Source organism: Schistocerca piceifrons, chromosome 6 (assembly GCF_021461385.2).
Source record: "Schistocerca piceifrons isolate TAMUIC-IGC-003096 chromosome 6, iqSchPice1.1, whole genome shotgun sequence".
In the NCBI taxonomy this organism is placed as follows: domain Eukaryota; kingdom Metazoa; phylum Arthropoda; class Insecta; order Orthoptera; family Acrididae; genus Schistocerca; species Schistocerca piceifrons.
The window spans coordinates 434,803,106-434,875,194 of NC_060143.1; positions in this window are offsets into that span (position 1 = coordinate 434,803,106).

Genomic DNA, 72,089 nt, shown 5'->3' on the forward strand with positions numbered 1-72,089 from the left:
AGCGCGTTGTTCATTACTATTTACTCGTAGTCAGTTGTGGATCACACTGCCATCGCACAATCTGATTACGGAAAGACTGAAATGCAAGCAGGTTTACCAACCATTTTCATATTGCGATCAGTTTTTATTTCTTATTTTTATATTATACTATTTTTCAATTTTATACGACCTAGTTTATTAATAAACTAGTAACAAATTTAGAAAATTTTTAAGTTTACGTACCCCAGTGTGCAAGAACCTCGTACTAAACCTCCAGAAATGTCTCAGTTTCACCGGTGAGTTCACAGATCGTGGTATAAGGGGCGTACAGTATAACTGGCCACGCTTTCCCACCCGAATTTTGCGATAACCAAGCCATTCCGTCCTTGAACTGACTTAGTGAGCCACCGCGTAGGAAATCTCTGCTGCTCGCCTAGTTTCATATCCCCTTTTTGCAGAGCGTAGCAGCGCCATTGGACTCTGAAAGTGTTATACTACTGTCTATGTTTTACGTAAGGGAGCAAGAAATTTTTTACGCTGGATGCCTTTATGGTGCGTTTATTTAAGAAATGCCATAAAATAAATTTATTCACACTGATTATAAGGTGTTAACGGTACGAGAGCATGGTCTACCGCACGACTACATCGAAAGGCATCTTATCGGCGACTGCCGACTATGGCGCACAGTCTGTAACTTGATGATGTTTGGCTTGTGGGGCGCTCCACTGCGCGTTCATCAGCGTCCACAGTCTGTAACTTGAGCAGACAATCGATATAGTTCGTAAAATATCTTATATCTTCGATTATGCCAAAGTTATTCATTTTTTATTAATATCAATATTTCCTGGCATTGTACAATTACTGAAAGATGATATTTATGACCTGTAGTCCCCTCTGAGTGGCAAAAGGCAACATTTGTTAGCAGATATCTTTTAGTAACAATTACTTGATTCGCTCCAGAATAAATGTACTTTCACTACGTATCTCTTTGCTGACGTCACCAGTGATTTCTGCATCGGCACCTCATCCCACTGAGTCTGAAAGCGCCAGATGGCCTCTGTTGGCCAGTGTGGGAACCTGCCGCTCGCTCCTTCCTCCGTACGTACTGCAACGTTGATACATTCACTTTCCATATGTGAAATAGCAAAATTGGAAATACAGTAAAATGAGTTCTTATCTGCAAATAAGTGGTATCTTACCTGTGTTAATCCTAGCTTTTCGTTTGGATTTATAGGGTATGGATACTTGACAGAGGAATCCTTCTCGCTAACTCCTTTGACAAGATCGACGACATACTTGAACCGTACTACGAGGTGCATTCAAGTTCTAAGGCCTCCGATTTTTTTTCTCCGGACTGGAAAGAGATAGAAACATGCGCATTGTTTTAAAATGAGGTCGCCTTCATTGACAATACGTCCCAGAGATGGTAGCACCGTACGGCAGATGGAATTTTACCGCCAGTGGCGAGAATGTGAACTGTTTTAAATACTTAAAATGGCGACGTTTTCCTTACTTGAACGGCGTGCAATCATTCGTTTTCTGAATTTGCGTGGTGTGAAACCAATTGAAATTCATCGACAGTTGAAGTAGACATGTGGTGATGGAGTTATGGATGTGTCGAAAGTGCGTTCGTGGGTGCGACAGTTTAATGAAGGCAGAACATCGTGTGACAACAAACCGAAACAACCTCGGGCTCGCACAAGCCGGTTTGACGACATGATCGAGAAAGTGGAGAGAATTATTTTGGGGGATCGCCGAATGACAGTTGAACAGATCGCCTCCAGAGTTGGCATTTCTGTGGGTTCTGTGCACACAATCCTGCATGACGACCTGAAAATGCGAAAAGTGTCATCCAGGTGGGTGCCACGAATGCTGACGGACGACCACATGGCTGCCCGTGTGGCATGTTGACTCGCAACGACAGCATGAATGGGACTTTTTTTTCGTCGGATGAGACGTGGATGCCATTTTTCAATCCAGAAACAAAGCGCCAGTCAGCTCAATGGAAGCACACAGATTCACCGCCACCAAAAAAATTTCGGGTAACCGCCAGTGCTGAAAAAATGATGGTGGCCATGTTCTGGGACAGCGAGGGCGTAATCCTTACCCATTGCGTTCCAAAGGGCACTACGGTAACAGGTGCATCCTACGAAAATGTTTTGAAGAACAAATTCCTTCTTGCACTGCAGCAAAAACGTCCGGGAAGGGCTGCGCGTGTGCTGTTTCACCAAGACAACGCACCCGCACATCGAGCTAACGTTACGCAACACTTTCTTCGTGATAACAACTTTGAAGTGATTCCTCATGCTCCCTACTCACCTGACCTGGGTCCTAGTGACTTTTGGCTTTTTCCAACAATGAAAGACACTCTCCGTGGCCGCACATTCACCAGCCGTGCTGCTATTGCCTCAGCGATTTTCCAGTGGTCAAAACAGACTCCTAAAGAAGCCTTCGCCGCTGCCATGGAATCATGGTGTCAGCGTTGTGAAAAATGTGTACGTCTACAGGGCGATTACGTCGAGAAGTAACGCCAGTTTCATCGATTTCGGGTGAGTAGTTAATTAGAAAAAAAATCGGAGGCCTTAGAACTTGAATGCACCTCGTATGTAACCTAAACCTAAAATACACCCTAAATTTCTGCTCATTGTTCAGGAAGTGCGGTTGGTGAGTGCTTCAAAACACTCTTCCTAAGTCCTTGTTCAGAAAATCGGTTGTATTTCAGCGTTTCCCTCGCGTAGCTGAAGATGAATTTCTTCAGTTTCTTCTAACATTAGATCCAAAAATAAATCTCGATCACTCATCCTTTCGGTGCAGACACGGGAGACCAATAAACACACTGCAGCCGCTGCTCTACAAGAAGCGGGAGCTAAGCGACGGCCGCACTACGCCAGACGCATAAAGACAGACGCGTGAGTCAGACGCTGCATAGGAATCCCACCGTTAAGGCAGCAAGATGCTTAGACTTCACGCCACGTGATAGATGGTCTCAAAGCGTGAGAACGGTTATCTGAGTAAGGCTTCGTTCTCAGTGGCACCGACAACGGTCGTCAGAAGCCATCGCTAGAGGTCGCTCGTTAACATTGGACGACAGCTTTATCACGGTACATCCGATCTCATTCGTCAGTTTTTGGCGGGGTCGAAAAGGTTAGGTTAGGTTAGAATCTATGTATGAAGTAAGATTTTAACTTCCAAGCGATATGTTCCCACACTGGTTATGCAAAGGCGTTTGGCCATCTGGCGCTTCCAGAGCCAGTGGAATGAGATACCGATGCATAAATCTTTCGTGACGTCGACAAAGACATCCGTAGGGACAGTTGGAGGGTGTGGGATACCACTTTTTCCTATTACAAAGATGCTGAACGAGCTACATCTGTTTCGAAAAGAACGTTTCGATTGCTGTGTACTCTGTCTTCAGTTATTAGAATTATCAGACAAATTTTACGAAATACCTATGTATTACAAGAACATGTAGTTCCAATGCTACACTGCTGTAAAGATCTCTCCAAAACACTTTGTTCAGAGTATGATTTATTACGCTACAGTAGCGACTTCGGTGCATAATGGTTTTGCCAATGAGGTTATGAGCACATAAGGGTTAATTTACGTGGTGAAAGTAGATGTTTCTATTGTATGATGAATGGATAAGAAACGACGGAGAGGCTCCGTGCCCGCCGCAGCCGCAGTGGTCCACAACCCCACGACGACTACCACAATCCACTTCACCCCTCCGCCGCCCCACACCGAACCCAGGGTTATTGTGCGGTTCGGCCCCCGGTGAACCCCCCAGGGAACGTCTCACACCAGACAAGTGTAACCCCTATGTTTGCGTGGTAATGGTGGTGTACGCGTACTTGGAGAACTTGTTTGCGCAGCAATTGCCGACATAGTGTAACTGAGGCGGAATAAGGGGAACCAGCCCGCATTCACCGAGGCAGATGGGAAACCACCTAAAAACCATCCACAGACTGGCCGGTTCACCGGACCTCGACACAAATCGTGCCGGGGACCAGGCGCTCCTTCCCGCCCGGAAAGCCGTGTGTTAGACCGCACGGCCAACCGGGAAGAAGGCCTTCGTTTGTCGCTTGTCCATATTTGTACATCACATCCTCCGATTTCCGCCCCGTCGGATAATTCCTTCGTGGTGCGTCGTTTCTTCTTTCTGTCTTAAGATGTACTTGGGCTACACTGGAGGGAGTTCTTTCACGGTTTTCCAGAGCAGTAGAAGTAACACTTGTGCGCCAAAACCGCCCCATTAAGTCAGCGATCAGATAGAAAATAAAGTAATTGAGATCGAGCTACAATTAATAAGAATCAAATGGTTAACTTCTTGGAAAACTGGCGGAAGTGTGAAACTTGCAGATTTAGTACCGAAGTAATAAGAAAGTGATATTAAAATTAAGCAGCATAGGGGACAACAGCCCCGTGATTTGATGGCACTTCTTAGCGAAGTTTTACCCTAGCGCGACGGGTCTTCTGCCCACAAGTATCTTCAAAATTCACGCATTTGTGTAGCTGGAGCCCTGTGTAGAAACCATTACGGCGTAAAATTATTGGATTTCACAGCTACCAGCCATTTTATTTTGTTGCATTTATCATACAACTACACGTTTCGGGTGTGTGTTGCATACAGACTAAATCGTATGTAACAGTCTTAACTTCAGCAATCAAAAAATTAGTTTTGTGAATGTTTTTATCCAGTTGCAAGGTAAAAAGCTACTTATGCTGGGAAATATATCGGACTCAGCAGTAAGGTACTGAGTACTGTAGTGTAGTGTCGCACAGTAATGTTGTGTAGCGACTGGAGCAAGAAATACGGACAATAATCAGTAGTTGGAACTCCGAAATAGGTCTATTGATCAACTCCAAAAACAGAGAGATGTAATAACATGAGCTCTACTCCACAACAACAACAACAACAACGACAGTAACTGATGTCACTGTACGTCACTTTCAACACAGTTGTGGCATCCTCGTGGAACGTTTCTTAACTTTAATTTATGTTTGGTTTTTCTGTGACAGTCACCATTCCAGTCACCGTTCTATAACTTCGCAGCATATCAGTGTCGTTGTAGTGTTCTAAGTTTGGTGAGGTGGTTTTCTTGGGCTTCTTGATTACACTTATTGCGGCGTTTTTTTCCTCGTGCTCGTTCAGTTTTCCGATGTTATTCATTGGCCAGATGGCGCAAAGTCTAAGTACTCCACTGTTCTACTTCCTAATTATGCCAACTAGTGCTATAATTACACTTTCATTTGTCATTTCACATTTAAATTCCGGAAGTTAAAATCATCGCAGCTCATCTTTGTCGTCATAATAATTAGCGGAAGCAGCAGTAACAGCAGTAGCAAGGATTCACTCACTCCTTTGTAGATCATGCCTCAAAATGTCTTGTCCGGGCGTATGTTCGTATGCAGTTCGACGTTGCTTGTTCCGTGTTTCGGCTTATAGTTTAGAAACAAATCTGGACGTTTTCATCAGCTATCTTGTCACATCTTCCTCTCTTTTTTATGTAAGTGCTTATTTATTCGTCAAGGTTGAACATTCTTAGTTCTCTTCTGATATCTTCACTACCAATACAGGGTGATATTGCTCGCAACTTAATAATAAATCATTTTTCTGTGCTTCTCAGTCCAGTGGCCTGTTGTTTCCTTAGCATGCAACTTTCACTTTGGTAAAATAATGTTAGTATAGCCATTACTTTGTAGACTCTGGAAATGTTTCTTGCCCTGCTATTCCGAAAGCTCGTCTTGACTGCCATACAGCAACTAAACTTTTTTTTTGTCATAATGTTTAGGATACGACATATTTTCTTATCTCAAGCAGTTTGTATTGGTGCATTCCATTATCCCCTGCAAGGCTGTAACATACAATTTTTTTGCACTCTGTACATGTTTTTTCCAATGCTTTGCCCGTAAAGATGTCGATGTTTAGTCGTTATATCATTTACACTTTTCAAGATAAAAAGATGTCTATAAAATTACACTTCTTCATCTTGAAAAGTGTTTATTTCATTTTTTTCTTCTTGTGTACTTAAATTTCCCAAGACTGTTTTTCTCACCACTTGTGGCAGTGCCTAGACCTTTGAGCGAGCGAAAGCCAGTCTGTGACAAGGTGGTAAGGTGGTCCTTTTGGGCGGTTTCCGCGACTGAGCGAATCTCATGCAGACCAGATACAATCTTCTATGTTTCCTACATACAAGACAGAAGAGCATAAGGTCTAAGATCGAGAACTGTTAAATCACAAACGATAATTGTGTCAACCTGGAGAAGATCATTAACTGTTTGGACTCTAGTTGAAGATTTGTGGTCGGAGGGAGCAATATGGGTTTTCATTTGTCAGCAACGTATAAGATGTTAACAAACAATGTTGAGCAAAGGGACTGTGGCACGCGAATGAACCGCGTTTACCTTACGAAGAAAAGAATGTTACTTGGAATTTCGTATGTGACGGACTACTTGGAACTGTTTAATTACTTTTGACGACACAGTACGTAATTTTTGGAAAGTGAAGTATTTAAATAAAGTTGCTGTCCACCTCCCTAATACGTATAGAAGCAGGAGTGTTCGTTGTTGCCACTAATATTTGTCTTTCTTACATTATAGATTAAGCAGTTGATCTGAATCCCACCCAGAAATTTTCCCTGGAGTTATTACGATACTTCTTGTAGTATTGCTCATTTCTGGACCTGTAATCTTCGGTGAAAGAGACTTTTCAGTGTATTTTGTTAAAATTGGAAAGGGAGGCGCAGCCATTGGCAGACAAGATAACGCAGATGTGCGACGGCAGCGTTGTCCAGCAAGTTTCACACAGCTTCCAAGGACCACTAACAATCTGCAGCCAGGTACGCGAATCTCAGATGTAATTGACGGCAGCTGAAACAATACCAAAATATATTACCGATGACTCTGAAAAGCGCGATCTTTATCAAAACATTAATATGCAGTAGGAAATGAACTAATAAAAATTAGATTAAACTTAGAGTGGTAAACTTCGTAAATTGATACAAGTTGACAGTAGTCTATCCAACTGTAGTTGTGACCCAGTCATTTTAATTTCTCTCGCAGTCAAATATCATACAATTTCCTTATATGTAGAGGCAGTTAAAGTCGCCAACACACACACACATATATATATATATATATATATATGTGTGTGTGTGTGTGTAGTGTAAAGCAAATGGTTGAAATTTTTACGATCTCGAAGAATCTGGAAAATGTTCTTGATACCTATATCCACTTCCGAGATACAGAGGATAAATGTTACCCTACTTGGGCATTTAAAAAACGCACGTATATTCCGTGAGAGGCAAACACGTAGTTTATGAAGTGCTGTAAAGTGTCTCTGTTACCGTCAGATGGGTTCTGGGAACCCCACATTTTGTAGTGCTCACGCACATGCAAAATTTTTGTGCAAATAAAGTAATGCATGAGACGTAAAATTGTATAGTTTTGTGTCATTTCTACTTCACATAAGTAAACTACCAAAATTTTACTGACCCACAAATCTTTTTTATATGAGTGACGTGCCATGCTGTACCAGGGAGAAGAAGGAAACCAGCGGAGAAATTCTCCTAGGAGAGTACAAAAAAGGCGAAGATGGTCCTGTTTATTAAAAGACACTGATGGGGAAGTGGAATACCAGCTGCCTATTTCTACTTTTCCCAGCACTTGGCAGAAGTTCCCGAAAATATTGGCATATGAACACATTCGAGTTTCCTTATGATGAGGAAGAAGGAGAATTGGCGTTAATTAATAAGTAGTGGAAGACAAAAGACAGTGGTTATGGTATAGAAAATGGAAGGAGACAATGGCAGTGTGAGTGAAAGAAATGGATATAGTGGCAGTGGAACATGGTTGACAGCGACAGAACAGTGTTAGGAAAAGAGTGAAGGAGATAGTGCTAGAGAGAGACGCATAAGGAGAAGGAGAAGGTGGAAGTGGGTGAGAGCCAGGGATACTGAGAGAGAGTGTCTATGAGAATGACAACGACGAAAAGACTGTGACAGTGAGAAGACAATGGAAATGAATGGATGAGACAATAGCACTAAGAGAGTGCAAGCTGGAGACTAAGAGTAACAGTAGTAGTAGGACAGAACGGAAACTGTGGCTGTCAAACAGGAGACATTGACAAGGAGACACAAGGAGATAATGACAATGATTTGCTCTCGATGAATGAGTGAGAAAGGGCAAGTGGGTGTGGATGGGATGAGCGGCTTACAGCGATGGAGTAGATGGTGTCAGCGAGTTGCAGTTAGGGAACCTAGTGGGAGTGATAGGTGAATTGCATCTTAAAAAGAGCGCGAATATGTGCGTATGCCAAAACTTTTGAGAAAATTTTTAAAGGAGCTGAGGAAGGGAGAATGAGACAGGAACATTGTGCTCGGATAGGAGCAATTTTCCTCTGGTAATAGTACTACTTATTAATGATCCGTTGGCTATCAGGAGCGTATGAATGTGTGTTCATATGTGTACGTTCTGTGTAGAAGTGTGAGGCAGTGCAAATGCAGAAAGTTATTTAGTATTTACGTGGTGATCGATTAGCTGGAAGGGAGTAAAGTACACTCATGTTCTGAAAGAGCGGAACACCATGAAATACTAGAGATAGGACGTTCATCTTTACAGGACATGTACATTAGTGTTTTCTGCAGGAGATTAACTTTTCAGTCATCATGTGTCCTGTTGCCTAGGAAACACAAGGTCCGCCATGGACGCTGATAACGTTTTCCCTGCGTGAAGGCATCGACGCGTATAAGGCGCGCATGGCGTCCTGTGGTATGGCATTCCAAGCTGCATTCACCTGGTTCTGAAGTTCATCTGCGATAGTTGGCATTGGGTCATAGCGCTGCAGCCGTCGTTTGCCCATATGTCACACATTTTCGATTGGCGTCAAATCTAGCGATCTGGTGGACGCAGGTAAAAGGCTGACATCCTGTGACGCTAAGAAGGCACGTGTTCGTGCAACAACATGTAGTCGTGCATTGCCTTGATGAAAAATGGCGTCCGGGGTGTTGTGCAGAAAGTTTATGGCTACGGGTCTCAGGATGTCATCCATCTATATCACACTGGTCATAGTGTACTGGACACGCACCAACTGTGATCCGGGGTTGTACCCAATAGCACTCTACACCATAACGCCTTGCGTTGGTGCTGTATGTCTTGCGCGAATGCACTGTGATGCCACTCGCCCTATTGCGGTGAACCAAAATGCGGTCATCATTTCCAAACAAACAGAACCTGTATTCATCCGACAACGCTGTCTGATGCCATTCCTGTTCTACGTAACGTCGTTCGATACGCCATCGCTGTCTAGCATGTTTCTGCACTTTCTTCAAGGGTACAGGGAGAAGTGCACGACGCACACTAACCGATTCCGTAATGAAAGGTGATGGACTGTCACCCGCGCTAGTGTACTAGTGTACTACTGTTCCACTGTTGGGTCAGAGCCGAGGAAGAGGCAGAACTGTCCGTCCTGCAGCGCCTTTCGGATGAGGAGCTGATCTTCTCGGAGGGTGGTCTGGGTGGTGCAACCTGACGCTTCTTGTCGTGTTCTACGGCCTTCTGTGAACCACTCGGTACACATCCGTTGCACTGCCGAAACACTTCGTCCCACACGAGCAGCAATTTCTCGGATGGATACATCACATTCTCTCGTGCCAACAAAGCGCCCTCTTTCAAACTCACTGATTCGACAGTACGGTTCATACGGATGTCTGCGAGAGATCCTGCACGTCTTCTTAAGTGACACTGATCCATCTGTTTCGGTTTATAGCGACAACGAGAGCCTCAGGTACATTTTACAGATAGGTGGCGTTGCGCCGTGACATCGATGTTGACTTCGAACTCGAGGGCCGACATGATTCAGATGCTAATCATTTACGCAGAACATACTAATGTACATGTCCTGCGAATATGAACGTCCTGTAGTATACTCATATACTGAATGTCATCCAATTCGTTCAGCAGAATAAGCAATGAAATACTAAACAACTTTGATTACAGAGACAATATCCCATTCAACAGTAAAAATGTAAGGCGGTAGCTTAGTACCGAGACTGAATAGAGTTTTAGATGTATTTGATGAAACAGTCAGTACTTCAAATTAACATCATTTTAGCATGACTAAGACTAAGGATGCCCGCCCGGTTAGTCGAGCGGTGCAACGCACGGCTTTCCGGAGTGGGAAGGAGCGCCTAGTCTCCGGCACGACTTGTGTCGAGGCCCTGTGAGCCGGCCAGTCTGTGGATGGTTTTTAGGCGGTTTTCCATCTGTCTCTGCGAATGCTGGCTGGTTCCCCTTATTTCGCCTCAGCTACACTATGTCGGCTACTGCTGTGCAAACAAGTTCTCCATGAACGCATACACTACCATTACTCTCCCACGCCAACACTCATCTGGTGTGAGGGTGTGAGACGTTCCTTGGGGGGGGGGGGGGGGGGGGAGAGGGGGGAGGGGGGGCAACCGGGGGCCAAACTGCACAATAACCCTGGATTCGGTGTGGGGCGGTAGAGGGGTGAAGTGGACTGCGGTAGTCATCGTGGGGTTGTGGACCACTGCGGCTACGGCGGGGAAGGAGCCGCTCCGTCGTTTCTAGGTCCCTAGTTAACAAACAATACAATGTAATACAAGACTAAGGCTTCCTGTCTAACTCTTCGTTTTACTGTATGATTATAATTTGTTCAAGCTTTCCTGGAAGCGTTTCCATTCTTTTATTCACTAATCAAATTTCTGTAAAGTTACGTGTAATTTTCGAATCTGTCGATCCATATTGTTAGCACATGGCTACGACAAGTTGTACACTACAAAGTTATAACAAATTATTATTGTTTCCGCATTAAAGGACGTCTTTCCGGGTACTTTAATCTAGGGATCGCGGTTATTGCTGGAACAACCGGTTTTTGGTTATATGGCTTTTTTACAAGCTGGTAAACCTAAATGTTGAAACCGCTCAGAATATCCGGATTCTGAAGTAATCGATTTTCGTTTTCTTATTCCTTTTATTTCTTATGACGAACGTAGAAATCGAACGAAGATTGAAAAATTTTGACTCTCTTGGTTTCAAGATACATAGAATCAAAATATTAAATTAAATAGGCAAATAAAAGAAGACTTATTCCGTCCACCGTTCGCTGCAGTTTCGATAAGTGATAAGTAGTTGAATACTACAAAAAGTCACCATTAGTCTCCTATTAATTCTAAACTTTCGAAACTGCTCTAAAATAATGTAATCTGAGGTCGTAGCAGTACTTGAAAATTATGAATAGTTAGTGCTAAACGGTGAAAAGCGAGTTTGAAGACCTCTGTTTTTCGTGTTAATTTCCAAGTTTTGTAGGGCTACAAGACGATAAAGGCATATTGTATATACCAAGGCAACAGATCAATTGCATTAAATTTTTATTGCATATTATGAATTAATTATTGTTAAGTTTTTAATTTGTTATTATTACCGTACTTTCCTTCCTTATTTATTATTTCACAGAAACGACAGACAAATGTTTAATCTTTCAAAGCAAATGAAGCGGTGTACCTCATTGTTACGTCACTTCGAAAATATTTCCAGACTAGGGTTGGTGCCATTCGGCAATACATGGGATATGCGGCAACGACTGCGAGAAACTGCCCTATGGACAAGGTGGTGGCTAGTCTTGCACACAGCTCGTACACGAGAACCTCCAGCCACGACACACAGCAGCAAGGACATAATTGTCTCAGCAATGCTGTACCAGTTCTTACACGTTGTGTTTGTTGCTCGTTTCTGTTAGTATTGTTATTTAACCAGCGTTGATCGCTTTTCTCTTTTTCTGTAATAACACAATATTTCATACTGAGCCGTGCGTGGCTCGCGCTCGTGCCATCTCTTATTTCACATCCCGTTTTTTTCGTGTTGCCACCTCATTATGTTAGTTTCAGTTTCTGTTGTCACTGAGTTGCTGCTTTGTCTGCCCATCAGCAGCAGCAGCGCTTATCGATACAGCCCTCACGTGTTATCTTTGCTGCACTGCTATTACGTCCCAGTTGTCGTCTGTCGTGGAGTGAGTTGTAACGTACCAGGAGGGCAGTTCGGACCTGCCAATCCCAATCATGGAGCTGGAACGCAGCACTAGTTCAGTCGAGTTGGAGCAGCGGTGAGGCCTGGAAGTACCTGGCTCGCCCGACCATTGCCGCCACGCATCACTTGTGCCAAGGACGGTCTTCATGGATCGTCGGTCGGTCGTCCTACTGGACGACGTGAATTGGCTCGCCGATCGCTTATTGGTTGTCTGTGTGTGTATGTGTGTGTGTGTGTGTGTGTGTGTGTGTGTGTGGACTCCCGATTTGTCTTCGTGAATGCACAGCCACTGCTGAGTGTCGTTCAAGTCTTCGTGCGAGTGTTTGTCAAACTGTGTGTATAGTTGGTGTCATTTCCACTGACAACTTGTTTTAAGTGTTGTCGGCGTACTGGCAGTGAGTCGGTCGCTTGGAGCGGATCAGCAAGGAAGTCTCTGCACGGCGCAGTCGGCCGCGCCCGCTGTTGGTCTCTATGCAGTGTTGGAGCGTGTGGGGGCTGTTCCGGGTGCTACGAGGTTCGTGGCTCACCGACCCAGGACATGAAAGTTGAGTGACGTTTTTACTACGGAAGCCACGTCTTTTCACCTTGTGCCTTTGGTTGGTGGTTCGCTGTTGGCGGTATTCTTGGGAGCAACAGCGAGTGTTCGAGTTGGTGAAGATTTAGCCGCCGTGTGGTGGAATTAGCTATATTTGTCGGTTTGGACTTCAAATACACCAGCGAAATTTTCTGCCTTGTGGACGTTAGTGTTCCGGTTACCTGCACTGGTCGCTGACGTAAATTCAGGCAGTGTCCTTTCCTCACCTGATGTCGTTGTCCAACATGGTGTGTAGTTTTTGACACCTTAATGTATTTTTGGTTGTGGGTGGCTGTGTGTGTAACGTTTTGACTTTGGAATTCTCGTATACTGGTCGGTGGTTAGCAAGTCGTGTTGTCGGTGGGTCCCTGACTATCTCTTGGTTGTGTTGTTGGCGGATCGAGTATAGTTGGGCCGACTTCTTGTCTCACCTAAGCGAACGTTAAGATTTCAAGAGCAGACCGAGCCTCCTGGAAACGTCTGAGTGCCGTTGCCTATACTGCCTTCTTATTAGCGTTTAATTGTGTATTTTTAATGGCTCAAAGACGGTGGTTGGAATTTGTATGCTTGTAATTGTGTTTTTAAAAGCAAATGCCTTCCGCCGTTTTAAAAGTAAATTTTTCTAAATTGGACAAGTCTTACGTTGTCTGGTGATAAAATTTGGGCCTTCTGCCTGTTGCAAATTTGTTGAATTGTTTTTAACAGCATCGACCTTCAGCTGTTTTAAGTTTTAAGGATCCTACTTATCAAGTATTACACATTTGAGCTTAAAGCTGTGGGCTTTCTGCCTGTTGAAAATGTATTGTCATTGTTTTGTTTTTAAAAGGCTTAGGCCTTCAGCCGCTTTAAGTTTTAAGATTCTTATTTATCAAGTATTACATAAAGCTATGGGCCTTCTACCTGTTGAAAATTTATTGTAGTTGTGTTGTTCTTAAAATGATGGCCTTCAGCCGCTTTAAAACTTTTGATTCTTACTTATGAGATCTGACATCACTTGGGCTTGAATACTATTTAAGGTTAAAAGCTTTAGGCCTTCTGCCTTCGAAAATTGGTCGCAGTTTTTTTAAACAAAGGCCTTCAGCCGTTTGAAGTAAGGTTTATTATTGGTCATAAAACTTGGGCCTTCTGCCTATTGAAAGGTTATTGTAGTTATGTTGTTATGTTGAGGTTAAAGCCTAGAACCCTCTGTCTCAAAAAAAGAAATAATTATAGCAGTTGTATTTAATTCATGGGTCTTCAGCCGTTTTAGAATTAAAGACGTTTTATGTCGATAGTCAAACTCAGAAGTTGCGCTGTAGTGTTTGGACAAATAAATAAAGTGTTATGTTTGGAGTGTAACTGACAGCCGCTCATTCTGTCCCACTTCCACAATTCCTACTGCTTGTCCAGTCCTGCGGGTTTAGCAGGGCGTCTCACATACCAATGCAAATTTGACGAATAAAAATCCTGCTTCTATTTTTAAAAAAGGTTTATTTAAAAACGAAAACTTTTATACCTGCTGTGGCTAATTGATACTTCGGTTTTTTCTACTCCATTACTTGTTAATAAGAACACTTGTTAGGGCCGAGGACAAACAAATACCGAAAGATATCTATAACTCAGAACTAAAATACCGATTTCAGTTTACACCAGTCGATTCTTCTCATTTCTGGTTTAAACCCAAAGTAATCTCCTCTTTTCCCGCGACTCCAGTTCAAGTAAAGCAAAACGCAGTTTTTCATCAGGGAACAATGCAAAGCAAAGCATGTGTATTTCCTGACAGTCTTGATATTTTAAGAGCACATGTACTACACTGTAATTACGCTGATCAGTCAGAACATTCTAACCACCTACCCAATAGCCGGTATGTCCACCTTTGGTACGGATAACAACGGCGACGCGTGGTGGCATCCAAGCAAGAGGCCTGGTCAGGTTCGCACGACACCTGCACACACAAGACACCTAATTACCGTAAATTCCAGGTAGCGGGGTGATGAGCTCTGACGCCACATTCAGTCACATCCCAGATGTGCTCGATTAGGTTCAGATCTTGCGAGTTGGGGAATTGTAACGCGGCGCATTATCTTGTCGGGAAACATGATCGTCATGAAGGGGTGCACAAAGCCTGCAACCAGTGTACGATAAGCTTTGGCCGCCATGAGCACGAGCTCCACTGGACACATGAATACCCAGAGTATAACGCAGCAACCGCCAGCTTGCCACCGTCACACAGCACAGGTGTTAAGGAGCCGTTCTGCAAGAAGACGGATTCTTGCCCTCCCATCCGCTTGATGAATAACGTATCTGGATTCATTAGGTCATGCAACGCTCTGCCACAGCACCAGCGTCCACTGCCAATGGTCACGTGCCGTTCTCAGTCGCAATCGCCGATGTTCAGCCACACTTGTACTCCGCCCAGCATTAGATTCGCCAAAGTTCGCCACCGGTCCTATTCTACCAGCCTGCCCGCTGTACAACGCGCGATATCTGTAATGAGGGGTGGCCGTCCAAACCCACGACGTCTGAACGTGGTTTCACCTTGGTTTCGCCATTTGTTGAAGACACTCAACACTCCTCGAACACCCGACAGGTTGTGCAGTTTCCGAAATGTTCGTGCCGAGTCTCCGGATCATCAGAATCCGCCCTCGGTCGAAGTCAGATAGATGGCACGCCTTCTCCATTCTATACAAGGACAGCACGCTAACACTACATGCATCGTGCGTGTGCCTGACTAGCAGTCATTACTCGCCAGATGATGCTATTTCCTGGAGGGGTTTATATCGATAGTAGTCCGTTGGTCATAAATGTTCTGGCTGGTCAGTGTATTTGTTCCCCTACACGACTAGAGACGTGACGCAGCCAGCCTTCGTTTTTTTTTTTTGGTCATCAGTCTACTGACTGGTTTGATGCGGCCCGCCACGATTTCCTTTCCTGTGCTAACCTCTTCATCTCAGAGTAGCACTTGCAACCTACGTCCTCAATTATTTGCTTGACGTATTCCAATCTCTGTCTTCCTCTGCAGTTTTTGCCCTCTACAGCTCCCTCTAGTACCATGGAAGTCATTCCCTCATGTCTTAGCAGATGTCCTATCATCCTGTCCCTTCTCCTTATCAGTGTTTTCCACATATTCCTTTCCTCTCCGATTCTGCGTAGAACCTCCTCATTCCTTACCTTATCAGTCCACCTAATTTTCAACATTCGTCTATAGCACCACATCTCAAATGCTTCGATTCTCTTCTGTTCCGGTTTTCCCACAGTCCATGTTTCACTACCATACAATGCTGTACTCCAGACGTACATCCTCAGAAATTTCTTCCTCAAATTCAGGCCGGTATTAGATATTAGTAGACTTCTCTTGGCCAGAAATGCCTTTTTTGCATAGCGACTCTGCTTTTGATGTCCTCCTTGCTCCGTCCGTCATTGGTTATTTTACTGCCTAGGGAGCAGAATTCCTTAACTTCATTGACTTCGTGACCATCAATCCTGATGTTAAATTTCTCGCTGTTCTCATTTCTACTATTCTCATTACCTTCGTCTTTGTCCGATTTACTCTCAAACCATACTGTGTACTTATTAGACTGTTCATTCCGTTCAGCAGATCATTTAATTCTTCTTCACTTTCACTCAGGATAGCAATGTCATCAGCGAATAGTATCATTGATATCCTTTCACCTTGTATTTTAATTCCACTCCTGAACCTTTCTTTTATTTCCATCACTGCTTCCTCGATGTACAGATTGAAGAGCAGGGGCGAAAGGCTACAGCCTTGTCTTACACCCTTCTTAATACGAGCACTCCGTTCTTGATCGTCCACTCTTATTATTCCCTCTTAGTTGTTGTACATATTGTATATGACCCGTCTCTCCCTATAGCTTACCCCTACTTTTTTCAGAATCTCGAACAGTTTGCACCATTTTATATCGTCGAACGCTTTTTACAGGTCGACAAATCCTATGACAGTGTCTTGATTTTTCTTTAGCCTTGCTTCCATTATTAGCCGTAACGTCAGAATTGCCTCTCTCGTCCCTTTACTTTTCCTAAAGCCAAACTGATCGTCACCTAGCGCATTCTCAATTTTCTTTTCCATTCTTCTGTATATTATTCTTGTAAGCAGCTTCGATGCATGAGCTGTTAAGCTGATTGTGCCATAATTCTCGCACTTGTCAGCTCTTGCCGTCTTCGGAATTGTGTGGATGATGCTTTTACGAAAGTCAGATGGCATATCGCCAGACTCATATATTCTACACACCAACGTGAATAGTCGTTTTGTTGCCACTTCCCCCCATGATTTTAGAAATTCTGATGGAATGTTATCTATCCCTTCTGCCTTATTTGACCGTAAGTCCTCCAAAGCTCTTTTAAATTCCGATTCTAATACTGGATCCACCATCTCTTCTAAATCGACTCCTGTTTCTTCTTCTATCACATCAGACAAATCTTCACCCTCATAGAGGCTTTCAATGTATTCTTTCCACCTATCTGCTCTCTCCTCTGCGTTTAACAGTGGAATTCCCGTTGCACTCTTAATGTTACCTCCGTTGCTTTTAATGTCACCAAAAGTTGTTTTGACTTTCGTGTATGCTGAGTCTGTCCTTCCGACAGACTTTTTCGATGTCTTCACATTTTTCCTGCAGCCATTTCATCTTAGCTTCCCTGCACTTCCTACTTATTTAATTCCTCAGCGACTTGTATTTCTGTACTCCTGATTTTCCCGGAACATGTTTCTACTTCCTCCTTTCATCAATCAACTGAAGTACTTCTTCTGTTACCCATGGTTTCTTCGCAGCTACCTTCTTTGTACCTATGTTTTCCTTCCCAGCTTCTGTGATGGCCGTTTTTAGAGATGTCCATTCCTCTTCAACTGTACTGCCTACTGCGCTATTCCTTATTGCTGTATCTATAACGTTAGAGAACTTCAAACGTATCTCGTCATTCCTTAGTACTTCCGTATCCCATTTCTTTGCGTATTGATTCTTCCTGACTAATGTCTTGAACTTCAGCCTACTCTTAATCACTACTATATTGTGATCTGAGTCTATATCTGCTCCTGGGTACGCCTTACAATCCAGTATCTGATTTCGGAATCTCTGTCTGACCATGATGTAATATCATTGAAATCTTTCCGTATCTCCCGGCCTCTTCCAAGTATACCTCCTCCTCTTGTGATTCTTGAACAGGGTATTCGCTATTACTAGCTGAAACTCGTTACAGAACCCAATTAGTCTTTCTCCTCTTTCATTCCTTGTCCCAAACCCATATTCTCCTGTAACCTTTTCTTCTACTCCTTCCCCTACAACTGCATTCCAGTCGCCCATGACTATTAGATTTTCGTCCCCCTTTACATACTGCATTACCCTTTCAATATCCTCATACACTTTCTCTATCTGTTCATCTTCAGCTTGCGACGTCGGCATGTGTACCTGAACTATCGTTGTCGGTGTTGGTCTGCTGTCGATTCAGATTAGAACAACTCGGTCACTGAACTGTTCACAGTAACACACCCTCTGCCCTACTTTCCTATTCATAACGAATCCTACACCTGTTATACCATTTTCTGCTGCTGTTGATATTACCCGATACTCATCTGACCAGAAATCCTTGTCTTCCTTCCACTTCACTTCACTGACCCCTACTATATCTAGATTGAGCCTTTCCATTTCCCTTTTCAGATTTTCTAGTTTCCCTACCACGTTCAAGCTTCTGACATTCCACGCCCCGACTCGTAGAGGCGGAGGCTGCACGCTCGAACGACAGAGCTGGACGAGCTCCGGAGCGGAAGAAGTAGTCAACCAGAAACCAGTGGCCAGAGGCCGGTAGGCACGAAGACGCGTCCGCTTCCTGCCCGTTTCTCCGCTCTGCACTGCGGCGCGTCTGACTTTTCAATTTTAATGCGCCGGCCGTGCGACGCATTAATCGCGAGAGCAGCAGCTCATGCGGCGAGCTCCAGCGCGCATAGTGATTAGCGCGTCTCGTAATTGGTGGCCATCTGCATCCGCTGTTTATCGTGCCAGGACGCGGTCGCCGCCAGATAAATCAGCCGCCGCCGCCAGAGAGACAGAGCGGTAAGTCCCACAAAGGCCTACCCGCGTGTGCGCCGCGCCGCGCTGCCTTTTTCAGCCGGCGATCCTTTTGTATGCAGGATTCGTGATGGACTGCCCGCTTAAATTAACGGTCGCCCGGCGGAACAACTTTTTTACCGGCCGAGTTCTGCATGTAACAAACCCCGCCGTCCGCTGCGCGCAATTCTCCGCGAGTTTGATCGGCGCCTGCATAACAAGTCCGGCTGGCTCGGTGGGAAAGGCATCCGCCGCTTCTCTTCCGAGATGTCGGCTGTTGCTGCTGCCGCTGCTTCAGGCATCTCCCTCGCAAGGCTTCATTCACTAAAATACGAGTCTTCTGGGAACTCATCGGCGAAAAACAGAGACACAACTTACCAAAGGCCTTGCGTGAGCTGCACTGGGGCCTACACCGAGGTGACAAATTTCATGCGATAGCGATATACGACGGTAATCCCAAAAGTAAGGTCTCCTATTTTTTTAGAAGTACATAGACCTGCTTATTTCTACCATCGTTTACATCAGTTTACAGCTTGAACATTTAGCTATTTTTCGACATAATCATCATTTCTGTCGATGCATTTTTGTAGACGCTGTGGCAGTTTTTGTATTCCCATGTCATACCAGCTCGCCGCCATGGTGTTCAGAAAGTTATGAACGTCTTCTTTCACCTGGTCGTCGTAGCTGGATCGCTTTCCGGTGAAACGTTCTTTTAACTTAGGGAACAGGTGATAATCACTGGGCGGCAAGTCAGGACTATAGGGAGGGTGGGTGATTATGTTCCACTGAAACTGTCGCAGGAGAGCAACGGTTTGCCGAGCTATGTCTGGGCGAGCGTTGTTACGGAGAATATGTACTCTCTTGCTCAACATTCCTCTTCTCCGGTTCTGAATTGACCGTTTGAGTTTTTTCAGAGTCTCACAGTACCTGTCAGCGTTAATTGTGGTCCCAGTGGGCATAAAGTCGACCAACAATACCCCTTTCCGATCCCAAAAAACAGTTGTCATGACTTTACCGGCAGACTATGTTTGTTTGAATTTCCGCAACTTTGGCGAAGAAGGATGCCGCCACTGGCGTGATTGGTGGTTGGTCTCAGGTGTAAAGTGGTATGTCCAGGTTTCGTCACCCGTGACAATTGAGTCGAGAAAGTTATCCTGTTCGGCTGCAAGGCGGCGAAGAAATGCGCGGGAGGCATCAACTCGTTGCCGCATGTGGTCCTCAGTCAGCATGCGAGGCACCCATCTTGCGCACACCTTCCGGTAGTTCAATGTTTCCGTCATAATTCTGTGAGCTGTGATTCGGGAAACCTCAGGAACCAACGTGCAGTGATCATCCAGGGTCATCCACCGATCTTCACGCATGCTTTGCTCAACATTCAATACTGTCTCCTCAGAAATTGACGGTCTCCCGCTCCTTTGTTCGTCGTGAATTTCGGTCCGACCAGCTGCAAACTCTCTACACCACTTACGAATATTTTTGACATCCATGCATGACGCACCATACACTTCCGTCAATAAGCAATGGATTTCAATCGGCGCAGTGCCCTTTGCGTTCAAAAACCGAATAACTGCTTGCAATTCGCACTTTGCGGTAACATCCAACGGGAGGTCCATTCTCAACGGCTGCCAAGGCAAGACTGAGCGCCTCAGCGCGGCGTGCGCATGTTTACACACAGTGCGTAAAACACTCTTCATAACGGTGTGTCCAACTGCCACACAAACGGAGTTCTGTACTTTAAAAAAAGTAGGAGATGTTAGTTTAGGGATTACCCTCGTACATGTATAAAGATGGCGGTATTGTCGCGTACAGAAGATATAAAACGATAGTGCAGTCGTGGAGCTGTCATTTGTACTCAGGTGATTCATGTGAAAGGTTTCCAACATGATGAAGGCCACACGACTAGAGTTAACTGACTCTGAACGTGAAATGATGGAGCTACACGCACGGGACATTCCATTTCAGAAATCGATAGGGAATTCAATGTTCCGATGTACATAGTGTCAAGTGTGTACCGAGAGTGCCGATGTTCAAGCATCAGCTCTCACCAAGAGCTACGCAGTGGCTGACGGCCTTAACTTAAACTCGAAGAGCAGCGGCAACGGCGTTTGCGTAGAGTTGTCAATGGCAATAGACAAGCAACACTGCGCGAAATAACCGCAGAAATAGTGACGTACGACGAACGTATCTATTACGACAGTGAAGCGAAATTTGTCGTTAATGAACTATGGGAGCAGACGACTGATGCGAATGCCTTTGCTAACAGCACGACATCGCCTGCAGCATCTCTCCTAGGCTGGTGACGACATCGGTTCGACCCTAAACAACTGAAAAATCGTGGCCTGCTCAGGTGAGTTCAGATTTCAGTTGGTAAAGGTTGATGGTAGAGTTCGAGTGTTGCACAGACCACCCGAAGCCATGGTCCCAAGTTGTCAAGAGGTCATTGTTCAAGCTGGTGGTGGCTCCCCTAATGGTGCCGGCTATGTTTACGTGGATCATTAACTGCAAATGGTTGTATTTAACTACTTCATTTGCACCCTTTCATGGACATCATGTTCCCAAAAAACGATAGAATTTTTATGGATGACAACGCTCCATGTCATCTGGCCACAATTGTTCGCGATTGGTTCAAAAATGGCTCTGAGCACTATGGGACTTAACATCTGGCGTCATCTGTCCCCTAGAACTTATAACTACTTAAACCTAACTAACCTAATGACATCACACACATCCATGCCCGAGGCAGGATTCGAACCTGCGACCGTATCGGTCGCGTGGTTCCAGACTGTAGCGCCTAGAACCGCTCGGCCACTTCGACCAGCTTCGCGATTGGTTTGAAGAACATGCTACACAATTCTCCCGACATGAGTCCCATTGAACATTTATGGGACCTAATCCAGAGGTCATTTCGTCCATAAAATCCTGAGTCGGTAACACTTTCGCAGTTATGGACAGCTGTACAAACAGCATGCCTTAGCATTTCTACAGGGGATTTTCAACGACTTATTGAGCCCATGCCACATTCCTAATTCCGACACTATGCCGGGCTAAAGGAGGTCCTTCACGATATTAAGAGATATCCCATGTTTCTGTCACCCCAACGTACATCGCGGAAGCTTTAGCAGCTTTGCAGCAATGCGCGTGATTTCGCAGAAGAATAACGAGATACGTCTCCAGAATGGGTCTTTCACTCTAGAGGTGATTATGCGCAGTTTTGAAACTTTCTAGCAGATTACAATAGTATGCCGGACAGGGACTCGAACCTGGATCCCTGTTCCATGACCAGGTCTGTCACATAGTTTTAACCTGCCAGCAAGTTTCAAAGCACCGCACAGTCTGCTGCAGACGTACTGTTCAATTGTGGAAACAATCCTCTAGGCTGTGGGTAACAAAGCACATTCCCGAAGTCTCTTGCGACCAATGAACTCATGTCTTGCACGTAGGCATAACCGCCCCACTAGATGTCAGTAAAACACATTTTAGCTTTTTATTCCAACAGCTTCGTAACAGAACGGCAGTTGCAGGCAATTCGTGCGTGTGGGAGAATAGCGCTTTGGCAGTGCAAGAGAACTATATTGTGACGCTATAGAATTTGTGTGTGAATGATACAGCGAACTGTTACAGGACTTTTTGTGTTTGTGTTTCTACTGCCCACAAAGAGAATTTACGCAAACAAGGTTTCACACTACATTCAGTTACCGTCTTCATTGATTGGAGTACATGAAGAGGAAAGAGAGACACTGCATACACTATCTCCGGTCTGATCAAGAAACTTGAAGATTCTAGAAACACTGAAATCCTGTAGAATGGAGAAATACGGAAAATGCCTTTCGAGAACATCACTGATGTCGACCCAATTTATGAAACTTTTATTTATGATGTAGCTAATACTATGTTCCTTTCGATTACAAAAAACATTAAGGCGACAAAAGTAAAGGGATACCTCCTAATGCCGCGTTAGACATCCTTTTGCCCGGTGTAGTGCAGCTTCTTGACTTGACATGGAGTCAACAAGTCGTTGGAAGTACCCTGCAGAAATATTGAGCCATGCGTCTTACAACTGCGAAAGTTTCCCGATGCAGAGTTTTGTGCACGAAGTGACCTCTCGATTAGGTCCTATAAATGTTCGCTGGGACTCATGTCGGGTGAACTGGGTGGCAAAATTATTCGCTCGAATTGTCCAGAATGTTCTTCAAACTAATCGCGGACACTTTTGGCTTGGTAACAGAGTGCATCGTTGTTTAGGAACGTGGAGTCCATGAATGGTGGCAGATGGTCTCCCCGTATCCGAACATAACAATTACCAGTCAACAATCGGTTCAGTTGTACCAGACGACCCAGTTCATTTCGTGCACACACAGCCCACCATTATGGAACCATCACCAACTTCGACAGTGCCTTGGCGACAAGCTGAGTCCATATTATAATTATATTAATACCTTCAGCTGCTGACGGGCGTTGATATATATCAACGGGGACAGTGAAAATGTGTGCCATGTGACACGTCCGAAAGAACAGACACCATATCCATATAAGTATATAGTTCTGGCAATAACGGCCATGACACTTCTTCTTCTGTGCGGATGCGCACATATTACCCGAACTCTTCCGGGTTTTGGTAAGAATGTCTTCCACGTGTAATGAGTGTGTTGGGTAGGGACACTACGAATTTAGTGTACGGACATATAAGGTGAGAATGTGGGTGTCGCGGGAGGCGTGCGCGAGATAGTCCCCGCAGTCGCACCATCCTCTGTGCCCTCGGTGGCTCAGATGGATAGAGCGTCTGCGATATAAGCAGGAGATCCCGGGTTAGAGTCCCGGCCGGGGCACACATTTTCACCTGTCCCCGTTGATATATACATATCAACGCCCGTCAGCAGCCGAAGGTATTAATATAATTCTAATTTCGTTCTAGACGACTGCAGGTCATCAATGGTGTCTGTTCTTTCGGACATGTCCCACCAAAGAACAGACACCATATCCATATAAGAATACCTGAGTCCACGGTTTCGTGGGTCTTGACCGTACCACCAGCGCTTAACAACTGAAATCGGGACTCGTCTGACCAGGCCACGGTTTACCAGTCGTCTAGAGTCCAACCGATATGTTCACGATCCCAGGAGAGGCGTTGCAGCCGATATCGTGCCGCTAGCTAAGGCACTACATTCGTTCGTCTGCTGAAATAGCACATTAAAGCCAACTTTCGTCGCACTGTCCTAGCGGATACAATCGTTGTAAGTCTCACATTGTACACTACTGGCCATTAAAATTGCTACACCCCGAAGATGACGTGCTACAGACGCGAAATTTAACCGACAGGAAGAAGATGCTGTGATATGCAAATGATTAGTTTGTCACACCATTCACACAAGGTTGGCGCCGGTGGCGACACCTACAACGTGCTGACATGAGGAAAGTTTCCAACCGTTTTCTCGTACACAAACAGCAGTTGACCGGCGTTGCCTGGTGAAACGCTGTTGTGATGCCTCGTGTAAGGAGGAGAAATGCGTACCATCACGTTTCCGACTTTGATAAAGGTCGGATTGTAGCCTATCGCGATTGCGGTTTATCGTATCGCGACATTTCTGCTCGCGTTGGTCGAGATCCAATGAATGTTTGCAGAACATGATATCGGTGGGTTCAGGAGGGTAATACGGAAGGCCGTGCTGGATCCCAACGGCGTCGTATCACTAGCAGTCGAGATGACAGACATCTTACCCGCATGGCTGTAACGGATCGTACAGGCACGTCTCGATCCCTGAGTCAACAGATGGGAACCTTTGCAAGACAACAACCACCTGCACGAACAGTTCTACGTCGTTTGCGGCAGCTCGGAGACCACAGCTGCGGTTACCCTTGACGCTGCATCACAGACAGGAGCGCCTGCGATGGTGTACTCAACGACGAACCTGGGTGCACGAATGGTAAATTTTTCGGATGAATGCAGGTTCCGTTTACAGCATCATGATGGTCGCATCCGTGTTTGGCGACATCGCGGGGAATGCACATTGGAAGCGTGTATTCGTCATCGCCATACTGGCGTATCACCCGGCGTGATTGTATGGTGTGCCATTGGTTACACGTCTCGGTCACCTGTTGTTCGCATTGACGGCACTTTGAACAGTGGACGTTACATTTCAGATGTGTTACGACCCGTGGCTCTACCTTCATTAGATCCCTGAGAAACCCTACATTTCAGCAAGATAATACACGACCGCTTGTTGCAGGTACTGTACGGGCCTTTCTGGATAGAGAAAATGTTCGACTGCTGCCCTGGCCAGCACATTCTCCAGATCTCTCACCAATTGAAAACGTCTGGTCAATGGTGGCCGAGCAACCGGCTCGTCACAATACGCCAGTTACTACTCTTGATGAACTGTGGTATCGTGTTGAACCTGCATGGGCAGCTGTACCTGTACACGCCATCCAAGCTCTATGTGACTCAATGCCCAGGCGTATCAAGGCCGTTATTACGGACGGAGGTAGTTGTTGAGTACTGATTTCTCAGGATCTATGCACTCAAATTGTGTGCAAATGTAATCACATGTCAGTTCTAGTATAATATATTGTCCAATGAATACCCGTTAACCATTTGCATTTCTTCTTGGTGTAGAAGTTTTAATGGCCAGTAGTGTATTCCAGGCAGTGTTGCTTGTATGTTAGCACTGACAACTCTGCGCAAACACGGTTGGCCACTGCGATGTCTGTGGGGAGAGGTAATGACCGAAATTTCGTATTCTCGGCACACTCATGACACAGTGGATCCCGGAATATTCAGTTCCCTAACGGTTTGCGATATGGAATGTCCCAAGCATCTAGCCACAACAATCAACCCGCGTGCAAAGTCTGCTCATTCTAGTATCGTGGCCATAATCACGTCGAAAAATTTTTCATATGAAATACCTTGTGTCCCCGATACTACTGCCGTCTGTGCATCTGCATATCGCTATCCCAAGACTTTCATCACTTCAGTGTGCAGGCTAGTCATCGAAAACAATTACGCCTCTGTTCGAAAGGGTCAAGGGCAGGAACCACCTATCGTTATCAGAGATTTTTTGAACATCAAACAACAAAACGTGAGAAACTCATCATATCGGAGTAAGTTTGATCTATTTTTCAAAGGGCAAGGATTGAATCTATGGCTGTGCATGATGTTGATATAAGGCGATGGACACGCACAAATGCTAGAGCGCTTGGACTGTAGGTTTCAAAACTGGATCTACCAGGGTGTGGAATTCTAAGTCAGTTCACAATATTGTGAGTCGTAGAGTTACGCAGTTTGTAACGTACAAACATACTAAAGTGAAGAAGAGACGGAGAATTCTGCGACTGCGATTGGTAATGAATTAACGGACACTGTCGTTCCTATTTTTCAGCAACTGAAAGTCTAAATACTGACTAATCTGGATTTAATTGTGACATTCACATAGAACGCATACTATCCAGCATGGGTGAACGAGAGACGATTGTCGGGTGCAATCAGCGTCTGAAATATCACATTCGTATACAATTCAGCCAATTATTTCCATAGTAGGTAGACTTCTTTCTACATTACTGATTGTCTTCCGTGAACTAGTTGCGTACATTTTGTCCCGTTGTGCCAAATAAAATGAAACGACCTCTGATCCTATAACTACCGGTTTCACAATCAGCTAAGTGGATAAGCGTAGTCTTAAACAACGGCGGGATAACTGTCGCTCTCCCAGTGTTGTCTGGTTCTGGATTAATTTTCACTGCTTTATCAGGCTCTGTTCGTAATTCCTTATAAATACAAACAGGTAACAACTGTTCCACGTGGCGCAACGCCCCTCGTTCAACTTTTGGACAAATAATTTTTTTCACTTTTTTCACATTTCTCCAAAGTTCGCTAAATGTTTTAACGAGTACGTTTTACTCTACAACATTGATATCGAACTCAAGAGTCGTAACGCTATGGTCTACCTTCATTCATTTACCCATAATCAGTTCGGTCCTCATTTTCAACAACATGATCAAGTATACTTGGAAGATAGTTGCATTTCCAGTTGAATGCGATGCTTTTGATGCTGTAATACAAAAGGTTCAAGTCGCACAACACCTAACTGCACAACTGCATCATTTATCCAATGCGCATATTGTCATCTAACTTGTGTTTAACAGATTTCTAGACCAAGACCCACAAACATACTTCATGATACGTACGTACAGCTAAATGGAATAAATAAATAATCATCGTTATAGCTCCGTTTCCTGTCCTATTCATTATTACACCACTATCTGTAAGGTTAACAAACATGTATAATTATTGCTACGGGCAGCTAAAATTTATGTAGGAAGTACTGATTACACCCGACGTTTCCATCGCAATTAATTTTATTCCAACATCGGTGAGACACTCAACGAATTTACCTTGTAAGCCACTTCTCCGCAATGTTCTTTCTTCCAGGAGTGCTACAGTGGTGTGCAAGTAAGAAGGAAGATACGTGATACGGTCCGTGGAGACAGAGAGAGAATACATTGCAGCATCATTAATGTCTCTGTCCCACGCTACACGATCCGGCCGTTGCGAGCCCTAGTAACTGGCAACCTTTCGGTAAACACCACATCGGGCTGTTTCTGTGTCGTCCTAGAAAAATTTATGTGCTCGGTAGAATATCGATAACTTAATATCTGTCATATAAAAACGAAGTTTGTCGTGATACTACTCTTGCATAAAATCTTCTCAGACTTCTTGCCGCTGCAGTTCTGGGTAAAACCTCGAACTTTCGACAGTTACCACCATCTTCTTCGTAAGGAGCAACTGAGCGACATGGCTGCTGCTGTGGTGACCTTACATAGAACATTCAGAGGAATGTTAATTAAAGTAAACTAGAGTTCGCCAATCTATATTTTTTCGTTATGTTCGCGACACATCGATGGTCTGGCCGCATGGCATCGAAGTTCTTGAGACGTTCGTCGAACACATGAAAAGCATGTAACTCTGCAGGCTTTAGTGGCCGTTGTCACTGAAGTTAAAATCTTCTGGGTTATTAGGCCGCTTCACGTTTCTTCTAAAATGTTAGACTTTTCGACCCGTCTGCTGGGATCTTCCTCAGGACCTATTGGTGTCCACTACTGCTAGAACACTATCCTGACAGTGTTCTAGAGTAGCGGACACCAAAAGATCCTGAGGAAGATCCCAGCAGAGGGGTCGAAACGTCGAACATTTTAGAAGAAACATGACGCTGCCTAATAACCCAGAACATTTTAACTTCACATGAAAAGCATAACCGAACCATCCAGTTCGCTTTCGAAAGAGAGTACAATGAGTACAATGAATGTTTGATGGGCGTCTCGCCCATTCTGTGAGTTCCGAAAGCCAACACACAATGACTCATGTCTCAGCGCGCAGAGTGTAGATGTATAGATATATTTCTGTAGGAATTTGTAGATGATTTCTCCGATTGAAGAAGATTTGATAGACAGCTTCCTCTTCACCAAATGCATACAGCTGTGTGCTGTAATATCAGTCCCGTGCAGTCGTGTCAAAGAAACAGACGTGATGGAAGCTCAGGCGTGCGATGATGGTCCTGAACCTCACTGAACATGGATGGTTGTCATACCAGTGATACACTGGTTACCCCTATGTATGAAACTTTCCTGCCACTCTTTCTTTCTCTAGGCGCTACAGTCTGGTACCGCGCGACCGCTACGGTCGCAGGTTCGAATCCTGCCTCGGGCATGGATGTGTGTGATGTCCTTAGGTTAGTTACGTTTAAGTAGTTCTAAGTTCTTGGGGACTGATGACTCAGAAGTCCCATAGTGCTCAGAGCCATTTTTGAACTCTTTCTTTCAACTATCACTGGTAGTGGCTCAAATTATATGCCTGATATCGGTAGCTGGTATCCCACAATGACTTATGTCCCCATCTCGAATGACCTCTGTAGCCAAAATACGTACTGCTAATCATTCTTAATATCGATGTGCACTTTTCTCCCGGAAAGGGTGACATTTCGTTGATGATTGACGAGTAATACGAGAAGTTCGTGTATTTCATGTCGTATGTATTGATTTCTTCTTCTATTATGATGCTTCAGGTTAGTAAGCACTCGTCAGGAATCTGAGAACATGAGAACGGCTTTTCACCAATTGCGGTGTAACGACGTATTAGTTTTCGTTTGATATATGACCATGTGCAGACTTCGTCACCTACGTCAGTTACAACCCACTTCAAAAATGATTTATATGCCTTTTAAATTGTCATAGAATGGTTCTTGAACGAAACTGTAAAACATCAGTTGAGTCGTGTGCAGAGAATTACATCACTTGGGCCAATTGGTTTTCGTAACTTTTTCGAATTTAAATTTCGTTTGTTTCTCCTCAGAAAATTATATCGACACACGTTATCTTGATCTAATCGATATCAGAATCACACATTAAATAAACTTTTTAGATTCAAAGTTTCGGCCAACGCTGTCTGAATCAATAATCTTGTCAAATATATTATTAATCCGTTCACATAACTCTTCATAAATAAATCTTCAAGACACGTGTTTCAACTCTAGTAGCATACACTATTTTATTAGCTTCCTACACATACAGATGTGAACTTGAGCGTTGACAGACAGTGACTAACTTTTCAATAAGGTTAAGATCATTATGACGTCATTGTTGCACAAAAAGAGTATAAAAATTCATTTTTAATTTTTTAGAAACACGACGCAACAACTCGGTTCCAGGATCTTCTGTTGCTCCTTGGCTGTCGACCCGCGACGTATAGCGGCCAGCAATTTCCTCTCTGGTCGCGGCAACGAAGATGCTGTCCCCGTTCGTTGCGCCGATCTCTCCGTACATGAAACACATAAAAAAATACAAACTTTTAGATAATTCACATTTATTACAAATAATAAGAAAACACATAAACAAAAACTAAATTAAACTTATAGTCACCTGCAAACTGGGCTGACTTGGTGGATGGGTGACGTTTAATTTCGTCCCACTACATACCCCACCCACAAGCTCAGTTTGTCAGGTTTTAACCGGAATTAAAACTGTTCAATATACAATATTTAACTGTTAATACATTTTCCTCACATTTTACGTAACCTCAAGTCCTTGCTATTAGATAGATTTAATCCTTTTAACACGATACCGTTGTGACTATTTGTCATTTACTCTTAATTGTGCTCTTATGGTAATTCGTAACCGAATATAGGGAGATTGCTCCTCTTCAGTTAATAGTTGCTAATAAATACTAATTTAGTACGTTCTTTAACGTTGTACATTAGGACAGAGCATTCAAATTGTGATAGATTAGTTATAGTTTCATTTATTTACTAGAGTTATTCTTTTCAAGAATGTATATTACTAATAAGTTTCTCACAATATCTAATAGTACTATTTACTTTACGTCATTCTCTTCCCTAATGCCTTATTTATGCCTGAGGTCAAGAAGAAATCAAGCAAAACTTTCTTTAGAATCTCGGCACGGCTTTCTTTACCTTCGGACACCTTGTTGGGTAATGGCCATTTATTTAGGAGAAACAAGCGAGAGAGCCCCGTTTGGTGTGTTCTATATTAACACTATTACAAACCTCTATTAAAGGCACTCTGCTATGTTCTCGTGAGCCATATAGCTCTGGACGCCCATGGTCCCTAAAACTATTAACCATCCCCTTTGGTTCCTACTATCCGAGTAAATTTAAAATACGCAAAATTCCTTTAGACCTAAGAGCAAAATTTCCTCCATATAAATCCCCCTTTTGGTTATCTTTCTCTTTTTGAAGTACCAGTAGAGTATTGTAGAACACATGTTTAAGCTTTCTGTCATTTATTTAAAATAACACGTAACTATCACGAAAAACTTCACATGAATAAACTATGAACGCTCTTCCGTATGTAACATATACTAAATATTAACTTATTTAGAAATGAAGGGTTTCATTTGATCAACACTATATAATCCTTTAATTACACCTGATGAAGGTTCCATAAGAAGTAATGCTTTGGGATGTACAATCTTATGTACAACATATGGACCTTCAAAGATAAAGAAGAATTTTCTACATTCCTTATCGATCTTAGAACTTTTAGGATGAGATCGTACTAACACAAGATCTCCTACCTGAAATGAGGGTTCTCTAGCCTGTTGATTACAACTTTTAATTCTCCGTTCGGCATTTTTTACAATCTGTTCGCAAACTTTTTCGTCTGGAATGCATTGTTGGATCTCATTTACTGGTGGCCAAGGTAAAGCAGCTAGTAAAGGCTCACCTATAATTCGTTTGCCTAAAATTTCTATAGGTGATAATCCCGTCGTTAGGTGAGGCAATTCATTTAATATCTTTTCGAATTCAGGCATTAGTTTGGCCCACCGAGTATGTTTATGTGCACAATAAGTTCTACATAATCGTCCTAATTCTTTCATGACTCTTTCTACTAAATTACTTTGAGGGTGATATTTCGAAATTAAGATATGTTTGATTCCATATTGTCTTATCATATCTTGAAATCTTTGACTAATAAAGGCACTACCGTTGTCAGACATAAGTCGTTTAGGAATGCCCCAGTTAACAAAGTAATTTCGGGTGAGGCAGCGTATAACGCTTGCTGTATTCGCTCGTTTCAAAGTATATAGTTTCACATGTTTGGACCAACATTCCATTACAACAAACACATATGTTAATCCTCCTGAACTCCGAGGCAGAGGGCCGAAAAAATCTAATGACAGTAGATCCCACAAACCTCGAGGAATTACAGCATATAATTTATAACGCTTGGATTTGTTATTAACTTTAACCTTTTGACAGGTTTCACAAGCCCTAATAATACTTCTCACAATACGGGACATATTTTTGAAATAATAATACTTCATTAGATGTTTAATACATTTATGAATTCCGAAATGCCCGTAACCTTCATGAATATAAGTAATTAACTCGTCCACAACAGTTTCCGGAATGCAGATTTTCCATCTCTGGTGTTCCCTCTGTGCTTTCCAATACAACAAGTCGTTAAAATATAACCACACACCCCGGGTGTTAACTGTTTCGTCCCCATTATTAAGGTTTTGTATAAATCGTAGAATAACATTTTTCTTTCCTTTATGTAATACGGTAATCCACTAATTAGGACTCGCATTAGATGACTTTCAATTAATTTAGCACGGTTTAAATTCCATTCAAAATAATTCCTATAACCTCCCCACCGTTTAGAATATGGAGGAGGGTCTAACAACTCTAAAGTTAAGTGTTGTTGTTTTCCTCTTGACCAATAATTTTGTTTAAACTGCTTAACAAAATCATCCCAATCCCTGAATTCATTTCTATGCAGTACTGCCCATTCCGCAGCTTCTGCTTCTAAATGTCCTATTACAAATTGAATGCGTTTTTCATTACTCCATTTAGGAGATAATGATGTTTCAAAAGCTTTTATAAAGATTATAGGGTGCAGTTCGCCTCCTGGTTTGAATACAGGAAATCGACTTGCTACATTTGAATTTGTTGTTATGTCATCCAGACATTCTGCGAGAGAAATAGTCGGATTCTGTTTAGCTGGCAGAGACGGAGTTGCATCGGATTGGCTTGCCGTGACTGCCTTATTCATATTGTTGCCATCCGTGCTAGCAAATTCGATGCGACTGTTGTCTCTGATTATGTTATTACCTCTGCTACCTGAAATGTTCTCGTTATTATCTAATTCCGATAACCGTTTCGTAATTTCCTGTATCCGCATTTCTGTATTGGATACGCGATTAGCTAATATCGATTCTTCACTGTGTTCACGATGTGAACGCTCTGTACCTTCGTCAATATTATTATCTTTGGCAGTCTCAAGATTACTGCATATCTCAGTAATTAAAAATTTCATGTTTTCGATTTCGGTATGGTCCTTTTCTACTTGATGAGTTAATGTTTCTAATTCTACATTATCTATTGAAGAAATCTCTACAGGTTTGGTAGAGACCTCTTTAATAGATTTCAATAATTCTCTGCGAACAGTTTCTGTTTGCATAGAAAATTCATCTCGTAACATATCGTTATTTTTCTGTATTTCATTTACAACTAAGATATTGACACTATCTAGTCTCTCGGTTAAGTCAGTGATATCGTTTCGCATGCGAGCTTTTTCCTCGCGCGATTCCTGGATATGTTCTTCTAACCTTTTACAATTATCGGCAATCTTATTACTAAGTCCTACTAATTTTTCTTGCATTTCAACTTTAGAAGACTCTATTTTATCACTTAATTCTCGACTGGTTTCATTAAGATATTCCTGCAACCTGTCTGTTGATTTTGTTAGCTCCCCTTTAAGTCTAGCAGTAGATTCCTCGTTAGACTGTTTTAACTCCTGTTTTAGTTCCTGTTTCAATCTAGCAGTAGATTCCTCATTAGACTGTTTTAATCTAGCCATAGATTCTTCGTTAGACTGTTTTAATTCCTGTTTTAGTTCCTCTTTTAATCTAACAGTAGATTCCTCGTTAGACTGTTTTAATTTAGCGATCGCCCTAAAAAGGGCTCTCATGCTCCTATCGGACATAGATTGCTCTTCGTCTGACATTTCACTTCCCGACATTATTGTAAAATATTAACTATTTACACACGCAGATTTGCAATCAACAATCCTATAAAAGCACACTCCCTACGTACAACACTCCACTTCCAACTTGAAACAAACTCACCGGACACTAATATTGTAATTTGTAGTTCTCGATGATCAGTGTGCTGCTATGGGCTGCAGATGTAACAGCCGTCGATGCAGCCGCTGAGATGCTGCGACCCCGCTTCCGCAACCGGCAGGACGCTGAGTCGAACACCGAAAACGTCGCTGGCTGCAACCACGCCCGGCACCGCCGTAGACAGGCGAAGCCCTCAGCAACACCTCTAATACCAGCCGGAGGAACGCCCCGCAGCTGACGTACTGGGCCTATTAGTTTAGGGAGAAAAAAGGTTGTCGGGGTTTGCAGCGTTCAGCTGCTGCCCAACAGATGCGCCTTCTCGTGGAACAACTGCGTGACCGTACTGCTTGGCTGCGGCTCCGTCAGATGCCCACACCCACGAAGTCGCCGCTGGCTGGTGAAGGCTCCACGAAAACTCGCGTTGACTTCCGAAGGACTCTTGATGTTTTGTTTCGTACCTGTGTGCCTTAGTTGCACACAAGTCCTGTTTCTAAGGTCGCCACGGTGCTGTGTAACGACGTTTTATGTTTTTCGTTTGATATATGTATGACCATGTGCAGACTTCGTCACCTACGTCAGTTACAACCCACTTCAAAAATGATTTATATGCCTTTTAAATTGTCATAGAATGGTTCTTGAACGAAACTGTAAAACATCAGTTGAGTCGTGTGCAGAGAATTACATCACTTGGGCCAATTGGTTTTCGTAACTTTTTCGAATTTAAATTTCGTTTGTTTCTCCTCAGAAAATTATATCGACACACGTTATCTTGATCTAATCGATATCAGAATCACACATTAAATAAACTTTTTAGATTCAAAGTTTCGGCCAACGCTGTCTGAATCAATAATCTTGTCAAATATATTATTAATCCGTTCACATAACTCTTCATAAATAAATCTTCAAGACACGTGTTTCAACTCTAGTAGCATACACTATTTTATTAGCTTCCTACACATACAGATGTGAACTTGAGCGTTGACAGACAGTGACTAACTTTTCAATAAGGTTAAGATCATTATGACGTCATTGTTGCACAAAAAGAGTATAAAAATTCATTTTTAATTTTTTAGAAACACGACGCAACAACTCGGTTCCAGGATCTTCTGTTGCTCCTTGGCTGTCGACCCGCGACGTATAGCGGCCAGCAATTTCCTCTCTGGTCGCGGCAACGAAGATGCTGTCCCCGTTCGTTGCGCCGATCTCTCCGTACATGAAACACATAAAAAAATACAAACTTTTAGATAATTCACATTTATTACAAATAATAAGAAAACACATAAACAAAAACTAAATTAAACTTATAGTCACCTGCAAACTGGGCTGACTTGGTGGATGGGTGACGTTTAATTTCGTCCCACTACACAATTAATAAGCATATTGCAGACCCTGCGGTTTATCGGTTAGCTCTGCTGTTAGAATAGTGATATTTTCAGGAAACATAAAATTTACGTTTGGAAAAAGGATCTTAGTAAACATCTTCATGTCCTTGAATCAATGAAGCATTTGCACTACAAATGGTGGTGGATAACGTTCTCCAGGCGCTCATCAAATTCAAACCTTTTCGTCGGATTTCCACATGGTACACTGTGATCCATCTCTCTAAATTATCCGTTTCCAGTCGTCCACTGTCGAGTAACGTCGCCGCCCTTTACATCAGCTCAAGGGCCTCGCTGTTTACATCACCTCAACGGTCGCTTAGCACTGAATACAGAAATATGTGGCTAATGAGAAGCTGCCCGACCATTGTACCTCAAACTTTTTAACTCCCTGCGCACAGTGATTGTGCTAGTAGGACTAATGGTAGGACTTTGGAACTCACAAGTGATTCTGATGTGTAGGGTCGTATCGGTAGAATGGCTCGCACACGACGTATTAGGTTTAAGAACTGTGATAGTGCAAACAAATTAGTGATACACAAATATACACTTTATTGCGCTGCAGTACTTAAATAGAGTTATTCAGCAATTCGTCTAATGTGCTTGCGGACAGATACAACTAACCAGTGGCCTGCCAATGGGTATTTTGCTTAGTAAAATGTCAACAAGACTATATCCACACTACCAACCGCTGTAGTAAACCCTTGTCCCCATGTGATGGGTGTAGAGGACTCCAGTTACAGACCAGCTCTCGCAGGCTGCTCTCGACTACGAACTGTAGCTATGAACTGTAATGCTGGAACTCCCTGCTAGAACTGTCGTACGCCAACAAACATGAACCGACCGTTGCTGCCTGTGGCCGCTGCTTATCACAACGTGGAAGTCCATCTCATTGGCGGCGGCAGCGAGACTACTGATTGGGCGGCGCTTGGGGTTGGTGGTAAATGCCAAAGCGCTGCCTGATCTTAAGTTTACAATTATATAATAAGTAAACAGAACTCGGATAAGTCTCAGGAGACCGTATCCTTTGTACGTACATCCACATCATAAAGGAATTCTAGCAATAAAACTGTGAATTTCATTGATTATGCAAAGTCATCGTTCGCTGGTAAACGTCCGTGATTAGTAGCCCTGTTGCTGTACGCATGTCGAATGTCAGGAACAGGATAGCTTCTTTTACCGTATTAAAGCGAATGTCTTGCCAACGGAAACTTGAGGTTGCTCCTTAAGAATGAGTCACCTTGCAAATAATTACGCGGATAGTTCTATGTCCCATAAATCAAGTACTTCGTATGCTACAACGCAACGAAAAAAAGTATACCGAAAAAATTGTTCAAATGGCTCTGAGCACTATGGGACTAGAAATCTGAGGTCATCAGTCCCCTAGAACTTAGAACTACTTAAACCTAACTAACCTAAGAACATCACACACATCCATGCCCGAGGCAGGATTCGAACCTGCGGTCGTAGGAGTCGCGCGGTTCCAGACTGAAGCGCCTAAGGAACCGCTCGGCCACCACGGTCGGCAAAAGCATACCGAGATGTTACTTGCGCTTCGCAGATGGACGAATGCAGCGACTTGCCTGTTCTTGCAGATAAGTATATAGAACAAGTCCTTTATACTTGCTTATGAAAATTAAAAAAATCTTAGCGTCATTTTCAATGTGGAATTCCTATGGACAGAATAAAGGTGTTAAAAGGAAAAAAATAGTAATTTCACTTGGATCCAGTAACACATTTCACTGGCAGGCAGAGACAAGGTCCTAGAAGTTCTGCTTCCGCCATGGTGACAGCGGCGACTCGGAATGGCAAAAGACATCGTGACACGCCGGTGAACCGTGATTTATTCTCAAAGAATATTCTTAAGAATTTATTTTATTTACTAGCGATTCATCAAGAACATTAACACATTTAATCACACTATGTAAGCATGGAAGTAGTTGCCAGGGAGTAACTGATGAAGTCATAACCAAATTCCTTTTAACAAATGGGAATTTTATTCACTTTAATATTGCCTAGAAGCATTTTTTAAAAGAAACTGATTTAAAATTATAATCAGAAAGCACCTTCTAAATATCAAAGTTACAGTTTATTCAGAGGCAGAAAGAAACAACTTTTGACTGTATGAGCTTTCGGTCAGAGAACCTTGCTGCTCCCTTTTGACACGGCCGTAGTTACGACCGCTCCCAACAGCCTCTGAAAGACTACACTGGTGCAAATCTGCAACACACCAGATAACTTTAAACTAAGAGTTTTAACAATTTACACAAGCACAAAACTATGCACCCCCCCCCCTGTAGGAGGGATGGAAATGGTACAAAACACTAACAATTAAAATATTAACTTTGCCACCGAAGGTGCAACTTAATTTTAACTTCTAAGAAAAATCTTACGGCGAAAAGATGGCAACTTTGTATACTATAATGATCATTTAAATAAAAGCCCATGAAATGCAATCTTATATAAAATTCTACAAGGTTGGCCAAACAATAGTTAAGATGCTCTACAGTACACAGATACCGCCTCTCAAGATCATAGGCAATAATATCAAAGTTTCCAAAGATCAAAACATATTTCAGATATTAGGCCGTTACACTCCAAGCAATAAATTCGTTAACGCACCAAATCCGACAAACATGACAGAAGCAACTACTAACCTACGGTAGATCGATAGGGACATCACCGAACAACCCGAACCGCAGGTAGCTCTAACCCGCCCCTACTCCACAAGGGAAAAACGGACCACCAAATTTATAAACAACCACCTTCCCGCGGGTGGGCAAACGGAGGAGGATGGTGGGACAACCCCCAAAGCAAAACGACTGGTGACCTCACCAAGAAAACAAGTAGAATTTAACAAGAGTAAATCAAACAACATATCATTAATCACTTAACTTCTAATAAACTGCGATCTCTTGATAAGACCTGGTGCAGCACCCCCAAATCGCTCTTCTTGCCACAGCGTCTGCGATAGCGAAAGTCCTACTGCTGGCGAAGCCTGGGAACCCTGCCCCACACACAAAATCAATATGTCAGTGTCACGTTTCCTACAAAACGTTCATAGTTAATGGGAGGTGAGATTTTAGCGAATACAAAGACCCTACAGAGGTGTGTTTTAACCCGAGGTGTTTGCTGGAGAGTAGTCACTAGCAACAGATCTGGGCAGAGATTTCAGAGCCTTGATCTTAGCTACCGTTGCCCCCAAGTTTCATCCAAAAATCTCGTTAGATCTATAGGACGTCCAGAAATTATCATTTTGTTGTAATGATTATTATGTTCCTATTAGTTGTAGTGGCGTATGTTTATCACATGTTACATTCAACATGAGCACCATTCACATCTCGACACGATTCCCTTCCTCTGGTTGTGGCACAAAAGACATTCCGAAGTATTTGTGTTGTTATAGCTGCAGCACGTTATTTAATTCGGTCTCGGAATTCCGCGAGTGAGTTGATACGGTGTCGGAATAACACACATCACATGATAAATCCCCAGACAAAGATGTACTTGGGATTGAGGTCGTGAAAACGCGCATCCCGTATACTGGGCTCCGGGAGCCCAATTCACATTCCAGGAAGCATACCATTCTGAAACGTGTACACATGTATGGCACAATGCTGTTGTGTCCGGTCCTGTTGCAAGTAAACATTATCCGTAAGTTCATCCTGCACGGCCATCGGCCCAAATAACGCAGCTATGTCGATTAACCCATTCACAAGTGTAGATAGCTACCTCGTCGCTGCGTAAGATTTGGTAGAGGATGCCGTGATTTGCATCTGCTTCATGCAAATCCTGGCAGACGTTCATGCACTCTGCCAAATCCGTGTGCTGTAATTGATGGAGAAACCGCAGATTTGTTGTTGTTGTTGTCTTCAGTCCTGAGACTGGTTTGATGCAGCTCTCCATGCTACTCTATCCTGTGCAAGCCTCTTCATCTCCCAGTACCTACTGCAACCTACATCCTTCTGTATCTGTTTAGTGTATTCGTCTCTTGGTCTCCCTCTAAGATTTTTACCCTCTATGCTGCCCTCCAATACTAAAATGGTGATCCCTTGATGCCATATTGCCCTACCAGCCGATCCCTTCTTCTAGTCAAGTTGTGCCACAAATTTCTCTTCTCCCCAAACCTGTTCAATACCTCCCCATTAGTTATGTCACCTACCCATCTAATCTTCAGCATTCTTCTGTAGCACCACATTTCGAAAGCTTATATTCTCTTCTTGTCCAAACTAGTTATCGTCCATGTTTCACTTCCATAAATGGCTACACTCCATACAAATACTTTCAGAAACGACTTCCTGACACTTAAATCTATACTCGATGTTAACAAATTTCTCTTCTTCAGAAACGCTTTCCTTGCCGTTGCCAGTCTACATTTTATATCCTCTCTACTTCGACCATCATCACTTATTTTGCTCCCCAAATAGTAAAACTCCTTTACTACTGTAAGTGTCTCATTTCCTAATCTAATTCCTTCAGCAACACCCGACTTAATTCGACAACATTCCATTATCCTCGTTTTGCTTTTGTTGATGTTCATCTTATACCCTCCTTTCAAGACAATATCCATTCCGTTCAACTGCTCTTCTAAGTCCTTTGTTGTCTCTGACAGAATTACAATGTCATCGGCGAACCTCAAAGTTTTTATTTCTTCTCCATGGATTTTAATACCTACTCCAAATTTTTCTTTTGTTTCCTTCACTGCTTGCTCAATATACAGATTGAATAACATCGGGGAGAGACTACAACCCTGTCTTACTCCCTTCCCAACCACTGCTTCCCTTTCATGTCCCTCGAATCTTATAACTGCCATCTGGTTCCTGTACAAATTGTAAACAGCCTTTCGCTCCCTGTATTTTACCCCTGCTACATTCAGAATTTGAAAGAGAGTATTCTAGTCAACATTGTCAAAAGCCTTCTCTAAATCTACAAATCCTAGAAACGTAGATTTGACTTTCTTTAATCTAGCTTCTAAGATAAGTCGTAGGGTCAGTATTGCCTCACGTGTTCCAATATTTCTACGGAATCCAAACTGATTTTCCCCGAGGCCGGCTTCTACCAGTTTTTCCATTCGTCTGTAAAGAATTAGCGTTAGTATTTTGCATCCGTGACTTATTAAACTGATTGTTTGGTAATTTTGACATCTGTCAGCACCTGCTTTCTTTGGGGTTGGAATTACTATATTCTTCTTGAAGTCTGAGGTTATTTCGCCTGTCTCATACATCTTGCTCACCAGATGGTAGAGTTTATTCAGGACTGGCTGTCCCAAGGCTGTCAGTAGTTGTAATGGAATGTGCTCTACTCCTGGGGTCTTGTTTCGACCTTGGTCTTTCAGTGCTCTGTCAAACTCTTCACGCAGTATCATATCTCCCAATTCATCTACATCCTCTTCCGTTTCCACAATATTTTCCTCAAGTACATCGCCCTTGTATAGACCCTCTATATACTCCTTCCACCTTTCTGCTTTCCCTTCTTCGCTTAGAACTGGGTTTCCATCTGAGCTCTTGATATTCATGCAAGTGGCTCTCTTTTCTCCAAAGGTCTCTTTAATTTTCCTGTAGGCAGTATCTATTTTACCCCTCGTGAGATAAGCCTCTACATCCTTACATTTGTCCTCTAGCCATCCCTGCTTAGCCATTTTGCACTTCCTGTCGATTTGAGACGTTTGCAATCCTTTTTGCCTGCTTCATTTACTGCATTTTTGTATTTTCTCCTTTCATCAATTAAATTTAGTATCTCTTCTGTTACCCAAGGATTTCTACTAGCCCTCGTCTTTTTACCTACTTGATCCTTTGCCGCCTTCATTATTTCATCCCTCAAAGCTACCCATTCTTCTTCTACTGTATTTCTTTCGCCCATTCCTGTCAATTGTTCCCTTATGCTCTCCCTGAAACTTTGTACAACCTCTGGTTCTTTCAGTTTATCCAGATCCCATCTCCTTTAATTCCCACCTTTTTGCAGTTTCTTCAGTTTTAATCTACAGTTCATAACCAATAGATTGTGGTCAGAGTCCACATCTGCCCCTGGAAATGTCTTACAATTTACAACCTGGTTCCTAAATCTCTGTCTTACCGTTATATAATCTGTCTGGTATGGCGTTTTCTTCAGAGTGTTTCTGAATACTTTATACACTCCTGGAAATTGAAATAAGAACACCGTGAATTCATTGTCCCAGGAAGGGGAAACTTTATTGACACATTCCTGGGGTCAGATACATCACATGATCACACTGACAGAACCACAGGCACATAGACACAGGCAACAGAGCATGCACAATGTTGGCACTAGTACAGTGTATATCCACCTTTCGCAGCAATGCAGGCTGCTATTCTCCCATGGAGACGATCGTAGAGATGCTGGATGTAGTCCTGTGGAACGGCTTGCCATGCCATTTCCACCTGGCGCCTCAGTTGGACCAGCGTTCGTGCTGGACGTGCAGACCGCGTGAGACGACGCTTCATCCAGTCCCAAACATGCTCAATGGGGGACAGATCCGGAGATCTTGCTGGCCAGAGTAGTTAACTTACACCTTCTAGAGCACGTTGGGTGGCACGGGATACATGCGGACGTGCATTGTCCTGTTGGAACAGCAAGTTCCCTTGCCGGTCTAGGAATGGTAGAACGATGGGTTCGATGACGGTTTGGATGTACCGTGCACTATTCAGTGTCCCCTCGACGATCACCAGTGGTGTACGGCCAGTGTAGGAGATCACTCCCCACACCATGATGCCGGGTGTTGGCCCTGTGTGCCTCGGTCGTATGCAGTCCTGATTGTGGCGCTCACCTGCACGGCGCCAAACACGCATACGACCATCATTGGCACCAAGGCAGAAGCGACTCTCATCGCTGAAGACGACACGTCTCCATTCGTCCCTCCATTCACGCCTGTCGCGACACCACTGGAGGCGGGCTGCACGATGTTGGGGCGTGAGCGGAAGACGGCCTAACGGTGTGCGGGACCGTAGCCCAGCTTCATGGAGACGGTTGCGAATGGTCCTCGCCGATACCCCAGGAGCAACAGTGTCCCTAATTTGCTGGGAAGTGGCGGTGCGGTCCCCTATGGCACTGCGTAGGATCCTACGGTCTTGGCATGCATCCGTGCGTCGCTGCGGTCCGGTCCCAGGTCGACGGGCACGTGCACCTTCCGCCGACCACTGGTGACAACATCGATGTACTGTGGAGACCTCACGCCCCACGTGTTGAGCAATTCGGCGGTGCGTCCACCCGGCCTCCCGCATGCCCACTATACGCCCTCGCTCAAAGTCCGTCAACTGCACATACGGTTCACGTCCACGCTGTCGCGGCATGCTACCAGTGTTGAAGACTGCAATGGAGCTCCGTATGCCACGGCAAACTGGCTGACACTGACGGCGGTGGTGCACAAATGCTGCGCAGCTAGCGCCATTCGACGGCCAACACCGCGGTTCCTTGTGTGTCCGCTGTGCTGTGCGTGTGATCATTGCTTGTACAGCCCTCTCGCAGTGTCCGGAGCAAGTATGGTGGGTGTGACACACCGGTGTCAATGTGTTCTTTTTTCCATTTCCAGGAGTGTATGCCGTCGAGAATGGAATGTTCAGTTCCACCGAAAATCGGTACACCGATCATGGGCTGCATTCAATGACTATTCTAACGTATTCAGTTCAATCAGGAGAAGTCGATGGACGGCCTTGTCTGGGTACGATCTTAACGTTATCAACGGCTTAAACTTCTTTACTAACTGCTTCACTATTAGGTCCATGTTTATGAAAATGGCTATCAAATCTCGTCCGAATTTCACCATAAGACAACCTCTGCAACCTTCACGTCACTACGTCTATCCTCCATTGCACAGTTAACATGAAGCTTGTTCAGGTACCTTAACAAAAAAAACACATGTATAGAGGTGCCACGAAGCCAGTCCATCGTTTTGAGCACCAACCACAACTTTCACACTTGGAGAAAGACATGGTAAACACTGTGATGTCTGGAAATATATTTATTCACAACCATTTTTGATCATTGATCATGCTCACAGTGGAAAAATATTTCAGATGTCAGACATGCTATTTTACTAGAAAACATCAGAAAGAGATACTTCACACCATAATACTATCTTCAGATGCGGAATGAGAGGGGATGAGAAGAGGTAGTGGGAGGGGTGACAGAGGGGGCAGTGGGGGAGAGGTGAGAAGGAGGGAGAAGAGAGGGGAGGTGCAGGGAGAGGGGATGGGGAGGTGGAAACAGTGGAGGGGAATGGGGAGGGGAGAGCAGATAAGTTGGATGGGGAGAGGGGGACAGGAAAGGGGGAGAGGAGAGGAGAAGTGTGACAGAGGGGCAGGAGGAGGGAGAGTGAAGGAGGTTGGATGAGGAAGTGAGAATGTGAGGGGGTGGGGGAGGGATAGGGGGAGAGGGGGAGTGAGAGAGAAACGAAGGGGAGAGAGGGAGAGAGAAGGGGAGGGTGTAGAGGTGAAGATGGAGTGAGAGAAGGTTGATGGGGAGGGGGAGAGGTGAGGGGGAGGGAAAGTGGGGGTAGGAATTTGGCGAGGGGAGATGAAAGGAGGGAGGAGGAGAGAGGGAGAAAGGGAGGGACAGAAGGAGGGAGGAAGTTGTAGACAGGTATGTAGATGAATAGTGTAGATTATTGGGGGGGGGGGGGAATTTAATTTTAGTGGTTGGCCATGTGCAGTATGGGATTTGTTGCACAATGGTGTATATTCTTTTAGTACTTTTTTCCTTGGGCTCTTCATTTCTGGATGTGATAATTTTCTTTCATTGTTAATCTTTGGCATAGGTGTTAGTAGTTCCAAGAATTTTTCAATCAGTGTCTGTGTCAGATGGTTGGTGATTCTATGCAGTTTGGTGCTATACAATGAGATGACAAGAGATAGCCATACATGCACATATACAGAGGACAGCAGTATTGCATACACAGGGTATAAAACGATACTGCACTGGCAGGGTTGTCATTTGTGCTCAGGTGACCTGGGAAAGTTTCTGATATGATTATGGCCGCACGACTGAAATAAACAGACTTTGAACACAGAATGGTAGTTGGTACATTCTATTTTGGCAATTGTTAGAGAATTCAGTATTCCAAGATCCACAATGGCAAGAGTGTGCTGAGAATACCAAATTTAAGGCATGATCTCCCACCACAGACAATGCAGTGTACTTCGATGGTGGAGGGGGTTGGGGGAGGGGGAGGGGTTGGGGGAACAATAGGTTAAGTGTCTGTCAATTAAAAGGAAATGGGGGTGACACGGAAAATCACACAAGCAAAATGCCCCAGTACCCCCTTCCTGAGGGGATGGAGGGGGGTGGGAGGGGGTGTGGGAAACAATAGGTTAAGTGCAGCGACATCGAAAACCACTTAGCAGAACAATAGGTTAAAAACCTGTCAATCAGAGGAGAACAATAAGTCTGCCCCTGAGTGCATACTGCCCCTGGTACAAGCAACACGCAGTAACAAAATGCTCCAGAAAAAGCCTGGTCCCCCTACTGACGTGAAGTGTATGGTGACGTGTACTTTGATCACTACAGTATTATTGTCGACTGTTTAACATCTAGTAAACTTATCGTAGCTTACGAAAATGCTTAAGTATGGAAGGAAGAAGTGTCACTTTTCTGATGATTACACAAAAGTGTGGTCTGTTGTCATGAAAGGAGGTATTGATCAGGAAGCGTTGTGTGAGATTTGTAGCTGTTTCATGTCAGTAAGTCACAGAGGTAAGGAAGACGTCAGGCATCACATATCCACAAAGAATCATACAAACAGATTCGCAATGGCATCGATATGAAAGGCTATTCCTACACCATTATAGAAGATAGCCAGGAAGAACTGCTCATTGGTCCTGCAGAACTAATAACATCTTGTGAAGTGGTCGTGCATCATAGTCTTTCAGTTCTCAGCAAGAAGTTTTATTTTACGGCACAGGCACCGACGCATCGAAACAATGGCTGAAAACATGTTTCCTTTAGTAGTTCAGCACTTTACTGAAACTGACGGAATCCTACAGAAGCTGTTAAAGTTTGATTCGCTGGATAGCAAAACATAGGAGACCCAGTTTTGTCTCGACACTTTAATACAACTTCAGATTCCAAGAGAGAAATTAATTGCTTTTAGTGGAGGTAATACCAACTTTGGAGGGCTTCAGCAAAATGGCCAATGGAATTTCTTTCACGAAATTAGAGAACGACGTGGAGAAACTGTGGCGGTACGTCATATAAATGGACATTTGGAGAAAGTGAAAAGAAGTTTTTGTTATGAAACGTGTAAACCATAAATTATCTAAAGGCTAAGTATGTCTGCACGATGTATAACGAATAGTAAAGAACGTAAGTTATTATTATCAGAACACAAATATCGATGTAACTAACAAAGAACAGTTTTTATATAACCTCTGTGTAATATAGACTATGAAGATCAGAGACATAGCTTTGATTGAACGCTCTCTCATGTTTTTGTTTCGTCTAGAGGTAGGCTGCCATTGTATAGCAGAACGGTATTTAATGTAAGTTTGGGTGCAATTTAGTAAAATATACTTACAATTGTTATTAGAAAGTGTGTATTATTGACTTAGTGGGCACCTCTCATGATAGTAATCATTAATTATAATTAACAAAGTTTTTTTCAGAACTTCGTAGTGCAGGAAGGTCATCTCCCCTAGCAGCATTTGGCAGCCATTTCGCTGACGGTTCATGTTATTAATTGTAAATGAGAGAGACTTCTCAGTTTTGATCTTCCATTAATTTCAAAGTTAAAAAGGGTAGTGATAGATTTCATTTACCAAAATTCACAGCACTGAATGAGTTCAGTATGTTACATTTTGGCCGTCTAACGGCAAATGAGATTCTTTCCAGTTTGGCCTTGCAAATAACGAATAAGAAATATTGAAAATCATTCCATTCAATAAGCTTCGCAATATCTCAGTTAATCTTTGTGGCATTTGGTACATAAATAACCAGTAGCCCCTAAGACCCATATTAACAATTGCAGTTTGCGTAAGAATACGCATATTTTCTTTTCTAAATAGCAGCGCTCATGCAAACTATTTATTAGAAGGCGGTGAGTCACGCGTTGTGTTTGAAAAATCTTATATCGTACGTACTTCGGGACAGCCGATGTCCGTACGAGTATTATCGTGGTATAAGTTAGTTAAAAGTTCATGTTAGCCCACAATATTTAAAAACACCCCAACCAAAATCATAAAATATATAATTATAAAAATAAAAATATACAATTACCCTGTGATAAGTGGCCCAATATACAGTTATACAGTGATAAAATGTGGAAGGAATTGGATGTCTTACCCATATTCTCCACAATACTATATAAAGCGTTGCTGGATTCTTAACTGTCGACATTGAAATAATCGTCATGGAAATACTTAGATATTTTTCAGTGTACACGATAAGGACAGAGAAGCTGAAAGAGTTCTGCTTATACGTTGATGTTAGTTATTAGACTTTCTGATTCACTCAAAAACAAGATGGCTCTCGTTAATGGCCGCAGTTGAGAGAATTCTTGAACTTTGGATTCATTTAAAACAATTTTTTGACACCGAAGACAGGCCACCTAAAATAATTTCAGATTTTTCAATAGCCCTGTCAATGAAATTTACGTCGTGTTTCTGCAATCAAACTTAGCTCTGCTTGATGAAAGTATTAAAAGCATGGAGAAGAATTGTCTCGATGATTAAAATAAGAAGTGTATTAATCGACGCTCAAATATGTATGAATCAAAGGTACACTGCCAGTTTTATTAGCATGCAAAACAAGATGAATTTGAAAAAGTTAAAGAATGAGAACTCTAACCAGGAAATAATTAAGTTGCTTTCGAAATTTGAGGAAAAGACAATGGCTTTTCTATATTATAGCATTTGATTGCCTAGAGAAATGAGCTATTTCTTTCAAGAGATGTCAAGTATTTGATTGGATGACGCTGTCTGAAACCGCAGATAGAGTGATGACTGAAAACACTATTATACACCTGATCGTGAATGGTGTGGAGATTTCAGGCGACAATTGTTTTCAGGAATGCGTGTATTTGAAGAGCTTTTTACAAACTAAGTGTGATTCGGAAGAATGGAAGTCTAAACATACCGTGGAAGAAAGATGGATTAACTTTATTAACGAAACCGAAAATCCTCAACACGTATTTCAACTGGGTGTGAGTATTTTTTTTTCTATTCCCGCACACCATGCCACTGTGGAAAGGGTATTTTCGCTGATGTCGACACTGAACTGATGAAAGAAATGGGATCCTGCCAGGGACTGTGGAATAATGTTACACTGCCAGTTTAACTACTAACTCACTTGCGTGGATTTTTGTATATACGCAAAAGGGAAAAAAGACTTACTGAAAAAGGTGAAATCTTCCGTAAAATCTGGTGTACCAGCTACTTCTGCCCCAACAATTTCCATGTAATTGTGCTCTAAATAAAAGGTATTACATTAATTTTTGTTTACTTCGTTTCAACACCCCTATCTCAGAGCGTACCGACGAGGTCCCAACTGGATACGGCAACCCTATCTTCAACGCCTCTCCTGGGCTCGTGACCATGCCGCTTTGATCCTAGACGACCGGAAAAACCATGGCCTGGTCAATTCCTATTTCATCAGGTAAGAGCTAATAGTAGGGTGCGAGTGCGACGCAGACTCCACGAAATCATGGATTCAGGTGGTGGCTCCATAATGGGGTGGGCTGCGGTTACATGGAATGGACTGGGTTCTGATTACGTTCGGCTACCCGGAGATCATTTGCAGCCGTTCAAGGACTTCATGTTCCCAAACAATGACGGAATTTTTGTGGATTACAATGCTGGACAGTTCGACATAAATCCCGTCGATGACTCTGAAGAGTCAAAGAAAATGTTACTTCTGTATAATATCGTGTAGGTCCCCCGTGAGGACACAGAAGTGCGGTAACACGACATGGCATGGACTCGACTAATGTCTGAAGTGGTACTGGAGGAAACTGACGCCATGAATTCTGCAGGGCTGTCCATATATCCGAAAGAGTGTGAGGGACTGGAGATCTCTTCTGAATAGCACGTTGCAAGGCATCCCAGATACGCTCAATAATGTTCATGGCTGGGGAGTTTTGTGGCCAGCGAAGGTGCTCAATCCCAGAAGAGTGTTCCTGGAGCCACTCTGTAGCAATTCTGGACGTGTAGGGTGTCGCATCGTCCTGCTAGAATTGTCGAAGTCCACCGGAATGCTCAACTGACATGAATGGATGCAGGTAAAATGCAAATGTCGCGTGACTAAGGCCTCCCGTCGGGTTGACGTTCGCCGCGTGCAAGTCTTTAGATTTGTCGCCACTGCGTCGATGAGGAATAAATGATGATGATTAGGACAACACAACACAACACAACACAACACCCAGTCCTGAGCAGAGAAAGTCTCGGACCCAGCCGGGAATCGAACCCCGGCTCTTAGGATTGACATTCTGTTGCGCTGACCACTCGGCTACCGGGGGCGGACAATGGCTGCAGCTGATGAGACAGGATACTTACGTACATATCACCTGTCAAAGGCGTATCTAGACGTATCTAGGGTCTCATATCACTCCAACTGCACACGTCCCACACCATTACAGAGCCTCGATCAGCTTGAACGGACCCCAGCCGACATGCAGGGTCCATGGATTCATAAGATTGTCTCCGTACCCCTACACGTCCATCCACTCGATGCAATTTGAAACGAGACTCGTCCGACCAGGCAACGTGGTTCCAGTCATCAACAGTCCAATGCCGGTGTTGACGGACCCAGGCGAGGCGTAAAGCTTTGTACCGTGCAGTCATCACCGGCACATGAATAGGCCTTCGGTTCCGAAAGCACATATCGATGATGTTTCGTTGAACGGTTCACACGCTGACACTAGTTGATAGCCCTGCATTGAAATCTGCAGCAGTTTGCGGAAGTGTTGCATTTCTGTCACGTTGAACGATTCTCTTCACTCGTCGTTGGTCCCGTTCTTGCAGTTTTGATGTTTTACCGGATTCCTGATATTCACGGTACACTCTTGGTGTGGTCGTACGGGAAAATTCCCATTTCATCGCTACCTCGGAGATGCTGCATCCCACCGCTCGTGCGCCGTCTGTAACAACACATTCAAACTGACTTACATCTTGATAACCTGCCATTGTAGCAGCAGTAACCGATCTAACCAGTGCGTCAGAGACTTGTCTTATATAGGAGTTACCGAACGCAGCGCCGTATTCTACCTGTTTACATATCTCTACACCAATTCCTTCATTTTAATCGAGTGGTCAGTTCGTCCACGAAATCCTGCACAGGCAACACTTTCACAGTTATGGACGACTACCGAGGCGCCATGGTTCAATATTTCTGCAGATGACTTTCACGACTTGGCCGGCCGGAGTGGCCGAGCGGTTCTAGGCGCTTCAGTCTGGAACCGCTCGACCGCTACGGTCGCAGGCTCGAATCCTGCCTCGGGCACGTATGTGTGTGATGTCCTTAGGTTAGTTAGGTTTAAGTAGTTCTAAGTTTTAGGGGACTGATGACCTAAGCTGTTAATTCCCATGGTGCTCAGAGCCATATGAACCATTTTGAACTTTCACGACTTGTTGAATCCATGCCACGTGGAGTTACTGCACTAAGACGGGCAAAATTAAGACCGACAAGATACTAGGAGGCACCCATGACTTTTGTCGCAGCTGCGGATAATGATGCTGAATGTTTAGGTACTCTTGATAAACACGCCGCCATTCATCATCCCTCAAATGTCCTCGTCGGCATTAGGTCTTGTCCACAAAGCCAACAATACTGTGGATATCAGCTAATATGTCCATATGCAGCCAAGATTCTACCCAAAAGGCTACATTACATTGTTAGCGGCCTGCAGTTGAGCTCGCTTGCTAGCTGTGCGTAAAGCAGTCGGCAAACGGACCGTGCTGTCGAACGTTAACGTTGAGTGTACCAAGCTCAACGTGCCGTTGAACGCTCAGGAACGATGCGACTCGTGCATACGATACGTGGGCCCCAGCGTGATATACGCGATCGCAACGCACTCCAGCGGCAGTTGAGGGATGTTTCTCGTTCATAAATCACACTGTTTACCCAACGGGCCCGCGTAAAATTCCCACGTTAGCTCTATTAAAACGCACATTTCCTCCATCGTCCACGAAAAGGAAAGTACCATGTCCAATCAATAAGGACACAGGTTTATAAAAGTTCCATTACAAACAGTGCGGTACAAATTTGGAATACTTCTCCGCATAAGAATAATAAATAATGTTTATTATTTCATCATTCCCACATTTTAGTAAAACCTCAAGGTCAGTCTTACTTTATCACTGTTCCTACCCAGTAGCAGAATCTTTGAAACATGTGAATTACGAAGCCTAAAAGAAAAAGGAGCAAAATATCTTTATACAAGTAGCGCAAGCAAAAAGAGTTGAACTTTTATTTACATAACATCAAATATTATAGTATATACTTATATTAAAGCAATAATAATGTATCAGAACCTAATAAAATACGCGAATGTTAGGAAGAAAAATTTGAAAGTGTCAAGGCGCGAACTACCGCCCCGAGAAACAAGTCACTGTAAAATATTGATTTTACTCATTACGCTTAGCCACCAACACGCACCTAGCATCCAATCATAGTATCTTACCCCTTGCTGAAAACCTTAATCGTAGCTATGTTACTAATTGAAATTTAATTATAACAAATTGTACCAAGAAAAATGCGTTTTGGGTGGATCTTTAGTGTGTCGCTGCCTTCAAATAGCCTACACTCATAATACGCAAGTTACAATAATTCTTTTGCCACGAATAAGATGTTTCTCATTATTTTATTGGAACGAATGACACAGTCATCAACGGGTTTTCCAGTGATTCTCAATTTGCTGGTGCTCAGAAACGGCATATATACATATAGGCCAGAAATGAATGCCAATATGGCGCCTCACAACCCTGTACTGAAGAGAGACGGCGTGCGTGTGACGTAGGTAGCGTTGTGCCATCTCATTGGTCAACGCGCAGACGCACGCTCAGAATATCTGACATGCCAGATATTGCTCTGCACATTCGGAAAGACTCCCGAGCGTGCTATTCCACGCTATGACGTCAGAAACTCGACAAGCTCAATGCTCAACGTTCGGATGCACGGTTAGTGTGCCGACGGCTTAACGGTAGTGATGAGCTTGGCGGTGGCCAGGTACGGTGCGTCGGTGCGTGCGCCGGCTGGGCCGGTCCGCCACATGTGGACAGAGAGGCGCAGTAGCGGAATGCTTGCGACAGTTAGGCTGGGCGTGGCCGAGGCGGCGGCGACGGCAAAAAGCGGCCCTGCGCGGTGCCGTGCCGTGCTGCAGCGCCGGCGCTCAGAATGCCACGCGGCCCGGTCCAGCGACAAGACGAGCCGGCCGGCAAAAAGCGCGCAGGCGGCGGGATTCCAGCCTCCCAACTCCAGCTCCGGAGGCCGTCTTCTGCATCCGCGCGTTCAGCACCGCTGCTTACTTTGCACCCGGCCACGTCTGTCTCTCGGCTTCGTCAGTCCATCGCGATCGCGGAATCCATTCGTGACACAAAGGTGACCGAAACATATTCAAAAATCTGGATAAAATGCGGCAAATGGAAAGTCATCTGCAGATTCCACAGTTTCTCATAAAACTTAACAAAGAGAATGCAAAAATCTCCAGGCAGATTAAAACTATGTGCCGGACCGATGACTCGAACTCGGGACGACGTATTGACAGAAGTAAAGTTGTGAGGGCGGAGCGTAAGTAGTGCTTGGGTAGCTCAGTTGGTAGAGCACTTGCCCGCGAAAGGCAAAATTCATCACAGTCATCCATAAGATACTAAGTACTGCAAGATCGACAGTAATAATCAGTAGTTGGGAAACAAAACTGATAAAACTGGACAGATCCGTGAGGCAAGGCTGTCCATTGTCAATGGCTCGCTATAGCACTGGACCCACTCCTGCGGAAACTCACAAACGACATCAGAGGCTTCTCCGTAGGAGGCAAAGCAGTAGCATGTATAGCCTACGCTGATGACCTAGGCATCTTTATTGAAGACCAGGAAGATATTGGGAGAGTAGAAACCATCATGAATACATTCCAAAAAGCGTCAGGCGCCCAAACCAACCCCAGAAAAACAGTGCTACTGCCGATAGGGAATCAACGACTCAAACCAGACAGCCAATGGTATAAAATAGCAGAAAGTCATAAAGTTCTTGGAATATATATACAGTCTTGTCCACTTAGAATGGCCGCATACAACTGGAGGGACGTGCTACACACCATAAGAGGTCTCTCCAGACAGCACGCGAACCGGAAGCTAACAATCCACCAGAAAACAGAACTGATAAACACGACGATCCTGTCGAAAGCTTGGTACCTGGCGCAAATCTTAAGCATCCCGACAGAAATTGCGCGAGCACTAACGAGCGCAGTGTACTACCTGTTGTGGCGTCGAAATATATTCAAAGTGGCGCAAGCAACGTGCTCGCTGCCAACAAAAGAAGGGGGACTAGGTCTAGTTGATATAAAGACCAAATGTGCAGCCCTTCTACTGAAACGAACGCTCGCCATCCAGGACAAAAACCCTGACAGCGTCACAGCCAAGATAATTGGAAGATACAAGCCCGCATCACAAGAAGCGCCGGTCGACACGAGACACATTCCCTGCAGAATGCGACACGTCAGGCTGCACTACGCCAACAAAAGTTACGTTCTGGACACCGTGGCGAACCCCAGCCACAGAACAGCCAAGAGAATATACTGGGCCCTCAGGGGGAAGCCGGAAAAAAACAAAATTGAACAAAAACTCCCGCAATACAATTGGAAACAAATATGGGGGAACGTCTCAGAAAACGTGTTACCTAAACATGCGAAGGAGACATGGTACAAAATAATTAACAGAACGGTACCAACCAACCAAAGACTGGCGGAGATAAAACTCGTCGCAAGTGACAAGTGTGACGTATGTGGCATGACCGACACCCTCGAGCACCTATTCACGTGCGGGAATGCCATCAACATCTGGGAAGCGTGCCAGCAGATGGTGGCCCACATCAACAGAACGGCGCCGGGAAGCATCACAGTGGAAGCAATCACCGCCCCAGACTGCAACCCATTTCCACGACCCAAGCGACTGGCGACTCTCTGGATCCTCGCCATGACGGCACACGCCATCGTAGCGCGGAGGCAGACCGACCGGCTGGCCTTCCTGATGGACCTCTGGGAGGAGAACAAGACGGCCCAGCAGCACAGGCGATACCACGAGAACTTCAGAAACTTCCTGCAGATTCCACTGCAGACAGCAATCGCCAGAGTCCTCCCCAGCCTGTGACCCTCAGCACCGCCACCAGCCACCTCACCACACTCACCACAAGAATAACGTGTGCAGTGATAGTGAACAAGTGCAACACAAAAGATAAAGAGCTTTCTCTTCTCGCATCAAATAGTGAAGTATAGTAGTATAAAGTGTTTCTTCCTAGTGGAATCAGTGACACAAAGTGCTCCCTAGTGGAAAGTGCAAAACTACTCATTATTATTAGATATTTTGATTTCCTTTACTTTGTGCCTATAAAATTCTATTGATTACTCACACTATCCTTTCTGCTTCTCTTATGTAATATGACAAAATTTTCTCTCTTCTTCATTTAGGTATATTCTGTAGTATATGTAAAACAAAAAGTCTCTTCCACTTCTGCTCCACCTATCATGGTGACGTTCCTTCATACTGTCCCACTAAACAGTGTAACTAGAGGAAGAGATCAAACCAGAATACACAATGTGCCTGTGTCATCACAAGTGCATCACATACAGAAACATAAACTCAAATCAATGCAACGATGCCAAATATAAACTGTTATGCCTGTCCTGCAATGTCTACCCCCCTCAAAAGAAAAGACGACAAATGGCCATGTAAAAGGGTTTAAGGAACAAACAATAAGAGAAAAACGAAAAAGGAAAATATAAAAACGAAAACATATAAAATGACAATAATATTAACCATCACTAGGATAATAGATTAATAGAATAAAATGTCTTTTTTTAAATGTATCGTTGTTAAAATATTTAAATAAATATATATGGTTACAAAAAAAAAAAGTTCGAGTCTCTGTCCGGCACACAGTTTTAATCTGCCAGGAAGTTTCATATCAGCGCACACTCCGCTGCAGAGTGAAAATCTCATTCTGGAAACATCCCGCAGGCTGTGGCTAAGCCATGTCTCCGCAAAATCCTTTCTTTCAGGAGTGCTAGTTCTGCAAGGTTCGCAGGAGAGCTTCTGTAAAGTTTGGAAGGTAGGAGACGACGTACTGGCAGAAGTAAAGCTGTGAGGGCGGGGTTTGAGCCGTGCTTGGGTAGCTCAGTTGGCAGAGCACTTGCCCGCGAAAGGCAATGGTCCCGAGTTCGAGTCTTGGTCCGGCATACAGTTTTAATTTGCCAGGAAGTTTCGTATCAGTGCACACTCCGCTGCAGAGTGAAAATCTCATTCTAGAATGAGAAAAGTTGCACCGGATACTCCACACAAGGAGGGAAGAAGAGAAAATTTTAGTGTCTGGGGAGAAATCGCGGAGGGAGTCCCTCAAGATTCGATTGTGGGTCCACTCGTATTTCTTATCCAAGAAGGCTCGTCATTAGATGGAGGTGTTACAGGAACATCCATTTCTGGATCTGTGGAGTCAGGAACTGTGGTAGTGATGCCGGTGGAAATGACAGAAATTTAGTTATTCGTAACGAAGAGTATATGAAACAAAAAGGTTGCTACGTTTTGAGTACCTCCAGTGTGCTGCCTCGTTTACATTTTCAGGCTACAGGTACATACACAGTATTTAGCTGCATTTGGTTTTGTACTTATTCACTATTAGAAAACATAACGTAATACAAAGAATATGAATGTGATAGATATCACATTTCGCCAAGTCGTGATCGTCGGCCTGAGATGCATTACATTACACAACAAATATTTACGAGTATAGGCAATAGATTTAAGTGAATCGAGTTAACTGCAGATGTTTCCTCACATGGGAAATATACTTATAATATGGATTAATAAGTTACATAAAACACTCGTAAATAGAGTGAAATTCAGGATGAGATTATTAACATTAACGTTATAAGAATTACAAATAAGCTGTGCTGCGTATTTCTTCAAATTATGTAGCCGTATTTATAAGATGTCCCTGCTTCTGTTGTGGTGTAAACTGGCAGGCACCAATTCGTGTGCTAAACTGCTAGTTCTGTACATTAGAATATGAAGTGAAAAAAGTTGCTGATATGCGCTAAATCCTCTTACCACACGTGTTTTATTATTGACGTTAGATTAATGGTGTGTGATTTGGAATTTGTAAGATTTATTTGGATTCTCAGTGCTGTGGTATTCTGTCATGTGAGGTGCGAGTCATATATAATTGTCGCTGTAAAACACATGTATTCAGTCTAAAGTGGAATGATTCCATAAAACAAAAAGCGATGCACATGGATCACATATCGGCATTACGACTGATAAAATGACGATAAGTTTGCCGCTAAAGAAGGAAAGCACCGTATATGCAATGTGGGCAGAGCACATTTTGTCTACATTACGTACACTAACAACTAAATGCTATTGCTCAGAGTGTGGCTAATTTTAAACCATTTATCATAATTTTAACCACTGTTTTCAGTTGTTCAATCCAGCAGTACCAGTGGTGGAAATTTAACGCTTTGACACATATACAGCTACTTGATTTCAGTATTACTTGACTGATTAGAGGAGCGTGATGGCACGTGGGAGAGATGAACGAAGATGAAAGCATGAATACCGCACTCATCACATCATTGCAGAAGGCTAAGGCTGCCGCTGCAAAATCGACAGAGCCATCTGGTAGCGCTTTCTGACAGCCTGCAAGTGCCTGTCGCCACCGTATGGCTTAATGTATAACATTTACTGTAATGCATTATTGTTTTTTAAGTAAACAAATACACTCTTGCTACAAAGTGAAATTGGTCGTCGTTAATAACGAGTGCTCTACAGGAATATTACAACAGCTTTGAGTAGGCGGTACATGTGTTATCCACAGACTCCAATAATTATTGCATCATGAAAGAATTTCTCGTCCTGAAAACAACAGTGCCAGAACTGTCTTTGATTCCTTGCCGCCTGTTCTAGTTAACCGTGTCTTTGATCGTTGTACTCTCAGTTCTTATTACAAGTACGCAAAACAATTCATTTCACCGAAATTTGTTGCGTATAACAACGAATTACGTAAAAATGCATTAAGTATATACGCTTTAATTTACACATTTTTAAATTATATTTTGCTGTGACCGACAAAACATTGCACATAAAGAAAAGTTATGCAGAACAGCGTTATGTATAAATCAGATTCATCTGTTCGCCATAGTTGTTTGTGACAGTCTTGAAAGATGGGAGGAAATTTCAAAAATTGGTAAGAAAATGATTAAAATTTTCACATACCCGCAGGTGATCGGGGTGCTTACAGAATTTGATGTGATGTCATTAAATTTTACTAGCTCAGCTGTGTCACAATCGCACTGTTACACCCCAGGATAATATCCCTATTGGACCCTAAAAATTCGCCCAAATTCTACCTTGGTATCCCAGAAACCGAAATGCCTGTGTCAATGACCAGTAGACGGCCAACCAGGGGAAAATGCTGGGCAAGTTGCGGCAAACACAGAAGCTATGGCAACAAGGGGAATTGACTGAGCTCCCCGGTCTGCAAGCAAAGCATAATGACATCATGGAATCTGAGATATACTGTCATACCAGTGGCAAAGCAGCGTTTCGAGGGAAAGGCTAAGTACTACGAAACTTTAAGTATTCAGGTGTTGAGCTATTAGCCTCTGAAAGATGAGTTTGCGAAAGTCTGAAGTCGCTGAGAGAGCTGACAGCGAAGGAAAAACCAGAACACTTGATGTCATAGCCATCCCTACTGCCACAGAGTGCACGGGGAGTGCCAACATAAATACCCCATTCTTCCTAACAAATACCTCATTCAGAATTGTTGAGTGTTGATTGCCAACTGCCTAGTGCATAGCCGCAAGTTTGTTCCAGTTGCAGGTATCTAGTGAGAGGGGAGGCTATGGAGGTCGATCCTTTGCACACCTACCTATGGCCTGTGGAACCACGAGTAAGGCTGGAAGGATATTACTGCTGCTGCCATCTGCACTGCCAGCTTCTGAGTCGACACTGTTGGGGCACAGAGTCCACGATGACCGTGCTTGATCTGCATGACCTGAATACTGACCATCATCCGTCTCCGAGTGAAGGAGCATGTCTGTTGTTCATCCCTTTCCTGTGGCAGACACTGATACTACCAGTTCCTGTTTCCTAAATGGGGGCTGAAAGCTACCCCCTGTGAGTCAGTGAGTACTACAGTTGGATCTGGCGCGTAAATCCAGAGGGGAAATCTTCGACATCGACGACAGCACTTTGGAGATCGATATGCGGAGCTGGAGGCCGCCGGATTCCGCGGCCGACGGCTGTTCTGTGATGAAAGAGCCGCCGCCGCCGCCTCCGCCTGATGCCCGACGCCTGACGCTAGGGGTACTGTGAGTCGATCGCAGGCCAGCATTCAGCTTCTGAAGAGGCTCCACTCATCCTGTGCGGTTATGGTGCAGACAATGCAATGGAAGACAATCCTATCTTACTGCCTGATGAATGTGTTATTCTCAGTGATGTTCTCAAAAATGGTTCAAATGGCTCTGAGCACTATGGGACTTAACTTCTGTGGTCATCAGTCCCCTAGAACTTAGAACTACTTAAACCTAACTAACCTAAGGACATCACACACATCCATGCCCGAGGCAGGATTCGAACCTGCGACCGTAGCAGTCGCGCGGTTCCGGACTGAGCGCCTTAACCGCGAGACCAGTGATGTTCTCTTGGAGCTCTCGAGTACACTTAGGACCTCAACAACGCATCCCGCCTGGCTCAATCCTGACGACTGGAGGAGTGTGGGACTGGAGCCCTACAACACACCCTATTGTCGGAATCCCTTCTGTCATAAATGTTTTAAATATTTACTGAGATTTTGCAGAATATGACATAACAGCATTACATCATACTACCTTAATCACACACTACATTGTCGAAGAGCCTTACACAAGCAGCGACATGGTTGCAAATTGTAACGTCATCTTCGGATCTTCGGCCTTGGCTAACACTCAGCGGTAGAGCAATGAGATTGTTATTTCTTATGTATCGATATCGACGTTACAAACAGAACATTGATGAACTGAACTCGCGACTTGTGCGAGATATTGACTTCACCAAAGTCGTAATTAAATCGTTTATAATCGATGGTTTATCAGTTGCTATTTAAATATTAATGATAAGTTCAAATTAGTTTCAGCGACACCAAATTCCCTATAGACTGGTTGTAATCTCGAATCTATAATCAGTCGTAACAGTGTTAGTAATTCGTAACGTTAAGGCGTTTCTATATAAGCGCCGAGCCCTTCAGTCAAATAATATCGCAGCACGTTATCTCTATAAATAATATTGTAAAACTTGAATGATAAATGCGTGAATTGACACGATATGTTGGTTTATTGTACAATATTAGTCACTTACTAACAGAGCCGCGAGGAAGAAGCTTTCCCAGGTGTTGAGGGGAATTATAAGTTATATGCTTCGTAACTATCGCCAAGTTCCATAGTCCATTATTTATTACGAATAAAATTGTCTATCTGTGTTCACTTCCTAAATAGTGTTAACTTCAGGTTATCTAATTAAAAGTCACTTCTGTGTAATATATGCAACTCCTCAATCTGAATTCTAAATAACGTGATATTTGAAGTATCGTTTCACTGCATCGTAGTAGATCGCAATAATCAATACTGAAAAAAAAAAAAAACAATATAATTGCGCCTGCATCTACGGGCATTCAAAAGTATGACCCGCTTCGGCTAACTCTCGTAACGTAGTGACAATGGATTGATTTATCCTTAGCCATTACTCACGAATCTCAAAGAGTACTGCCACGGAGTATTCTTTGGGAACGTTGGTTCTACTTTGAGAATTTTAATTGAAATGATTTTGCGATTTACAATGATTTTCAATTTTGAGTTTGATTTTACTGGAATCCTATCTTTCTTTCGTATGTTAATAAATTAGTAAGTATTAGATTCCTGATTCAATTACTGGTTAATATCCAAATAATCGTGTTAACTGGAAATTTGTTTGCTTGTTCATTTTTCATGGAATTTGGAACTTGTTTTGGGGAACTTCGGGATCTTTGGAGCTAAGTTTTGATTTTCATTTCTCGTCCGAGGAAGTGGCATTACAAAATATAACAGTGATGCAGAAATTGTGAACATAGATGGAAATAAAAGAAATTTATTCTGAAGTGTCTCACACCATAATATTTAAATAATTTACTGAGCTTTCGCACAATATGCAGTGACATACTTACATCATAGTAACAGCTCTGGCATAATTATACACTGCATTGTCAGAGTGTAATGACATATTTGTTAATATTTAATGACTTTTTCAGAATACGTCACGGTGGCATCAAATTTAAGTATTTCTGCTAAAAGGAGAGCGCACTTGTTTCAACTACAGTATGACACCAAAAACTCACTAATAGTGTAGGGGTGACATAGATTAGATACAATTATAGTAATTCAGCCACATACTGCCCTGTCAAAGTACATTATGTCATAAATTACGTTAATATTAACCGACGATTTACAGAATATGCCGTGACCTTATTAATATACATATATATATATATATATATATATATATATATATATATATATATATATATACAGGGGGAGTCACCTAACATTACCGCTGGATATATTTCATAAACCACATCAAATACTGACGAATGGATTCCACAGACCGATCATGAGGAGAGGGGCTAGCGTAATTGGTTAATACAAACCATAAAAAAATGCACGGAAGTATGATATTTAACACAAACCTACGTTTTTAAAAATGGAACCCCGTTAGTTTTGTTAGCACATCTGAACATACAAACAAATACGTAATCAGTGCCGTTTGTTGCATTGTAAAATGTTAATTACAGCCGGCCGAAGTGGCCGTGAGGTTCTAGGCGCTACAGTCTGGAGCCGAGCGACCGCTACGGTTGCAGGTTCGAATCCTGCCTCGGGCATGGATGTGTGTGATGTCCTTAGGTTAGTTAGGTTTAATTAGTTCTAAGTTATAGACGACTGATGACCTCAGACGTTAAGTCGCATAGTGCTCAGAGCCATTTTGTTAATTACATCTGGAGATATTGTAACCTAAAGTTGACGCTTGTGTACCACTCCTCCGCTGTTCGATCGAGTGTATCGGAGAGCACCGAATTACGTAGGGATCCAAAGGGAACGGTGATGGACCTTAGGTACAGAAGAGACTGGAAGAGCACATTACGTCCACATGCTAACACCTTTTTATTGGTCTTTTTCACTGACGCACATGTACATTACCATGAGGGGTGAGGTACACGTACACACGTGGTTTCCGTTTTCAATTACGAAGTGGAATAGAGTGTGTCCCGACATGTCAGGCCAATAGATGTTCAATGTGGTGGCCATCATTTGCTGCACACAATTGCAATCTCTGGCGTAATGAATGTCGTACACGCCGCAGTACATCTGGTGTAATGTCGCCGCAGGCTGCCACAATACGTTGTTTCATATCCTCTGGGGTTGCAGGCGCATCACGGTACACATTCTCCTTTAACGTACCCTACAGAAAGAAGTCCAGAGGTGTACGATCAGGAGAACGGGCTGGCCAATTTATGCGTCCTCCACGTCCAATGAAACGCTCGTGGAACATCCTGTCAAGGGCCAGCCCAGTGTTAATTGCGGAATGTGCAGGTGCACCATCATGCTGATACCACATACGTGGACGCGTTTCCAGTGGGACGTTTTCGAGCAACGTTGGCAGATCATTCTATAGAAACGCGATGTATGTTGCAGCTGTTTGGGCCCCTGCAATGAAGTGAGGACCAATGAGGTGGTCGCCAATAATTCCACACCATACATGTACAGTCCACGGTCGCTGTCGCTCTACCTGTCTGAGCCAGCGAGGATTGTCCACGGACCAGTAATGCATGTTCCGTATATTCACTGCCCCGTGGTTTGTGAAACCCGCTTCATCGGTAAACAGGTAGAATTGCAACGCATTCTCTGTTAATGCCCATTGACAGAATTGCACTCGATGATTAAAGTCATCACCATGTAATTGCTGATGTAGCGACACATGAAACGGGTGAAAGCGGTGACGATGCATGACACTACTTTGACTCAGTCCACCGGATCTCGAAATGTCCCGTGTACTCATGTGTGGGTTCATGGCAACAGCAGCTAACACACCAACTGCACCCGCTTCTCCTGTGACGGGCCTGTTATGGACCCGTTTGCGTGCTACGACCATACCTGTTGCATACAGTTGGCGGTAGATGTTTTGCAATGTGCGGCACGTTGGATGCTCTCTGTCCGGGTACCGTTCTGCATACACCCTGCAGGCTTCAGCTGCATTTCGTAGACACTCACCATAGATGAGTATCATCTCCGCCTTTTCAGAGTTCGAATACACCATGGTCACAGTTCCTACAACACTACACTATCACAGACGTCTGGTAACACGGTGTACTACAGTTGGTCTGCGTGCGGAGACGAATGCAGAATAACAATAGCAGCAAGCGCTACATGCGGACACTGCGACAGCTAGACCAAACCACAACAGTGCACTACAGCCACACTCGTAAACACGGTCGTCATCGTAAACATGTCCCTGCAGATGCTGCTCGCCGATCGTGGCCCGTTTTTGTTACAACACGCAACTGAACGTCGGAGGTTTCAAGCGTCAACTTTAGGTTACAATATCTCCGGATGTAATTAACATTTTACAATGCAACAAACGGCACTGATTACGTATTTGTTTGTATGTTCAGATGTGCTAACAAAACTAACGTGGTTCCATTTAAAAAAAACGTAGGTTTGTGTTAAAAAACATACTTCCGTGCATTTTTGTGTGGTTTGTATTAAACAGTTACACTAGCACCTCTCCTCACGTTCGATCTGTGGAATCGGTTCGTCAGTATTTGATGTGGTTTACGAAATATATCCAGCGGTAACGTTAGGTGACTCACCCTGTATATATATATTCATGTCAAAGTGTCTTACCTCGCAAATTATGATAAAATTTTCCGCTATCTTTTTAGAAGGATGACTCTGCTGCTGGTGACAGTCCTCTGACTACAGCATACAAAACAAGAATGGCATGACTCATGCACCTGCTGCAGTAATAAGAGAGGGAGGATGGGAGATTAAATCCCATTGGTCCAGAGAGAAAGGGTGAAGGGGAGAGTTTGGAGGTTATAATGAAGCAAGATATGCTGAAACATCCAGGGTTAACTGATGTTTGCGATACCACCTTCTTTTTCGAATTTTTATTCTGAGTTCTTGCTACAAAAGATGAAGGATACGTTTCTCAAATAGATACGCTATGCAATAGTGGATTCACGAAGTCTTCTACCTTTCCAAGTTTTTCTGTAAGGTTGCAGTAATTTCGTATATTTCTGTGAGATAATGTTGTGCTGCAAAAATAACTTAGTCTATAGATTACTCTTTACAATAATAACAAAAAGTGGCACATATTTCAGATATTTTCCAAAATATTGTTTACATAACTATTCATGTTCAAATGGTTCAAATGGCTCTGACCACTATGGGACTTAACATCTGTGGTCATCAGTCCCCTAACCAACCTAAGGACATCACACACATCCATGCCCGAGTCAGGACTCGAAGCTGCAACCGTAGTGGTCACGCGGTTCCAGACTGAAGCGCCTAGAACCGTACGGCCACACCAGCCGGCAACTATTCATGTAATTAATTTATTCACTAAACAGAAAATCATTGTTAAATTTCAAAAACTTACTTATATTTTCATGAACACATTCCCACTGGGGGAAAAGCTAAATATTTCTATTTATTGATTTATACATGTGGAATATTACATAATTTGAAAAATTCGAAACTATTTAAAATAATTTATGTTAAAGTATTTGTCGTTAAATTTCTTCAGTTACCAGTTAAAAACAAGTAGTAAATCTAATTATTAATTTGAACCGTTAATTTTTCTTACACACACTGGAAGGTCATGTTTTAATGTACAGGACTGAATCCGTACCAAAGCATTTGGTCGTAATACAGTCGTCGTTGAGTTAGCATCTGGCATATACCTGTCCCTGTCGTAGTCTGGGTGACAAGTACGTGTCTTTCGTATCAGTCAGTAGTGGGCAGCCAGTATGTGCTGCTATTGTTCTTTCTTTGTATCAGTTCTCAGTCGAATTTTAACATCATGAAAAATATGTGCATGTGGAGAAATTTGGAACTGCAACAAAGATGAGTGTAACATTTACTCATATTTCCATTATTTTACGAACTTAAAATTATGCTGTCGCTTTCCTGCTATATCAGGTATGTACTGTATTAGCAATATGTTAATCGTGATATTCAACTTATCTGTAGTAGGTACAGATGTATTGTCTAAATCGAAATATGAAAATTTGTGCTGGTCCCAGGAAGGTGGGGTTTGGAGGTAACAAGTACTATTACTCCAGGTGTAACATGACACCTCGCATGTCTTATCTTATCACCAGAAATCCTCATCTTATCACTGAACCTGAGATAAGATCCTTATCTGGGGCTGAAGCTGCCCTGCTCTATTACATTCTCTGTTTACGGAGCGTGAATAGTGTAGAACTAAGTACAGCTAAATACTGTGTATGTGTGTGTATTACCTGAAAATGTACATTATGAGAATGGATTTACCATGTATGTCAATGGCACGAAACTGTAACTATCAAAAACGTGATAACCTTTTCGTTTGATAAGCTTTTCGTTGGCAATAAATAAATTTCTGTCAGCAAAAAGACCGCAATGTCTAGATGCACAGGGTGCAGAAAATAACGTTCCTGTAACACTCCTATCTGATGACAAGGTTGCAACGGAACGTCAACTAATTAATGGTACAGTTAATTAATTGTATCAGAAAACAAAAAAAGCAACTGGTTGCATATTTATATCCAAATAAACCGCCATTTAAATGACAGTTGCAGTTCGTCATCCATAGAGGATACACTGAAATTAACTGTTCAATGATTTAGGCGTTTCAACTTCACCATCACATCTATTCGCTAATAAAACTTAATTAAAGTACTCCATCACAATACGAGAAGAAAAGTGATGTTCATATCTACAACACTATACGAAACTTTGAGTGGCTCAGAGCGTGTTCAGTTTGCAACAAAAATTTTTGATGATTTATCCAATAACATAAAATGTCTGATAGGTAGAAAGCACGTTTTAAATTTAGCGGAAAATATTTTCTCCAGGACAACTGCTTCTACTGTATGGACAAATTGTTATTTAAAATTGATAAGTCACAAAAGAATCATGCTTTTATTTGAGTAGGATTAAAAAAATGATATGTCCGTTAATTTTGACACTAATCACGTATATATATATCCTGTAAACTTACTCGTTCCTCACCATTTCCATTAAAAAAAATTGGTTAAATGATTTGTGGAACATGTAACTAACTCACTGAAACGAAATTGCAGTTGTAAGTAACGTACGACGACAAAGTCAGGCAGTAGTTGAGAAGTAAGTAAGACTCAATCATTTTTATCCTTGTGGAACAAGTCGTGACATAACCATTCCGCCTCTTATGCAATGTTTATGAAACGGGTGGAAAGAAGGCAGACACTGCCAGGTGTGATATTTACTGAACTCTCAGTTTGATATGCAATAGCTGCAAAATACTGACACGCATTACTTACAGAAGAATGGAATGACTATTAGAAACCAACCTCGGGGAAGATCAGTTTGCATTCTGGAGAAATGTAGGAATAAGGGAGACAATACTGATCCTACAACAAATATTAGAATATAGGTGAAAAAAGGCGAACCTAAGTTTATAGCTTTTGTACTATTAGCTGTAATAATCTCATTAAAATTGATATGAGGAATAAATACAGGGATCATAAGGAATCTGTGTCTCATACTGAAACTGGACTACGCTTCTAAGAGTTGAAGAACATGAGATGGTGGTAGTCGTTTAGTTGGAACTGAGGTAGAGTTGTGGCCTATACCACATGTGACTCAACCTGTGCATTGAGTAAGCAGTAAAGGAAACTGAAGAGAAATCTGAAAAGAGAATTAAAGTTGAATATATAAAATTATTTTTTTAGGTTTGCCAATGACATTGCAATTCAGTCAGAGACGAGAAATGACTCAGAAAATAAGTTAAACTGATTGTACTGTGTCTTGAAAAGAGGTAACAGAACTACCATCATCAACTAAACAACTTAATGGAGTGCAGTTGCTGAATAAAATGAAGTGGTGCTGAAGGTATCAAATTAGAAAATAAGACACCAGAAGTAATGAGTTTTGTTACCCGGGCAGCACATCTATGCATGATGGACGAAGTAGAGAATAGCAAGAATACAAGGAAATTTTTTCTGAAAAGATAAATTTGTTAACATTGAAACAAATTGAATAATTAGAGAGTCTTTTACGAGGGTAGTTATTTAAATTGTAACCTTATATGTAAATGACACATCGACGATAAAGGACACAGGGATGAACAGAAAGTAGTTGCTTGGATTCAGGCCTAATATGGATATGAGACGACGATTATAATAAACAGAGAGGGGAATTGAACAGATGCTTCTAAAATTTGGAGTTCCAGAAGAATGCTGAAGATCAGAGGCGTAGATCGGACAAGTAATGAGTAGGTACTGGATCAAGCCTGTGAGAACAGAAATTCGTTGCACAATTCGACTAAGAGACAGGATAAGTTAATCCTACACATCCTCAGGCACCGATAAAGTATTGGTTTGGCATGCGTGGGAGGTGGGAAGGGGATCGCGAGCAGTAGCATGGGACCAAACCTTGATTACAGTTCAATAAAAATGAAAAAAAAGGCATGTGGCCGCAGTAGCTGCAGTAGTTGTGGAACGTCCCCTTTGAACAATTATACATGACTGTGCTTAAACTGACACACAATATTTTTTTTAGCGCAACGCAATCTGACTTTCAATAATCCCTACAAAAGAATGGCCCTGACTAACATTAACCTATACGTTTCACAAATCACTTACCTCACAAAAATCTTCGTTACTCGAACTACTGCAATACAGCGAGCGCCACTACTGCCAGCTAAATAAAAGATTCAAACTACGGATGGCACTAACTACTGATAGGCATAGATAGCAAATGAAAGATTTTAATAGAGAACAAACAATTTATTTACCTTAATAGTCATAATATATATAGCAGTTCATGACATCCAGTCTTACAAATTTCAAAACTCCGCCATCTCTCTCCCCACATCCACCACTGCTGGCCGCTCACCTCCAACTGCGCAACGCTACGCGCTGTTAACATCCAGCTGCCCAACACTACAATGGCAGCTATTCCAACAACAATGCAAACCAGCCACAGACTGCACACAGCACATACAGAGCGCTACGTGGCGTTACCAACATAAAAACTTAAACAGCCTACTTACATAGCCCCCATGCTCCCCACAAAAATTTTACAAATTGTTTTGGGCAGTGGCCAATACAGATTTGAAAAAAAATTTTCATAATTATAATAACAAAGAAATCAAATGCACACACTTATTGATACAATTTTGGTCAAAAGCTAAAATTTTCTCACAGTCCATAAAGACAGTCCTGATCGTTCATCACAGTAAAATAGCAGTGTTTTTCTCAAAGTCTGAGCAGTAGAAGAAAATGCACACGGAAGTAGTGGATTTCCATGCAGTCTTGAAGAAGTAGTGTTGTCTTTCCAACGAAAAGACAGTGCTGACTCTTGACATGCAGACAGGTAATGGGCCACAACAGAGCAAACCCACCGCAGAGTCAGTCGAAGTTTTGAAGAATATTGGTAGGTAGGTCATCACAGAGTAGACCCACTGGAGTCCTTGTAGAGATAATGGTATTGGTGGGCCACCAGAGGTGCAGATCCACTGCAGTCCTTGTAGAAATAATGGTATTGGTGAGTCAGCAAAGGTGTAGACCCACTATAGTCCTTGTACACTCCTGGAAAAGGAAAAGAGAACACATTGACACCGGTGTGTCAGACCCATCATACTTGCTCCGGACACTGCAAGAGGGCTGTACAAGCAATGATCACACACACGGCACGGCGGACACACCAGGAACCGCGGAGTTGGCCGTCGAATGGCACTAGCTGTGCAGCATTTGTGCACCGCCACCGTCAGTGTCAGCCAGTTTGCCGTGGCATACGGAGCTCCATCGCAGTCTTTAACACTGGTAGCATGCCGCGACAGCGTGGACGTGAACCGTATGTGCAGTTGACGGACTTTGAGCGAGGGCGTATAGTGGGCATGCGGGAGGCCGGCTGGACGTACCGCCGAATTGCTCAACACGTGGGGCGTGAGGTCTCCACAGTACATCGATGTTGTCGCCAGTGGTCGGCGGAAGGTGCACGTGCCCGTCGACCTGGGACCGGACCGCAGCGACGCACGGATGCACGCCAAGACCGTAGAATCCTACGCAGTGCCGTAGGGGACCGCACCGCCACTTCCCAGCAAATTAGGGACACTGTTGCTCCTGGGGTATCGGCGAGGACCATTCGCAACCGTCTCCATGAAGCTGGGCTACGGTCCCGCACACCGTTAGGCCGTCTTCCGCCCACGCCCCAACATCGTGCAGCCCGCCTCCAGTGGTGTCGCGACAGGCGTGAATGGAGGGACGAATGGAGACGTGTCGTCTTCAGCAATGATAGTCGCTTCTGCCTTGGTGCCAATGATGGTCGTATGGGTGTTTGGCGCCGTGCAGGTGAGCGCCACAATCAGGACTGCATGCGACCGAGGCACACAGGGCCAACACCCGGCATCATGGTGTGGGGAGCGATCTCCTACGCTGGCCGTACACCACTGGTGATCGTCGAGGGGACACTGAATAGTGCACGGTACATCCAAACCGTCATCGAACCCATCGTTCTACCATTCCTAGACCGGCAAGGGAACTTGCTGTTCCAACAGGACAATGTACGTCCGCATGTATCCCGTGCCACCCAACGTGCTCTAGAAGGTGTAAGTCAACTACCCTGGCCAACAAGATCTCCGGATCTGTCCCCCATTGAGCATGTTTGGGACTGGATGAAGCGTCGTCTCACGCGGTCTGCACGTCCAGCACGAACGCTGGTCCAACTGAGGCGCCAGGTGGAAATGGCATGGCAAGCCGTTCCACAGGACTACATCCAGCATCTCTACGATCGTCTCCATGGGAGAATAGCAGCCTGCATTGCTGCGAAAGGTGGATATACACTGTACTAGTGCCGACATTGTGCATGCTCTGTTGCCTGTGTCTATGTGCCTGTGGTTCTGTCAGTGTGATCATGTGATGTATCTGACCCCAGGAATGTGTCAATAAAGTTTCCCCTTCCTGGGACAATGAATTCACGGTGTTCTTATTTCAATTTCCAGGAGTGTAGAAATAATGGTATTGGTGAGTCAGCAAAGGTGTAGACCCACTGTAGTCCTTGTAGATATAATGGTATTGGTGAGTCAGGAAAGGTGTAGACCCACTGTAGTCCTTGTAGAAATAATGGTATTGGTGAGTCAGCAAAGGTGTAGACAAACTGTAGTCCTTGTATATATAATGGTATTGGTGAGTCAGCAAAGGTGTAGACCCACTGTAGTCCTTATAGAAATAATGGTATTGGTGGGTCATCAAAGATGCAGACCCACTGTAGTCCTTGTAGAGATAATGGTATTGGTGAGTCAGCAAAGGTGTAGACCCATTGTAGTCCTTGTAGAAATAATGGTATTGGTGGGTCATCAAATATGCAGACCCACTGTAGTCCTTGTAGAGATGGTCAGCAGCCATCTGTTGTGACTGTGCAGGTGCACAATCACCATTGAAGAGTCTTGCGGATAATATAGCAAGTCCATAACCATCACTTGTGCACTCACAAAGTTTTTGGAATTGTCCTTTGAACCAGAAATGCTGTTATCCAGTCCCTTGCTGAATTATTAACACACATGCAAACACTAACAGTCTCTACTTTTCACATATTGTCCATATACTGTGACCAACAGAAACGTGTGCAGTTACAAGTTATTCATATGATGAACTGGTGACAATTACAACTTTATAACATGATAATACAATTACAAAGATACAGAAAACATCATTAGAAATATAATAATACAGATAACATTTCTAGTAATATAGGCTTTACAAAAGAATCGAAATAACATATACATCAGTGTTACAGGAATTATAAGTACCTACATAAAAGATCAGAATAACTTTTGAAACATCAACTTCACATATGAGCAACAAAACAGAACAGAATAAATAATGTCTAAACATCTGTACAAAGTAAATAACATATTATTAATGCAAATTATATTTGAGGATAACAGTATTCCTCATCATAGTGAATGTAGCTGAGTATTAGAAAAATTCGACAACATAAATCGTATCAGATAAACACATAAAAACAGGATGAACACAAATACACAAGGGTACACAAACATATAGTGGAATAATACAAAAGGAAAGGACAGGGTTTGTTTTACTGCAGTATTTTGCAAACAAAACATTCTTTGCTTCTTGGAGATCTCCCTTCATTCATCATTATTCCCAAAAAGTCCTATCTATACCTGCTTTCTGTATTCTATTCATATTTCTTTAACTACTGCAATACAACGAGCGCCACTGCTGCCAGCTAAAAAAAAGATACAAACTACGGATGGCACTAACTACTGATAGGCATAGATAGCAAATGAAAGATTTTAATAGAGAACAAACAATGTATTTACCTTAATAGTCATAATATATATATAGCAGTTCATGACATCCAGTCTTACAAATTTCAAAACTCCGCCATCTCTCTCCCCACATCCACCACTGCTGGCCGCTCACCTCCAACTGCGCAACGCTACGCGCTGTTAACATCCAGCTGCCCAACACTACAATGGCAGATATTCCAACAACAATGCAAACCAGCCACAGACTGCACACAGCACATACACAGCGCTACGTGGCGTTACCAATATAAAAACTTAAACAGCCTACTTACAGTTGTGAAGAGATGAAGCGACTTACACACGATAGGACAACTTGCAGAGTTGCGATAAAGCAGTCTTCGCGCCCTATCCCACAACAACAACAACAGGCGTCCGTTCCTGCCATTTGGTTCACTTTCCGTATGCTGTTATGACGCAGTTTCATTTCTATTTTCAGAGAGAACATTGTCATCAGTTGGTAGGTCAGTCACACATAGGCCTTTTACATGTGGAACTCGACGCATGGCAAACGATATATTACGGTGGGTAACCATCGGTTTCTCTTTGAAAATCTGCGCTTAAAATGAGAAACCGCGCAAAATAATGAAATATAGTCTGATACGTGAACTGTAGTGTTCCTCCATGCCATAGTAATGCAATAGTCACTGAAAGCTTTTTGCCGCTAACTCAGTTTCGAAGATTGCTGACAAGTACTGCAAAGAACGTGCCCATGTTCTACCCTGGTCTGCGATTTTACGGCCAAAAGTTTTGTAACAATGCATTTTTTAATCATACCGTAAAGTAACGTTTTGTTTTTGTTCTGAAAATGTCATTTCCCTAAAGGTCTGGCAAAAAATATCCTCAGTCTCTAACAAAATTTTAGAATTTTTTTCCTTTCTATACACAACTGTCACTTTCCTATATACAGTGAGAATACGAACACTAGCACGTTTCGTATTAATCCTTAACAAAACGCAATACAAGAAGTTATATAACAACCGCATTAGAATAAAATATAACGACAAATTACAATCACGACCACCTAAAATACTAACTGCAGCAGGGTAATGAACTAGTAAAACGGGTCAGTTGAATCCGTTTCATAAGTGTTAAGAGCTTTGCTCGTCTTAATATGGGAGCAGTGTGTTGTTTTCTCTCATTTTCGCTCTGAGCAGTCCCACAGAGCCTCCAGAGAAGGGAATAGCAATATTTATTTATCCACACACAGACTGCTAGGTACCTATTTATCCTTGCATGTGTCTGTGTGTTGGTGAATGCGTGAGTGTGGTTGTTTTGGGGTTGCCACCACTTGGTCAAAGTCGGTAGAATCGAAGAGTTTGCGTTGCGAGTCTGACCCGGTAGTACGAAGCCTTACGATCCGGAAAGTTTTTCACCCATCTCACTGTTTACGACGTCATATATCCTGAAGTATGTGTAGAGCAATGATACAATTTTGCAGGTACATTCAGTGATATATGTGAACGCTGTCTGCAAAACGCTTCGCGAGCATAGTTAGTAGTAAAGAATAATAAATTAAAACGTCGTGCAGCCGGCCGTTGTGACTGAGCGGTTCTAGGCGCTTCAGTCCGGAACCGCGCACTTGCTACGGTCGCAGGTTCGAATCCTGCGTTGGGCATGGATGTGTCCTTAGGTTAGTTAGGCTTAAGTAGTTCTAAGTATAGGGGACCGATGACCTCAGACGTTAAGTCCGATAGTGCTTGGAGCCATTTGAATTTGAAAATGTCGTGCCTGATGCGAAAATGAGCAGCGAAAATGCAGTAAGATATAATCTTTTTTTCTATCGTCATTTTGTTGGTGGTGGTAGCGAGAAAAAGTTTCGTAAAGGTCTGAAATTACTTGCAAAGTTTGTTGCAACTTAAATACTAGAGCAATAAACTCCGGGTTTTCGATCGTCGTGGCTTACTGATCACCCGTTTGGTAAGTATTTGATTTTTATTCTTACCACCTGATACATGGATACAGGGAGTTCTGTCAGCAATGAGGAAGAACAACATTCCTGAAGATTTATGGACTAATAGAGAAGAGTGGAGAACAGTAATTAGTGACTTACTTTAATCTAGAATAGGTGCTGGAAAAATGTACTCACATTGTAAATCCAGAATAATAATAATAATTCTTACCCCTAAAGCGATTATTTCCAGGCAATGAGTGACATGGGTTTATTACAGAAGTCAAGCAGGAGAAAAGACTAATCAGTTGGCGCAATTTCCCACTACTGTATTAGTCGTTGCCAGCTCCTTTCACCTTACGATGTAATGCCCCAGTCAACTAAGAGATGAACTGCGGGAATAAAGTTGTGCCTCCAAGAGCCATAAATGTTGCAACGTAAATCTGAGGTTTCTTCCGAGCCGCCCTCACGGGGTTGCAGTTTTAACCAGCAGCAGTGTATTAATTTCCCGGTACATTTTTAGCAGCCAGTCCATGTCACGCACGGCGTAGAGTAGGACGCAGATGCGTGTGCCGCGAATCGCGTACCACGTCGTACCGGCGGCACCGCAGCGTGCCGTGCCGCGGCCGGCTTTCCACACGCCGTTAACGAGGGGGCTACCGCGTGTCCGTCCGTACGGCCGCTCCATGCCGGCGGTTGCGCATCTCTTTCCGGGAAGAGCGCAATACCAATAAAGCGGCGGACAAGTTTATTCCGGCGCATCATAATTA